Raw genomic sequence first — 63,751 nt, 5'->3', positions numbered from 1 at the left:
GATGCGTAAGACGGAAAAAAATCTCTCACACAGCCAGTCCCCTCGCTCAAAAAGCAAGAGAAAGAGCAATCGTGAAATTCTCTCGCCCGTAAGCCCCGTAGAAATGAGTTCATTTGTGTGCGTGAGCTTCAGTGTATGTATACAGCAATTTCGTGTGCGTGTCTCTCCGGTTGGAACGATAGTTCCATCGGAGCCAGCGAGAGAGTATTTCTCGTCGATGTGATGGGCTTTCGATATTCGCGACAGCAAGCCGACCATCACTCGGCTGCGAAAGAGAAGAGAAGTTTTAAGAGACGAGGAACGCACCGAAATATGCATCAATGATAGTGCGATGGTGATGGTTTACCTACCCTATCATTGATAGGCACTGTCACAGTGTGAGACTTTTAAATTGGACGCCCGATTTGATGGCGTACTCAGAATTCCTAAAAAACGTACTCTTTTCATATAGAAAAAAATAAAATAAAAAATAGTTTCGAAAATTCGTCAATTTTACTCCATCGTTAAATTAAATATAAAATAAATTTGGAATATGCCATTTAAAGGAAAATTTAATGTACTTTTCGAATCTGCAATAACGGGAGACAATAAAAAAAATCGACATCAGGGATACCCTCTGATTCGATTCCTTATGCAAAAATAAGTATCTGTGAAAATTTTAAGCCAAATCGGTTAAGGTTAAGGGGTCGCGGTTATATCGTTGAAGTTTATATGGGGAAAATCGCAAAAATGTTTGGAGAAAAACATCGCTTCAGAATTTTGACACCAGGTGGCGTGGGTATCGCCCAGAATTGTCCAAGTGTGAGATTCTTGTAGGAAATTTAATTTCCTACATTTTGTCAAAGGGTGTAAAACGATCCGAGATGATCCTGATTTTTGATGATTTTTTTTAGTAGAAAGTATTTTCTTATATACCTACTTCCTATATACCTCTTATATACATTCAAGTATTTCTTTTCATCTGATTTGCTAATAACTCATCAGGATCTACTTAGAGACCCTAAATAGGGAGACTGGTCTAAGCTGGCTAAATCGATCTGGCAACGTATGTTTTGAGCTTGGCAACACTGATAAGTTTTGCTGGGCGTAAAGGCAAATGCTCGTTTGGATACGTCAAACTCGTGTCTGTTTGGGTACGTCAAATTCACTTCGACCAGTATCCCTATTTAGGATCTCTAGATCTACTCCGATCTTCTTGCACCCTTCGACAAAGTTGTAGGAAAAACCTGCGCCACTTGCTACCAAAATTCTGAAGCGATGTTTTTCTCCATACATTTTAGCGATTTTCCCCATAGAAACTTCAACGATAAAAAGCGACCCCTTAACCTTAACCGATTTGGCTCAAAATTTGCACAGTTACTTTTTATTGCCTAAACTTTCAAGCCTAAAGAATCAAGCCCGGGGGTATCTCTTGTAAGTAAAAAAGTAAATCTTTCCCAGTTCCTGAGGGGAACACCCTTGCAGATGTATCGGGGCCGGCATTTACAAAGCGGATTCAGTGGCAGTTTCATTCTCAACTTAATGTTAACATGTTAAGGTTAATGTTAACATTCCATAGGTCGCCTCCCTAAGGTGTCGTGATAAGGGCCAGTTTGTGACGATACACTACCTTCCCTTTACTATGCAAGGGAAAAGATCACCAGTTGTGTTGGTCCGAGCCGGGATTTGAACCCCGATCTACCGAATACGAGGCGGAAGCGTTACCACTGGGCTACGTGGCTCGGTCAGAGTATCTCTTGAGATTTTCCAAAAAAATATTGTCACCCTAATGTGGATGAAGTTGGAAGATTCCTCCACTCCGAAGACGATTTTCTTCTTCCCGTTGTCGGAATGCGGAAGCGGAAGAAGAATAGTGACGACGAAAAAGTCGTCGGAAATGGTAACGAGGAATATTTCCTCAACAACAAAATATTCATTCAGCCCGCTGGTGTAGAACAACAACAACAAAAGTGTACCCAGCCGAGAAAGGAGGCGTCCCACTGGTTTGATTGGTTCCAGTGGCCAAGAAACCACCATCTTTGGTGGTAAAGAATTCGAGCTACTCCAAGCTAAAGACCCTGCTAAGCTAAAGGCCGAGCTCCTGTGGTCTAATGGTTACAGGTTTCGCTTTATGAGCGGAAGGTCGTGGTTTCAAACCCACATGGCTCGGCACATCCTTTCCCCTGTACTCTTCACATGTATAAGGACCAACTGTTCTCTGTATAATTGCCCTGCAGAGCTCCACGGCCCGATCGCAAAAAGTGCTTTGAAGGGACGAGTTTTTCAGAAACCAGAATTTAAGGGCTAGCTGGGTATAAGTAAACGTAAAATGTGCACTTCGGTTCTAGCGATACATTTGGACAGTACAGAGTGGAAAAGGCAGAGCCAAAGAGGATTGAAAAAACATTCAAACCTCTTCGGCGGCGAAGTTACGGCTGTGGATCGCTCGACACACTCGCTCAACAATAGCGTGTGTGCGTGTCCCATCTGCCTAATAACAGAAGAAGCCTTTGTGATTCTATAAATAGAATTGCAAGTCCGCAATAGATCTAATTCCTGGTCGCAGTGGATAGTGGCATCGCAAAAAAAAAAAAAAGCTAAGGAGTATCATGTTGTCGTGCACAGTCAGGCCAAGTTTCCACCAAAATAAGATATGTACAAACATTTGAAAAGGGCTTATTAAAGACTCGTTTTTAATGCTATAAATATATCCCGAAAATAACAAAAATTGCCGAAAACAATATAGGGAGGTTATAGAATAAAAACATTTTTTTAGGGTAACTCAAGCACTTTTCATAAAAAATGCTGTAGAATAAACGGATTAAGAGGTAGGATTTTGGTGTCTTCAGCAACTTTGTTCAGAATGGTTAGCACTACAATATTGCCGAAGAATGTTGGCCTCTCATCAGGGTTCGGAGCTAGTTTTTGAAAAAAAAAATATATAGAAAATTACCCTAGTGTCGACATGGCCAAAAGACGAAGAATTCTATAGGTACTGAACAAATGTCCGTTTGACACCAAAGCTCTTAAATCAGGGGTGACCAAAGTATGGCCCGCGGGCCAAAAGTGGCCCGCGAGGTGATTTTTTGTGGCCCGCGGACCCATTTTGAACGATCATGTAAAATGGCCCGTTGACCACTTGTAAAGTGATTTTATACTTTTAATCTGTGAAACTAGTAAATTTCGTCCAAACTTTCCTTAAACATGTTTGGAAATGTTTAAAATACGTTTAAATTTGACGTAGGTAGAAATCTGTAATAATTGCAAAAATATATGTTTTCCATATTAATTTGAAAGTACAAATGACCCTTTTAATGAACTGACCCTCAAACTAACCTTGTACAAAGAAACCTTCCCTCGGGATTTAGGAGCAGCTGTGGCTGAATGGTTACAGTGTTTGCTTTGTAAGCGAATGGTTCTGGGTTCGATTCCCATCTGCTCCCATCGAGAAAGTTAAGGACATAGAAATACTTGAAATGCTGAATATAAACGAAAAATCAAAGTCGCCGAAGGCGGGGTTCGAACCCCCGTCCTTTGGATTGGTAAGCAAAAAAATGCTACCCACTAGGCCATGGCGACTTGGTGAGCATAGACTGGAATTAGGAATACTGTTACAACCAACCCGCAACGCCTTTCCAGGTGTATCCTAGGGTTCTACCTCTCCTACTAACATTGAGTCCAAAACCTCCCTACAAACATCTATACCACTAAGGTGACGTAGGGGTCCTTGCGCACTTTAGATAGGTGTTTACTAACGATCCTTCATATCCCTGAGGATAGCTTGGACCCGGCCTGGACCCCCTTATGCCGTGGGCTGTATTACACACTCATCAAAAGATGAAGACATGGTATCTCCCGTGTTGGATTATTGTTCCGGATGAGGGTCTAACACAACCAGACCAAACAGAGGGATAAGCGTTGTGGAGCCTTCCGGTGGTGGGGCGTCCTCCAAATGCTATGCTATGCTATGCTAGAAACCTTCCCTCGGGATTTGAACTCTTGACAGTTGGATAACGAATCTGATAAATACCATCTGATTCAGGCAGACAAAATGATAAATTGGGGAAATAAGACTGTTGCAAATATTTTACAATGCTTTTGTCGACTATCCCTCCCTTTCCTCCACTATGAAAAATTGGCTAAAAAATAAGGGCAAAAACCATTTTTCAAAATATTTTAAAATATTACTGAAATAGCTAAATTCAATTGAAATGCATTCCTCTGCTCTTAGAATCATTTTGAACATTCAAAACTAAATTGAATTTTAGTAAATTTTTGGTGAACAGGAAGAGCAATAAGTTTTTTTTGAAACATGTTTTGTTTCGTCGAATCTTACAATTTTTGAAAATAATGATTGCAAATCAACTTGACGGATGTTTGCAACATATTCTAACATTTTGCTCAGCGAAATGTTTAAATTCTTGCTCTTAACGATTTTTATTTAGATACACCTAATTCAAAGATAAAATTACGCCGTTCTATAAATTGTTCAGATTACATGCCACCATTTAGGAAATATAAAAAAAAACTTTAAAATATCAGTGAAAACACAAGTACATTCAACCAAATTTTTATTTTCAAATGCCTAAAACAATAAAATCAACATTAGTGATAGAAAACTGTCATTTTATGTTTTCTATTATTTTAATAAACGAGAATGTTCAATAACAAAAAACTTCAACGGATTATTTTTTTAAGTCTTTTAAATTAACATAATTTAATGTTATTAAATAACCTATTTTATGAATTTGGCCCGCAAACTCATTTGAGCTTCAAAATTGGCCCGGCTTCCAAAAACTTTGAGCACCCCTGTCTTAAATGCTTCCCCGAAGCAGAAATATTTTTTTCATTGTTAAATTCACGTCTTCTTCATGTTTCTTCGCATTACAAAATTTCAAGGGTCGCGATTGCTCACAATCATAATCCGTTGAATTGATGGACTCGGTCATCAGAACATGCCAAGTAGCTTTCAAGAAAGTCAGATACGAAACCCATCCCATACCGATCAGTAATCCCAGTGAGCAGATTCACTCTTTCAAGGGATCTGACTTTGCCGAGCCAGACAGGAAACAAAAACAAAAAGGAAGAAATTTAAGTGGAGGACAAAGTTTGAACGTTTTAAAGGGGAAACTTAATCTAGATATGGACGACAGTTTTTTAAGAACTTGAAATTTACGTCTGTGTTGCGTTAGGCATTTTTCTAGAAAACATTCTGGGATTTTTTTTCCCGGAGAAAACCCATCCAAGGGCCAACTTTAATAACCTCATTTGTTGTTACATCGCGTTGTAACAAACACCTTAGTCATCGTGTTTTTGAGTATTTTCAAAGCGAGGTTTTTCCGGACAAATTGTTTTGAAATTACCAAAACAACAATAAAGCGATCAAAAGGAAATTACAACGGCAGTTGGTCACCGTCGATGTTACGATTGAGTCATTATCGTTACGGACAATTTCGGACAAAAGGGAAAAACAACAACACAACCGGCTAGGAAACTAATTCAATTTAGCTCTTATTTATTCTGCTCTTTGATCCGATCGGGTTTTACATTGCGTGTGTGTGTGTTTCATTTTTTAACCTTGTCCTTGTTGCTTACCTTCTGAGTTAACGAAATGAGACAAAATAATGAGAAAATTACCGTTTTTTTTCTAACATATCCATTCCGTTATATAATTGGTTACTTTTTTTCTTCTTCCGCTTCATCATCTTCCTATAATGCTTACTTTTCTCTTTTCTCCGGTTTTTGTTTTATATATTCTGTCACATCACTTTAATATATAATCTGTTTTTGTTATCTGTTTTTTTTTTCTTCGTTAAAATTTTATATCACTTTTCAAAGAGTTTTCTTTATTGATTTTTTTTCTGTTTACTTGATTTCATTGTCTGCTTAAATCCGTTTCAAGCATGCTAAAGCTAGGCAGGGGGGGCAATAAAGAGACAGAACTGTTTTGAGGGGATGGGGCATTGGGAGCAAGGTAGGCAAATGCCGCAAAGTGCATTTGGTTTAGTAATAAATATATGAAAATCATTTCAAAAGAGCTAAGAGATAAAAGAAATAATAATAACACGGTGCAAAGCTAAAAGACTATTTTTTTCTTCTTAGTTATTCAACAAACACAGCGTGAGTGAGACGTTTACAAGTTTGGGCAAATACCAAATTAGCCGGAGGTTAATTTGTTTGTTGTTTTTTCAGAGCAAAGTTATTTCGTACGGTTAAAAAATGAAAAGTTGGAGATGTTTGACTTGCAGTTGCTTGTTTTTCTTTTCTGATCACAATTACATTCGGTACGTGTTCCTATTGCAACGGAAGCTTCTTTCCGAAGGTCTCTCTCAAATGTGTGATTGACACTCTACTTCTAAACCTCGATCAACTACGGGAGGAAAAGTGTGTTTCGCTTTCAACAAGAGTTTGGGAACCAGCGCTAATTTGGTACAGAGCGAAATGAGAGACGAATCAGAAAGAACAGATAAATAACAACGATTTTTTTATTATTTCATAAACACTATTTGTTGTCTCTCCTTTCTCTTCGGCTAAATAATCTGACGAAGGACGTACGCTGCGAACGTAAAAGTACGCCCCGTTTAAGTGTTGAAATACTTACAGATTTTTGTTTGTTTTTTTTTTTACCTTTTTTGCTATTGTTTTATCCAGCTGGATATCGCCGCCAGTATAGATATTTGTCTATAGATTTGTTTTATTTTTTATGTGTGTGTAATTTTTTTCATCTTTTCATAACTGCTGCTGCTTTTTTATATACCTCTCATCTGCTTTCTTGAGTGCGTCAAAATATTCTACGAGTGTGTGTGTGTGTGAGAGAGTGTATTTTCCGATGGTTCACAACACTTTATCAATCGGTGTAATCCCACCAATCTTTTTCGTAGCCCTCGTGCACGTGATCGAGCAGAACCTTCCGACGCTTTTCGCAGTATCTGTAACGAGACCAGAAACCAGTCAGAAACGACCAACACCAGCACCAACAAAAAAAAGGTCCCAAACTCCAACTCACCGGTACTTGTCCTGCACCTTCTGCTTGATGTCGGCCAGATTCTCCGACGTAATGTCCCGCTCCAGATACTCGGAGAGCTTCTCCGTGGCAGTTTCCAGGTCCTTTTGATTATCCTCGAATATCATCGACTGATTATTCTTGCGCAGGTAGTACGCGAACACGTACGTGCACATCAGCGTCTGGCGGCACTGGCACAGAATGTCGACGGCCTTCTTCAGAAATTGGACCTGCGGGGTACACAAAACCGGGGGGTATGTTTTAGTCTTCTCTAAAAAATAAATATATTAGAACAGATGAACATAAATTACAGTCTTACTAAACGGTACTTCATCACCAGCTCACCGGGAGCCGCTCCACTGCACTGAAATGTTTTTGGTTTGGTTGAAAATTAAGGTGGTTCACGATTAAGGTGATTTAGAAAATCTAACTTTTAAGGAATATTTTTGGGATTTTTTTTTTGTCTTCTAGAAAATTGTTAGGCTTGTCCAAACAACTTTGTCGAAGACACCAAAGTTATATCTCACGATCTACGCTTTTTACGACTTAATTTAGAGAAAGCATTTAAGAAAACCTTCAAAAATAATTTTTTGAACGTAGCAATTTAAGTTAAAATTTTTATCATCCTGGTACGACCTCTGGATTGGAAATCCAATATGCCGTTAGTCGAAACCCACCCATATCGGTCAGTGTTCCCAGTGAGTAGATTTACTCTTTGAAGGGATCTGACTTTGCCAAGCTAGACAGGAATCGAACCCATCACCTTCCGCAACCCGTAACCTCACGGCCACGGTTGCTGGAGTTTTTCCTTCTGGTTTTTTTTAAAAGACCTATAAACAAAGTGTTTTATAAGAAAATGTTCTGAACATTTTCATCGAGATGACAACAACTCTGCGTTGGTGCAAACCTCGCCAGGAACAAGTAAGAACCCTTGGAGCAGACATGCATCGGCACTAAGAGCTCTTCTTAACGGCACTCAGCGTGTTCTAGATGGCATTTTCGTTTAAAGTAAAGTTATGCTTGTTGCCAGGTAAAAAGCTCTTGTTTTTGGCATGAATAACGTGTAGAAAACATTGGTTCATTGGAATATGGGTGCGATAGAGCCATTCTTACTAAAAAATATTCTTTCAATTCATAACATCGACTTTGTTTATTTATAACGTCAGCACAAAAGAAAGTGACATGATACAAAAAATCTTATGATGAAAGCAAGACATTATTAATGATGTGTTTTCCAAAAGAAATTGAATAATGCAATTTTCACCAAAAGAATATTTTTAATCGTACAAGTTCTTAATAAAATATGCGTTTATGAAAAACGCGAGCATAGCAAGCGTCCAATGCGCCAGTGACGACGCACACCGCGGTTTTGGATTTCTAGTTTCGGTACGAGCCCATAAACCGAACAAAGCAGGCGCAAAGCAAAACCGAGGTACAAGTGAAGCGCGTGTGCCGCACAGTGCAGGGAAGCTTGCCATTCAGCATCTACGAAAGTGAGGGAGTCAGCGATAGCTATTTTTACAACCGAACCACTACACACTCAATCGCGATACCTTAGGTAGATAGCTTTGCAAACGATATAACCTATGAAAACGCCTACTTAAAGGCGATTTTAAGAGCACACGGGAAACAAATTGTTTGTAGCCGGATGAATGTCCTATGTCACAAAAGTTTTTGCATAAACATTGGACAGTTATGCAAAAACGGACAGGACAAAAGAAACCGAAAAGCTACGATATCTTACATGTTGTAGAAAACATCGGTAGACAAGCTACTACAAACGAGTATATCTTGAGCCACAAAATATATGCGCCAGCATTCTCGCGCCGGCATTCGAAGCTCAACGTGACAACTTGGCGACTTGACGACTTGGCGACGAAGCGTCGAAAATCGATGCAGTGTGATTTTTTAGCGATTTTTACGTTTAAAATTCATGCTGAATCGTCATATTTACGAACATGAAAATGATGTCCAGCCATAAAGTAAAACCTATACCTTTCTTTAGTAAGAAAGGCTAAACAAGAAAATAAAATAATACGAATACATTTTTTTTTTGTTCGTGATTCGATTATCCGAAGTCCCATACAAACCTTCGGAAAATCGAAATTTCGGATAATCGAGGCTTCGGAAAATCGGGTCTGGACTGTATCTCACTTGGTTTTTGATATTGCATCTTAGGGTCCTCGGGAGCTTTATGATGACGCGAAATGTCAAACAAGTTCTCCTAAAAGAGGAGTTAGAGCGGATGCATGTCTGCCTTGGAGCATTCATTTTTAAAATACAGTCCGTAGTTTACTCGTTCTAATGATTTTGAATATTTCAAAGAATTTATATTTTAGGATTTGTTGTTTAATTTATTTTTTCCCCAAATGTATTCGATTCAGTGCAAAAATGTAAAACAATTTGATGTAAATAAATGAATGTCAACAGTTCTAGATTACTTTTTCAAAACCAGGAGGATGCTAAAGGCCGCCATCTTGGGTGATTGAGATTGATAACGCGCGCAAACTGCGCACAATGAAAACAAAAATATTTTTTTATTAATAATTTAATTTTTGTTATAAGAATTACAGTATTAAAAGTGAAATTACACATTAGTTAAGTTAATCGTTTCATGTGATAGAAGTACAACTTTAAATGAGATCATGTGAGCCTGATGTGTGCTTAATAATCCCAACTTTAATAGTTTATTTTGCAAATAAATTGATAAAAATTATCTCAAAAACATACACTAACTTTTAAACGTACATTGCGGTAAAATTTTACATAAAACCATAATTACTTTATTTCCACTTTATGCCTGAAGTTTTTGTACTTTTTTTTACAGTGCTTTGTTTTGGTTTCGTAACGAACAGCTGTTCTTTTGTGCTGGTTCCGTAATTGACAACTCCCTTTTGTTCTGGTGCCGAAGTTGACAGCTTGTGTTGGCTGCGGGCGAGCTGCCCTTAGTAAGATATAGATGTCACCCCCCTGTTCAAAACAACCAATGCGACATGTGTTTCCTATGTACATAGGATCTTTTGAAAAAGTAAGCGAGAGTTAATAATAGAACGAAAAGTACAATAAAGATGAAGAGCATTTAGCCTTGATTTTCAAATTTTGTAAGCTAAAAGTATTCAACACATAGATATTTTGAAACTGACGTTTGCAAAACAACAAGTGTAAAATGCATTTTAAAACACTGTTTTCATTCAATGTTAAAACCGTGGCATGTGATTTAAATTTTTCACTATTTTCTATTTTTTTACTCCCCTTAACTTTGGCCAGAGTCGAGGGACATTAACTTCAAAAAATATTTGCAACGGCTTTATAAGCTTTAGCAAATGGTTCGCTATTGGACACTGGAGATTCAAGGAACTGGTCCGTGGACAAAGCTTCACTTCAGAAAGGAAAATATACAAGCCTCATACTTTTGAAAGATCCTCAAAAGCTAGTAATCGGAAAGAGCAATTAATTGAACCGACCTGTTGAAAATCGTGCCTCCCGTGCCGGAGAACCCGCTCTTCGCATCACTTCCCCAAATAAATTTAAAAAAAAATCAAATCTTCTTACCTCAATCCAGGACATGTTGTGTTGCTGCATCTCTTCCATCTTGGCCTTGACCGAGGCGTACAGTTTGTGTTCAAACTTCAGCGATTGCATGTGATTCATGTAACGGTTGTAGTAGTGCAAGTATCTAAAGAATTACGCAAGTGTTAGGTATTGAAATTGTTTACGACTCTCCCTGTAGTGTGCCGTCATTACCTGGCTAACGATGATCTAAACTTTTCCTGGGCGTCACGAGCGGCGCGTGCTTCGTCCTCGTCGTAACGGTTGCAGTTGTACCAGGACGAACCGTGTGGCTCCCAGGATCCTAAACAAACCCAGCAGAAATCGTACTTGCAGTTTTGATTCTTGCAAACCTGGTTCCAGCAAAAGAAGAAGGTGTTAAAAATTTGACAAAGCTCGCAGCCCTCAAACTCACCATGTGGTTACAGCCGCCGTCCTTCTCGATCGTGACGTTACACTTGGGACATTCCTTCGTGTTGGCCGCGATCCAGTTGGACGTCTCCGAGTCGTCGTCGCACTTTTTGATCCACTTCCGCAGCAGGCGGCACTGCACCGGATCGTGCCAGTTTTCACCGCACTCGAAGCAGAACATGTGGTTACACTTGCAGGTCACCGGACGCGGGTCCACGTACTGCACCTTGATCGCGTAGTTGCAGTCGGCGGACGTGCACCAGCGCAGGAGTCGATTGCACTGCGTCAAGAAGGGGGGGAGGGAAGCATGGTTATCAGTTTCAAACTCCACAAGAAAACAAACTCACCTCGACGAAGCTATTCGTAATCAGGTGCTGGTACTTGAGCTTGACGCGCGAGTCCTGGACGAGCCGCATCACGGTCACGTCGTCCACGAGGATGTCACAGCCGTGGGCGGCACAGGCGATCGACTGCCCGAGGCCCTCCTCGACGATCTTCGTGGTCAGGTACTCCTGCCAGCACTGGGTGCAGAACCGGTGACCACACTCCAGCCCAGTCATCATCTGGCGATTGCAGAAAAATATTTTAAAAGGTTAAGACATATTTTGGCAAACACTTATGATCAAATCAACCAAATGACCTAAGAAAAAAGCAAGATATAACCTCATTAAGATTAGATTTTTTTTATGGATATTCTGTTTGCTTTCAATAGCTGTACTTAAGACAATTCAAACAATTCTCTGTGTTCTTTGTTTTTGATTTATGGGTCGCTCCTAACCTGGATAGTGAATTAGCTGCAAGTCAGCAATCAAAATGCGGTCAAAGGCAAACTTATAAGAAATTGAACGAGCTCTCCGGTAAAGTATGACAGATAAAAATGTCCCCAAAAGTAGTCGTATAAATTTCCCGTATGCATGTTTACATTTTTGAGTAAATTTTGTTGTTTGGTTCAAGATCATGTGCACTTTCAGAAAAACTAAAAATATGCAGCACTTTGTTCTTTAAAACTGGGGGAAATCCAGTGTTTTTGCGAAAACTTAACACGTAGTATACCTTATAACCTTGAGCAACAACGTATCATCTTTGCGGTTAACTTTACACAGTTGGCCTGGCCGGTTACAAAAGAAAGATTTTAGGATGTTATCGCCCAACCATCTCCAGGATCCGGAAGGATGGCTGCGATAGGTTTACATTAGATTCGATTAGAAAACTTAACACGTAGCCTTAACCCTTCATTTGTTTGCTCATCTTGCAGTTTTTGCGTCCTAAAAAAACTTTAAGAGCAAGATTTTTGTCCACTCAAAGCCGAGATATTTAAATAAAAAGTGACGAATTTTCAAAATTCTTAGTATATTACCGTTTTAGGATAAAATTTTGGCTACTATGTTTACAAATGGGAAAGTATATATTTTGGATATTTTTATTTGGCTCGCTCAAAAAATATATTTTTTATAACATTTCATGAAAAAATCGTTACTTAAATCACATTGAGGTGGTAAATGTTAAAACATGAAACATTCGTGAAATTTTCCGATCTTTTCGAAAAAAATATTTTGAAAAAAAAAAAATAAATCAAGACTAACATTTAAAAAGTGATGCTGTTTTGGGTCCCAAGGCACTGCAGCATTGAAAGCAACGAAATGGCTGATGAACTTGCCAGACAAGGCTCATCAAACATCTTCGTGGGTCCCGAGCCGTTCCTTGGAATCTCAAATCACCTGCACAAAATCGGCAGGTGGCCTAACAACCTCTGTCGTTTTTGTTTAACTGAGCTGGAAAGCTCGGCACATTTACTCTGCTTCTGCGGAGCACTTGTGTCTCGAAGGCTGCGGTTCCTTGGATCGCACCTTCTTACGCCGAACGATGTATGGCACCACACCCATCCCAAGAAGGTCATACAGTTCATCGACTGTATTGCGCCGAATTGGGATAAACCATGTCTGCAAAATAACCCCTCGTCTTCCGATCCAATGGATACGAGTAATTTGTAGTATGGACAGTAACCAGGGTACATCACAAAAGATAGCCTTCTCAGGTGGTCGCAGTGAACTTAACCCAATGCCCATTGGGCAACAAAAAAAAACATTTTAAAAGGGCCAAACATTGAATATTACGCCCATTTAAAATACTAGTCTTGAATTATTTTTTTTCCGAAAGATCGGAAGATTTCACGAATGTTTCATGTTTTAACATTGAAAATTGGACCATTAGTTGCGGAGATATCGACATTAGAAAATTGTGGGTTTTTTAGTGAGACTTAGAAAACTTCAATTTTCATGTTTCTTTTTTTATTAAGCCGCTGTATCTCAGCAACCAGAGGTCTAATCTTCAATGTCTCTTAGACAATTTCATAGAAAATTTTCTGAAGTTTAAAAAAAAAAAATGTTTTCAGAAATGGTCACTCATGGTCACTATTTTTAAAAATCAAAATACTGCAAATATTTCGCTAAAATCAAACTTTCGGTAGCTATATCTTGAAAACAGAGCCCTTTATAAAAAAAAATCTTTAAAGTATTTTTCGATTGGAAATTCAATTTTACATTACAAAATTACGTCAAATTTGTGTTTGCATTAAACTTAGACTTTTTCCAAAAATCACTATATTTAAAAAAAAAAATAACTCGGCGGCAGATTTTTGCCTTCCTCACCTCACTGAGGCAAGGCTATAAAATCACTCGAAAATTGAACTTCTTAAATATACCTTCTAGATATACCTTCACGTATACGTATCGACTCAGAATCAAATTCTGAACAAATGTCTGTGGGGATGTGCATAACCTCAAAAGGCCGGGTCTTTTTGTTTACGTGCGAGAGTCGCGCCAGATGCGAAACGCCCGGTTGCCACATTGCTTCAAATGAGAGTCTGCATGTTTTCTGGAAAAGTCTGTATCAGGTATATATTTTTTTCATAAACTTATTTTCATTATTACTTTGTAAATATGAGGAAGGCACCAACCACCTAATGGTGGATTAAGAAACGTTTTTGACCATGTTTCTCTATGGCTCAAAAGTTGCGGGTTTTTGTCCCATAAAACAAAAATCTCGAAAATAAAAAATACGTATTTTTGGAAATTAAGTTTTTGTGAAATAAAAGTTGATAAGAAAATCTGCATTTTTTTCCGTGTACCTATTTTTTTCTCAAAAGTCCTCAACAATAGCTACAACTTTGCCGAAGACACCAAATTGATCAGAAAATTCACTCAAGAGTTACAAGTATTTGAATATATACGTACAATTTTTGTATGGACAGCTGCCAAAATTGTATGGAGACTTGTATGGTCGTTTAACGCAAACTGTATAGGCAAATTTAAATTTAAAAAATCCTAGAAACGGTAAATTTCCGAGCTTTTCTCCATTTAAAGGTAAGTGTAAATTCCGCGCCAACTGGTAGCTCTTCACAAAACATTTATTCTAGACTTTTTTTTATTAGCTCCTATAAACAAATGTAAACATTGTGTGCATCCCTCTAACTCCGATGGACATTGGCATAAGGTGTGAAAGGGATAAACTCTATGTTTACATTTGTTTATAGGACCTTATCAATAAAATGTCAAGAATTGTTAAACAATAGCTGACCTTCCCAGCTACCTTTCAACACTGCGGGGTTTGTAAAATAGTGATCTGTTGGCTGAGAATTTGCAAACAGTTTTAGCAGTCAAAATGCTAATGCACCCTTTTCACATGTTGCTCCAGATGTCTTGTTTTTCATTAGCTCTGAACATCCTGAACTTAAATCTCATTGAATTATTTATTTTAACGCACTTGAAATAAACTTGGCTAGAAGTTAGTTTATATGTCTCTTAAATAAGTGCAAAAAGAAACAGTTCTGGAGTTTTTTTTGAAAAGGTCCAATAAACCAAATTTTATTTTTTTGATTTTTGAGTGTTTTTTAATACCCCTGACTCAAGGCGGTTTCAAAAACACCCAAAAAGCAAAAATTGAAAATTTGGTTTATTGGACCAGAAAAAACCTCATCTGCGAGAAACTCTAAGTTTCGGAAAACCCAAAAATGCGAAACACTTTAGTGGTAATGGCCTATCTACAATCACTTAGCTTAGAATAGTTAAGTAAAGTAAAACTTAGAAAATGTACACAACTTACGGCCGTCATCCACAATCAACTTAGAAAATTTGCTGGGCTGATATACGTTGCTATGCAGTTGTTTGTTTACCTTTGATATGGAAACGTCAACTTACCGTAGATTTTGAAATTTTCCAAACCATACGTCAAGTTTCTAATTTTATTCCTTTTCATTGTAGAAGATCACATTCATTTCCATTGATTCAAACTCCTAAGCTAAGTGAAATTTTCTAAGTTAAGTGATTGTAGATAGGCCATAATTTGTCAATAGTATGCAAAATGCAACTTTTCTGTCGAGCTTTATTTAGACATTCTCTTGCTATTTCACTAGTAAAAGTAGAGCTTTTTAAACAATAAAATGCATTTAAAGATTGCTTTATCAAGTGCAGCAAAACACTGCTTCCAAATTGCTTTTTTTGTGCCTCCCACAATTGTGGACCACCTGAATTTAACTGACATTTTAACAAAAAAAGTTTTCAGACCATTTATAAAACTTTACTAAGCATGAGTTATATTGGTTTCCGAGTGTGAAGTCATTATTTTGAAAAAAATGTACTCATGGAAAGAAAAAAAAAGCTTGTTTACATCGTATGAAATAGTGTTCCGAATTAGTGGGTTAATGTAATCCTTTAAATAACGTCATGATTCGAAATCCGGACACTTAGTAGCATATCATTTTTGTTATAGCTGGCAAAAAATCATGTAATAAGTTGGAAATGAAGAAATATCATCAGGATGTAGTATTAACAGTCAGTTTTAAGAGAATGCATGCAAAATATGTCTTTTCTAACAATTTTTCATCAGAATTTGAAAATTAAAATGACTTGTTGTGCTTCGAATCTCGGACACTGACAAAAGCTGATTCGAAATCCGGACACTTTTGCTTCGAATTCCGGACACTCGATTTTACTTATGAATCGCACAAATTTGGACTGAAATGTTAGTGAATGGCATTCTTTAGGTCTCAAATAAGCTGTTAAGATTAAAACAATCGATAGTTTATATAAAAATTTGCTAGAATTTAAGAAAATCGAAACCATAAATTTCTGCTTTGCCTTCCCGGTGCTTCGAACGCCACTGAATTATTTCAAGTGAAATGTTTCGCATTTTTGGTAAACTTCTAATTTTATTGTATTTAATTGTTTTGGCATTAACTACAGCGTTCAAACAAACTTTAAGTGAAAGTTGATGTTGGAATTCATCAAATTACACAGTTTTGACATTCATAATGCGAACTTATATCCAAATAATTGATAAAACAAAATGAAGTGTCCGGGTTTGGAAGCGTCCGGGAATTCGAATCATGACGTTACTTGATATAAAACGTAAAAATGTACAGCCGGTCTATGCATCAATCGAAAGATCACAAGAAAAGCTTTCACATGAAGGCAAAAGTAAATCATTATGTTTAATTGGGTACAGTCATCCCACATATTCGGAACACCCACAAATTCGGAACACTTTTGTGGTAATTTGTCAATAGAATGCAAAATGCAACTTTTCTGCCGACCCTGATATTTTTAAGGCCTTTATTTGGACATTCTCTTGCTATTTCACCAGTAAAAGTAATACTTTTCAAACAAAAACTGCATTTCAAGACTATTTTATCCAGAGCAGCAAAATACTGCCTCCAAATTGCCCGTTCCATGATTGTGGGATGTTATTGTGTCACCCACAATTGTGGAACACATGAATTTAACTGATATTTTCACAAAAAAGTTATCAGACCATTCATAAAACATCACTAACCATGAGTTCTATTGGTTTCAGAGTACAAAGTCATTATTTTGCAAAAAATATGTACACCTGGAGAGAAAAAAAAGTTTGTTTACATCGTAAGAAAAAAGTGTTCCGAATTTGTGGATTTCAATGGTCAATGTTTTTCTTCGAAAACTTGATATAAAACGTAAAAATGTACAGCCGGTCTATACATCAATCGAAAGATCGCAAGAAAAGCTTTCACATGAAGGTAAAAGCAAATCATTATGTTCAATTATCGATTTTATATTAATTAGTGAACATTGGCCGATCTGTAAACTGTTCCGAATATGAGGGATGAGTGTACTAAAGCCCTATGTCAATTTTTATGTACAACGGTAAAAAACGCGATTAAAAACCATTTCTGATCACTTTTTTTTCATTTTAATGACAAAAAAATTGACAAGACAACATTTTTTCGATGGATCAACTATGGTCCCCCTGAAACGAGCTGTCAGGTAGGAGCTTTTCTGTCAAGAAGGAACGCGAGGTTAATTTTTCAAAATTTGATTTAAAAATCCATTTTAAACTCTTTGTGGTTCTACAAAGGGTCATTGTACTTAGAAAAATAAGCTTTATCGCTGTAAACAATAATATCAACAATCTAAGCTTCATTTTAGGACCCAATTATCGATTTTCTATGGTTTTTTGAACATTGGCCGATCTGAAAACTGTTCCGAATATGCGGGATGACTGTACTGGACGTTAAAGAGTTAAGGATTTGGTTTTAATAAGTTTACTTTTAAAATGCGGACTTATACAAACATTTGACATTTCCAGTATTTCCTAACTTATAGTTAATGACCTTTATAATAATAATTAATTTCTAAGCCAACTTGATCTTGAAATCGAACATCGGAATTGCAACGGGCAATCATCCAACCAATAGAATGTTTCCCACGCGCCACTCGGAATCATCACCACTACCAACACCACAAGGTGAGAGAGCAGCTAACCAAGTAAACAACAGACCGAGCTAAATAATCGACCCGAACTGCTGTCTGCCTGCTGCACTGAGCAGAACATACAGCAGCGCCGTCTGACCTTGAACCCCCTCCCAACAGAGCGTGGCAGCGTGAATTGGCAGCTTGTTTGGCTAGCTAGCTTTATCAATTGGGTCGATTCACATTTAATCGCATCCCGAAATCCCACTTTATTTTCAATTAACGTTAAAACGGGTTCACGCGCAAAAGGTCAGCGTGCGACATGACTGTCGTCGGCGGCGGCCCCAGCTGATTACACGGACTCTCAATTTCGTCTCTTATTTCGAGCTTGTGTGTTTGTTTCGAATGAAAGTGAAGCTATTTGATTGCGAGGACGCTCTATTTTAACCTCGATCGTGTGCCGTTTTTCTTTTCTTGCCTCCTCGACCTCGCGCCACCTCCAATAGGGAAGGAAAAGTGCCAAACCAAAACCAAAACATTGCAGCAGCGCTATTTTTTCAGGGACGCGACGCCCAAAATAAACCTTGAAGAGGGGAACACAAAATTGGAGCACGAGACGAGAGGAATGAACGAACGAACGTTGCATGTACCTTTATATGAAACAGGACGACATTGATTTCGTCGAGTGGCGACGAAGGAAATGAAAATGAAACTTTTACACAAGGATACTACTTACACTGGGCGGAAATGACGAGTAGCAGATCTCACAATCTTCCGTTCCAGATTTTTTGATCTGTAGGGCGCCGAAAAGAGAAAGAAGAAGAACAAACAGTTGTGTTAAATTGGGTCAATTGCATTTGCTCCTCGTCCGTTCGTCGTCGTCGTCGTCGTCGTCGGCGTGTGGTTGGCCCAAATTTCGTTTTTCAAGACTCGCACCTTTGGCTTGCTGACTGTGCTGGGCTTCCGGAACGGGTTGATCACGTGTGCATCCTTGAACAGCTTCTCCTGGTCGCCGTCGTAGAACCGCTCCATCAGCTTTTCCTTGTCCCACTTGAAGTGGTTCAGCAGGATGCGGGTCGTGGTGGCGGGAATCTGGAGGATAAAAAAAGGAAACGAAATAAAATTAATTTACTTTCTGACTAATTGGCTCCCTTTTTTCTTAACACGACCATTTTTTTTTTGTTTGACAATTAGCAAGTCTTATTTTAATCAATCAATTCACACAAACGTTAAAATTGGAGCCCGTCAAATTGATGCTAAAGGCAATTAAAAATATATTAACAAAGCAGCTAATAAACTGAATAAACTGCCGAACTTCCTCGTGACAAAAAATGACCGCAACGTAATGATGGATATACAAATCGTAAACGGTGATGCGTCAACGTCAACGTTAGACAGTATGATGACTGGCTAAATGATACGTGAATTGCTGTTAATAATTTCATGAAATTCTTCGAGACTTGCTAAACATACGTTGAAAAATTAGCATAAACAATGTAATATTTAAATTGGTCAAGTTTTTAAAGTTTTTAAAATTTAAATTTCAGCACTTTCTGTATTGTACGAGAACGAGTCATTTCATCATTACATAAAACATTTTTTGCAATTCCGATTGTATTGGATTTGTTGACGTTTGATTCCTCGTCTTAGCCAAAACAGTGTCGAAAAGTATTACTTTACGACACAAGTGTTTGAAAGTTGGGAAATTAGGAATATTCCAGGAATATTTTTGGGATTTTTTTCTCTTCTAGAAAATTATTTTAAATTAGACGTAGAAGTCGTGTCTTGGACAAAGTTGCCAACAAGTGTCAACAAATAAATTAATTAAAGTGTTCGAATCCGATTGATGCAAATCTAGAGTACTTTTTCAAAAGGTCCTATGCGCCAAAAGTAAACAAACTGAGTTATTCAATGCATGACGTTCTGCATATCCGAAACTACACTATCTTCAAACCCGATTTCTTCTAAGTATTTAATTTTTAAAATTATTAGCGAAATGCAAAATAACCTATGAGCATTCTCTTAAATTTTCATACAAAATAATTTACGTCGTTTTACCTCTCAGTGTCCTATGTGCATTCAGTAAAATGATGCACATACCACAATAACAAATCGACCTATGTACAATTTTAAATATATTTTAATCATTATGCACATACGCTAATATAATAACGACGTATGTACGCATTTTATTGAATAATTAGAAAGTTATGATAGATTTTTTATATCCATATATCTTTTAAAAAATAATGTTTGTCTAGGATCCGAGGGCTTTTGTTAATTTGATTTGGTTAACCGCGGTGGATTTTCTTGAAATAATTCGAACTGTCAAAAATCCACCAAAGCATCTACCGGTGGATACTTTTCTACCACAGATTTTTGTGCGATCAATGTGGTGGATGCTTTGGTGGATTTTTGACAGTTCGAATTATTTCAAGAAAATCCACCGCGGTTAACCAAATCAAATTAACAAAAGCCCTCCGGTTAACGTGTAGACGTCAGCTGTAAGAGAGTATGAAATGTTTCAATGCCTGACACAGCAAAAGAGAAGAGCGAAATTTAACTAATGAGCTCTCTCTCCCGAATCTGGCGGATACGACTCCCAGCATGACATACCAAAACAACTTATAAAACAGCATAAAATATGTTTTTTGTTTTGGTTGATAGGATCCCGGACAGATCGTTGTTGTGAGATTTTCTGGACTGTCTGAGTTTAAAAAGAAAAGTGTCGGAGGGCTAAGGATTGCGGCAACAAAAAAAATACGGTAAGTAGGGTGGAAAATTACCGTAATTCCCAAAGATGATTCCTGGTTTACTGACCATGGGATCGGCTCCGAAAGGCGTCCCTGTGCAAGAGGGCGAATATTTGTTTGGCCTTCCGGGTTGGTTTTGCCGGTACCCTGGTCATTATTTGGCTTTCCGGATGGGTTTTCTTGGTTCCGTGGCTATCTGGAAGGTGTTCCTGTGCAATAGGGAGGATGCTTTTTGGCCGCCCGGATAGATTTTGTCCGTTCCGTGGCCAATCCGGATGGCCAAAAAGCATCATCCTCTTGCGCAGGGAAGCCTTTCGGATGGCCACGGAACCGACAAAAAAACATCCGGAAGGCCAGAAAACACCCCACCTTTTGGCCAGGGACGACTTCGGATGGCCATGGTACCGGTTAACACATTTCAGGAGGGAAATGTTATCCTGTTAAATTTAATAAACCTTAACCTTAAACTACTTTTTCATCACCCGCAGCACTGTTTTACGGTACCTGGTCTTCCGACAACGACCAACCAAGCGGCGGCGGACGTGGTACGGAGGACGCTTCTAGAAACCATGGTCATGGTCTGTCAGAGAACCTCAAGACGAACGTCGAGTACATTAAGATTGCCGGAACCCGGGCGGATCGGCTATCAACAACTTCGCCAACGGCAAACTCATAATTACGCACGCAGATGCAGGTCGCCTGGGCCGCATGGGACAACGTGTCCGAGAATCCAAAAATGCACGAGCTGCTGAGACTAGTGTTTCTGAGGCCACCGGAGCGGGCGGAAACATAGAGGTTGCTGCGGTTAAGTTCCCGGTGCTTTTACGTCGAGGTGCGTTTGGTCATTGTTTCTTGAGGGGCGAAAAACTACAAATTGCACTTAAGGAACTCTCGATTCAGGTGATTTCCGTACGACACAAAAATATCTGATCGCGCTGCAAGAGACGAATAGTTTCATGAAGAATTGATCACCAAGCGGATCCAGTAGGACAAACCGTACATTATTATGGGTTACAAAGGCTCTGCAGAAGCGCTTCGATAACGACGTGTTGTTCCTGACTACGCAGGGCATCGTCCAGCTGGAGCAGCGCCACCGTAACGGAATGCGCGGTCGCATGGCGGCCGTGCACGATCGGTCAGTACTACACCGTGGTTTTTCAGTTCCAGCATGGACACTACGACAAGAAATACCGGCTCCGTGGCTTAATGGTTACGGCTTCTGCCTCACAAGCAGAAGGTTCGGGGATCAAATCCCGGCCGGTACCTTTGAAATTTTGAATCAGGATTTTGAACTTTGAATATGAACAAAAACGAAAATGAATCAGGTGGGATTCGAACTCACACCTCTGTATTGGTGGTCTGGGACGCTAAGCAGTCTGCCATCAGAAGGTTAACACTTTAGTAGTGAATTGATCCGTAGTGTTGAAACATGTTATCTCTTTCTCATATTAAATACGCGCTGATCCCTGATTTGCCTGAGGGGATTGGAAGTCTAAATATAGATCGAGTTTCCTTCAGATGCTTGCTTCTATGTTTAGGCGGGGCCGAACAATGCCCAGCGACCTCGGAATTGGACCGCAAGGAGCTCTGTCATTCTGAAACGGGTCGTTGGAAGCAGCGCGAGGGCTATCACCACCTAATAACCGGGACTGAGATATTTTGTATCAGCATTCGGCATATACAAAGTCTGATACAAACTATCCTTTCCCATAATATCGCTACCGGTTAGCGGGTATTGGATTGGACCACACCACACACACAGCATGGACACTACGACAAGTGCGTCGCGGCTTCGTCGTCGTGGCGATCTTTTCTCACAGCCAGCCATAAACTACCTGGTTTTACGAAGAATTGGCTGCTGAGCGAACTTACCTCGCTGAAGAATCGCTTGTGACTCTTCGCGCTCGACAGGTCCTAATAGCTGCTCATCAGCCAGCTTAAGAACTACGTCACAACCAGATAAAGTCCATCTGTCTGTCTAAGAGCCCGAAAACCTGCAGTGGTTGATCTTTTCGGATGTTCCCATCTTGGATATTCCGCACGACTACCTTTCTACCTCTGTTATCGTGCAGTTTGCAATGCAATGCTGGATTACGTCCATTGGGCGTACTCGCCGTATGATTTGACCTGCCTGCAGCATCTGGAGCTGTCCGGCAAAGTCCCGCTGACGAACTTCCAATTCTTGCTGCCAACAGCAATCCACAGCACAGCACGTTACAAGTGTTTTTCTTCTGTGCCTCTGTTTTTTGTGACCAGATGTTTTCCGTTTTTCCAGACTCCTCCCAAACGGCATCAAGTCGGCAACCTAACCGACTCGTTCATGGCCCTGGCAGTTTAGCGGCGTTCGATTCATACGAGCACTTTACTCAGTACTCGGATGAGATCCTGGACTTGCTCGGGGACATGACTTCGAGGCGTTCGTTAACTCGAAGATGCTGGAGGTGGTAAATGCGCGCGATTCGGACCGCCGCATAAGCACCTCGATCAAAGCAATTGATTCCAGTTTTGTGCGACTTGCGCTCTTCAAATCCCAAGCTGACCTCACTCGTCGGCCAAGCAACAGCCGTAGAACCCGTTCGGAGATCCAACCCCTGAGATCGGAATAATTCTTTGGCGAAGAGCAAGGTTCTCAGGGCAGCTCCTGAATCAACATCTTGCATCCTTCGTTACCGCAGGTTCAACCGATCGCTCACCCCCGATCCGTCGTTGTTCTCCCCGGAGTACATCGTCATCGACGGACGTGATCAACACGTACCTCTATCGCATGACCATCCCGTGTCAATTAGATCGCTATTAGATTTCGTTCCAGTGCAAAAACGGCGACAAAACATGTCCAATATGTTGCGTCAACATGAAATAAAGTCAATGAATTTAGTTATACATTTTACAAATCATAACCTTACGAAAAATACAGTCAAAAATCGTGAATCTAAGGTCAAACTTATTGCTCAGACTAAGCCTTTTCTTTAGGGACAGCATCATCTTATGGCTTTTGAACATCCTCCGGTTCCGGTTCCTTCTGCGAACCTTTTCCGTCCTTTGCTGCACTTTTCTCTTCTCCAACCTTTGACTCAATCTCTTTAGCAGCAACCTTCTCGCCAGACTACATCTCGTTCTGCTTCTCGATTCCAGAAACATGACGTCCCCGTCATCCTAGGTGAAAATCTCCATCAAGTTGTACATTTGCAGCTGCGAAAACTGCGGCACGATTGGACACGATACTAATCAGCGACAGCCCTTTGATCAGTTCGACGATCACTGCCAGCTCCGGATGCTTCAGGTTCGCCTTGTTGTCCCGGTTCATTTCGGCGATCCCGGTGATGACGCTCTCGCGTTCCAGTCCGTTGTTTAATCGCCGGTGGAAGATGATCACGAACGTTTGTGGTTCCCTCACAAAGTATCGATCAAACAGAGAGCCGGCGTCGTCAATAGTGTCCTTCAGGTTGGCCTTGGTGATTACGTCGATCGGCATTAACCGCAGAATGTTGCAGCTCTTTTTCTTATTGGTTTCGATCTCGTCCCGCCGAATCTTGAGCGCAGTTTAGGTTAGGTAGAAAGCAGATATTTTTCATCCCGGTGTCCACCGACTCGAACCGGTCCTTTTTCTTCTCCGTTTGGTCGCTTTGGCTTGCTTTTCCACCAGCACCGAAATGTCTTCCTCGACCTCTTCTCACTCTGCCGCGCCTTCTTCGGTAGGTTGTTCCTTTGTTATAGGCGGCGATCCGCCTCCCATCGTCGGCATATTCGTTCAGCAGCCGGTACGCGTCCACGGTGCAGTCCCGCTCGCGGATGTTGTACATCAACAGGATCCGCGCTAGCCCGCCTCCAGGTAATCTGCCACTTTGGCATAAAAGTTGTGCGCATGCAGTGCTGCTGGGGGGCTATCGAAACACCTGTTTATAAGTGTTAAATAATATGTTTACACTACTTGGGGCAAAAACTTTCAAAAACGAAAGATTAAAACATGTAGTATGTGCGCTCACAGCACGATAGGCGGATAAGATAATTTACCATGTCAAATTATCCTATGCGCCAATGTAAACAATAATGATTGTTTACATTGGCGCATTGGTTAATTTGGCATCGTAAATTATCCTACCCGCCACCCATCTGACAGAAGCTCATTGGTAAATAACGGTTTCTCTCTCCTCTCACGCGCTGGAAGCATTGAAATATTTCATGCTCTTCGTCAGCTGTTGCCTACACGTTGCGAGAGGGTTGGAAATACATTATTATCACAAAAATGTAGTTTTTTTTTAAATCGAGATTTACATTTTATTTGATAAAGTTTTATGAGCAATGCCACATAAATATAGTCCAATGCCAATGTCTTATGTGCAAAAATTGTTCTATGAAACGTGTCCTATGTGCACTCACAGGTTGTATGAACCAAATTGCGTCAGAACTAAGTGTAATCTTGTCTTTTATATAATCCCGAGATGTACACTTGAAAAGCATTACTCTAGACCCATTTGGGCGTTTTCAGAATCGAAAAATACCCAAACGTGTTTGAATGGGATTTAAAAATGTGCACCAAAACTTTATCATCAAATTTCTCAGGTTGAGGTTTTGAGTGCGGTGCTTGTGGGACGCGCAGTCCTGTTTTTTCGTGTTATTTTTCGTCTCTCTTGTGTCGCTGTTCGAGTGCAGAGTGCATAATTGGCAAAGGGAGCGCGTGGTCGTAAAAAATATTCGGAGTGAAAAGTGATTTTTTTGTGTGCCTTTTGTTTCACATTTTTGTCGTGTATTGTGTGCTGCGAGGAGAAGATTACCCTCTGAAAATGCAGCTTCATCAGTGCATAATTGGCAAAGGGAGCGCGTGGTCGTAAAAAATATTCGGAGTGAAAAGTGATTTCTTTTGTGATTTTCAAAGCCCTTCCTATATCATCGTTGATCGGAAGGCACGACGTCGGCTGGATTGTGTGTAAATTTTTTGAATAAGGTTAATTTTTTTTGCGGTGAAAAAGCCAATTCTATATAATGAACGAAAGACGCACTGACAATTTGGATCGTTGAGTTAATAGTGGAGCAAAATAACTGTGTGTGAGTGATTTTGTGTGTTAACCAGAAAGACCTTCCCATAGCATCGTTGCTCGGAAGGCTCGCCGACGGGTCTGTTATGAAAGTCCTCCCCATAGCGTCGTAGCTCGGGAGGCATCGAAAAGCCAATACCTTATCCCACTAACCCAAAAAAAAATTAATCACGTGATGCTTGAAGGAGATGCTGTGGATTCAACGGTCTCAAGCGGTATCAACAAGTATATAGCGAAAAACTGTGTGCTTGATGAGTCTGCAACTTCAACTATCGGACTAACATTCCTCCCTTTCGTTGAACTGCAGGCTTCTTGGGAGGGCGCCGGTATTGAATAATAAAGTCGGGGTCTTCAGGGGTTAAACAGTGGACGGATGGTTGGCTCCCACTGATCATTTTTGATTCATTGTTTAACTTCAGCTGATCTGTCAATAACGGAGTAGCAGCTCATTGGCAGTCAACTATGCTCATGCTCATGCTCATGCTCAAATTTCTCAGGTTGAGGTTTTTGCACATAGGACCTTTTGAAAAAGTACTCTAGAAATGTTCTTCAGGGCGGGGCTTGTCGATTCAAACTGAGGCACCTCGCGCTTGGCTAGCCAGCGTAGAAATGGGTCACCGAAGCTCGGCAGAGCTAACACCTTCCAAATGCCTATGCGAGTTATTTGCATGTATAGAATGTAGATCTAAAAATACATGGAAACAACTCAATTTGTAAGAAGCGACCGCGTGGTCCCGTTTGGTTGGTTGCACACACACACACAGAACCACGATATGTTCACCCGAATATTTTCATTTGTTAATTCGACGTCGTTCGTTGTCGTGCTATCTTGTCGCACGCCGCTTTTTGACGTTCCGAGACAAGCGCGTTTTAATGTTTAACCTCGAATAAACAAAACATAACGTTTTGTTCGGTTGACCATTCTGTGCATTGTCCCGAAGTTTGGTTGAATTTGGTTGCAGGAGTCCAGGAGTATTATTACAAATGTTTGCGGTAGTCGGGCTTGTACGTGTGTCAAACGCGTTCTGACCTGAAATGGCTTTGGCCAGTTGTCGCACTGACAGCAATTTCCAGAGTGTGTCAAGGTAGCATGACACAATTAAAACTTTTTTCATATGAAGAGTGACAATGATGCACGGAGTTTTTATTTGCGGTTTTCATTGAATATCTCAGGGTTGAAATCTAATTTTGGGGATCTGTGAATGTCAAAATGTGAGCTGCACAAAATGGCGTGTTTAGCTGAGGCAAGGCTATAAAATCACTCGAAATCGAGAATCGACTCAGAATCAAATTCCGAACAAATGTCTGTGGGGATGTCTGTAGACATGTTTTTTTTCCACACGATTATCTCAGAACTGGCTGAACCGATTTTGGCCGGATCCGCCTTATTTTGTTCGTTTTGGGGTCCCCTAAGACCCTATTAAATTTTATTCTGTTTAATGAAGTACTTTTAAAGTTATGCCATGAAAAAGTTTTTTTGTAGCTACAAAAAAGGGTGATTTTTGCCTAACCTCAAAGGCCGGATCTTTTTGCCTACGCGCGAGAGTCGCGCAGCATGCGTATCGCCCGGTTGCCACATTGCTTAAGCAGTGTCTGCGTCTCTTCTGGAAAAAGTCTGTATTAATTATGTTGCTGAATACATCATTTTGTCTCGACAAAGATTTACACGAACTTTTTACTGAATATATTTCAGTTCATGAGACATTGTTTAATAAGACTAGGGCATGCAATTCCATCGTGCACCTAATGTTGGCATATCAGCACTTTTAAATTCAATTACCCCCCTCTATTCTCCTTTATTTTGGAGATTTGGTAAAAAAGAATTTAATATTGCTGTTCTGGTAGAATCAATAATTATAAAAAATAAATGAAATAAAAAAATTAAAATTTAAAAAAAAAACTTTTAAATTAATTTGTAAATACAACAATAATGTGAGGAAGGCACCAACCACCTTAAGGTGGATTAAATAACTCTTACTTATTTTTTGGGCAATTAAAATAACTATGTCATGGAATGAAATAGCTAACTACATAATTGATAAAAAAGAACATATCTGGGAGAAACATGGAACCCTTTCCCACCAAGAGCTTAAGAGCGAGTTTTTCACCGATGTGAAACAGGTCATATCGAGGTGCTCCGATTTGGATGAAACTTTCAGCGTTTGTGTGGGTCTCGTGGCGCAGGGGTAGCGGCTTCGGCTGCCGATCCCGATGATGCTATGAGACGCGGGTTCGATTCCCGCCTTATCCACTGAGCTTCTATCGGATGGTGAAGTAAAACGTCGGTCCCGGTTTCTCCTGTCTCGTCAGAGGCGCTGGAGCAGAAATCCCACGTTAGAGGAAGGCCATGCCCCGGGGGGCGTAGTGCCAATAGTTTCGTTTTTTTTCAGCGTTTGTTTGTCTATGCATGAGATGAACTCATGCCAAATATGAGCCCTCTACGACAAAGGGAAGTGGGGTAAAACGGGCATTGAAGTTTCAGGTCCAAAACACATGAAAATTCTTAAAATTGCTCGCATTTCCGTAAAACTTCATCAATTCCTACTCTCTTAGTTGCATTCGAAAGGTCTTTTGAAGCTCTTCAAAACGTGCTATAGACATCCAGGATTGGTTTGACTTTTTCTCATAGCTTTTGCAAATTAGTGTTAAAAATGGATTTTTTTAAAACCTTAATAACTTTTGGCAACAGCCTCCAACACCCATACTCCCATAGGTCAAAAGTTAGGGAATTTCATGGACTATAAGCCTACGGTATTAACTTTTTGGCCAATCGCAATTTTTCTCATAGTTTTTCGATTTTTCTAGAACAAACATTTTACAACGTTAGTGTCGGCCAAGGGCTGCAAGATTCCAAGTAACCACAGTGCAATAAATAAAGTTCCCAGTCCTGCTAGTTTGAACTATGTTTTAATGCCTTTGGATACTAGGGATGCCCAGGTGCAGGACATCCTGGAAGGAGCGGAACTGACTGTATCGGCAGTCCTGTTTGCGACTGTCGTAATCAGGGAAGCGATCCGCCAAATGTTGGTTGTTAGTATTCCTGGTTATGAGAGTCTGAACAGTATAGCTCTGGTCCTGCATCAGTTCCCTATCCTCATGCCTCCCCGTATGCTAGATGATGACTTGAACATCTGTCTAGCTGGCGGTCGATGATGTCCATGTTTCGAATCGTGGTGATTGTTCTGTCTTGTCACATGTATTTACGTAACTGACGTATAGGCGAGTGACAAGGTAGCACTATCATGACGAAGTATGATTGCGTGGACGGCCATCACTAGGGAGTTCCGTAGTGATTTTTCAATGGAGCGTAGCCTTGGGTGTGATCAGGCAGCCTATTCCAGTCACATTCAAAGTGAACTGTTTGTTTGCAACAGGGGTTGTGCCCTTTTGGGAAGTTACTTCGGAATTTAACGATCCTTAGGGAGGATTCTCCAGGACAATCATATTGAAATAGCCGAATGAGGAGGGCACGGAACAACGCAGTTGGTTTGGGTGCATACCTAGATTAGCTGTGTTGTTTTGGGTGGGATTGGGTTATTCGTGAGCAAGAAGTTCATGTATTAATGCATCTTTTTGTCTTCATTTTCATGTCATGCCTGGGTCTACGACTGGAGGACGGTCGCACCAGGACAACCGAATCAAGACGTCTCCGGTGTGATATCTATCACATTGGAAACAACAGCAACAACATCAACCTGATGGCACTCAGGTTCCGGAAAGTATTTGTATCGTTATTTTATAGTTTTTATATTTTATTAACATCCCTTTCTTTGCAGAGCATGGACAACAATAACAAAGTGGCAATGTGGGAAAGGGAAGTCATTTGTGATTGTAGAAGGTATTGTTTTGATTCACAGCATGTTGAACGAACTGTTGTGGATGTACCTAGAACATCGCAGCACGGGGTATTTCTTCTGCACATTTCCAACAACAGTACTTGTTCGGTAACTTGGCTGAGAATGTAGCACAGTTACCGAATGCTGCTCGTAAACTGGGCTGAACGAAAAATGACGAGGGGACCGATGCATAACATTTTCGCTACAAATGTAAAATGATGGTTGCTTAAATTTCTTTCAGAGCTCACCTTTAATTTTTCCTTAAATTTTGACTTAACATTTCATTAAAACTTAAATATGATTTCTAATTTGCTGAACTTGCTTGTGCATCCAGCTTGTGGCCCCTCATCATTCCGGTTTGTTTGGTTATTTTACGTTTGTCTGCTTTTTAAGTGGGCTACAGCCCAAGTAGTTCAGTCAAACAAGCTCAGTTACCGAACCAGTACTGTACTTTAATTTTGCTTCACTCATCTTTCTACTCTTCTTCTCTAATTTCCCAATAAATACTGAAACGTGTTTTCCCTAACAAAAACAGTTTACCTTAATATGTAAACGAAACGATGTTAACTTCTGTTTGTCATTGATCTTTCCTTTACCCATTTACTTATTTATTTATTAAAATGTAATTTTCATCGGCTTCTACTCTTCTTTCCTTCAAACTACAATTATTCTTTCAGTATCGAACTTTATGTAGTTTGCTTTCCTTTATTGTCTATTGTTTAAATCTACGCCCTTTTCTTGAAACAAGTATGGTTCGAGTCCTTACTTAATATATTGAATGATCACACACATAAAATTATTGTATTTTTGGTAAAATTTTGAATAACATGCTTAGGTCCAAAACATTGTAACAAAACACCGCGACAGAAGAAATAGCAACAGATTAACACGATTCAACATTAGGGAAGATTTCAGGAGAAAACAGTACACAGTAGAATAACAACTAGTTTTTGAATTCAAACAAAAAATAAAACAGTACTTGCTTTAATGAAAATTGATAGGCACACTATAAATGGTTAGGCGCTTATACTTACATCAAACCCTACTTAATGTACCACCCCCGGCCGAGTTAAAATGCGTAACCGGAAAAGAAGGTGTGCATGCCTGGCACGAACACTCAAAGCGTGTTCTAGCGTGCTGCTCGTACTGACTCAGAGCAAGGGTGAGATGTAGGTGTAAGGGCAGTGCGTGTTCGTCGGGAACCTAGTGCATAAGATCGGTCAAGGCCCGTTCTTACACTGAAAAATTGCGAATTGCGAAATTGCGAACAAACATTTTACAACGTTAGTTTTTGCTCTGTAGGCCTCCATAGCGGCACTTTTTGGTCTCAATTTTGTCATATTCGGAATCCTCGGACAATTTCACGTAAGTTAGAAGTATTGGAGTTTAAAATTTGATTGGAAAAAAATGCCATTTAGAATGAATTAAAATATTTTTTAACAATTTGTTGGATTAGGGGTAAAACAGGTTTTCGCCTACTTGATACAGCATTTGACGTATTGATCATAGGGTAAATAAGATCTATTTCTTTTTTCAAAAATGTTTTATTTAATTATTTTTTAAATCAAAATTACAACTCCAATACTTTTAACTTACGTGAAATTGTCCGAGGATTCCGAATATGACAAAATTGAGACCAAAATGTGCCATCTTCTTGGCCTACAGGGCAAAAACTAACGTTGTAAAATGTTTGTTCTAGAAAAATCGAAAAACTATGAGAAAAACTGCGATTGGCCAAAAAGTTAACACCGTAGGCTTATAGTCCATGTAATTACCTATCTTTTGACCTATGGGAGTATGGGTGTTGGTGGCTGTTGGAAAAAGATATTAAGGTTTTAAAAAAACTTATTTTTGACAGTAATTTGCAAAAGCTAAGAGAAAAATTCGAACCGATCCTGGATGTCTATAGCACATTTTGAAGTGCTTCAAAAGACCTTTCGAATGCATCTAAGAAAGTTGAAATTGATAAAGTTTTACGGAAATACGAGCAATTTAAAGATTTTTTGTGTTTTTTCGACCTCAAATTTCGAAGCTCGTTTTACCCCACTTCCCTTTGTCGTAGAGGGCTCATATTTGGCATGAGTTCATCTCATGTATAGATAAACAAACGCTGAAAGTTTCATCCAAATCGGAGCACCTCGATACGACCTGTTACACATTGGTGAAAAACTCGCTCTTAAATTTATTAAAACAAAATATGGATTAAAATTTTCTTCACGAAAAAACATTTTTTGAGTTGTTGTGCACCTTTATTCAAATATTGGAAAAAAAACATTTCTAAATGATTTTAAAGACAAGATATTAAAAGAATGGTAGAAAAATATATATATCTGTTAGTTTATAAAAAAATTGCCAGCTAATTTCTTGACACATTTTAAAACATTTTTTAATATTTAAAAAAAATTAAGCGATCTTTATTTTCGATATAATTAATTTGCCATCATTGAAAAGTTGTTCTAAAAAAATACATTATTTTTGTTTACTCATTCAAGAATACTAAATTTTAATCAAAATCCTTAAAAATGTAACAATTCAATAAGAAGTAAAAACAGCCAAATTTAAATTTAGTGTCTTCCAGTAATCCTTTTGCACATTTATCAAGTTTAATAAATGTAGAAATGATAAGAATATTGAAATGTAAAAAAATTCATTTGAAAATATACAAAGGCAAAACCCAAAAAAACGTTGAATTAGCAGCATTCTATGTTAAAGCAAAAAAATATAAAAATCAAATTATTCGCTCTACAGCATTGCTTTGGCGTTAAAACAAAAATAAAATAAATAAATGTTTTGTTATAATATCTGAAAATTTGAGATTCTCAAGTTTATATCTTAAATTTTTACACTCAATTTATTTATTGAGTATTTCATAAACAGCCTTTAGGGCCGGTCATAGAACTATTTTGAAAAGCCGTGGTGGGCCGGATGAAATGGTTTCACGGGCCGGATCCGGCCCGCGGGCCGGACGTTGGGCAGGCCTGCTTTAATAGAAGGTTAAACAGCTGTTTTGATTATCCCATGTGAAACATTTTGTCTTAAGTGTTTTCTGCTTGCCTCATGTTTGATGATTTCTTCTAAAGATTTTTTTTCGCATAATGGCGTGTCACCAAAAAAATAAGTTTGCACAACATTTCCACATTTTTAGTGACACAGAGTAGGTATGATTCCTACTCTCATCAATTGTTTATGCAATAACAAAAACAGTTTCAATCGATTGAAGCTGATTTTCCCCATAGATTTGTGCGTTTCGGTGCAACCTTATGAAATGAGACATGACGGGATAGGGAATAACCCGTCTTTGGCCGTTGTGTTTGCTCATATGAAAAATCGTCGCTGTTTGTGCCAAAAACAACAACAGCAACCGTGCAAACAGAAAAGCACTATTCCTCCACAGTTGAAGCTAAAGGGGGGGAATTTCAACACACAAATTGGATTTCTCGAGAGCTGTGGCCACTGCGAAATCGACCGAGTCGTTGGAAAATACGCAATCACATACAAAAACACACACACACAGGCACTCATCACAGACAAAAAATAAATAATAATAACAACAAAAACAGAGTTGATTCGGGCAGAATCGATGCGTCACCTCGACCACGGTGTTGACGTCCTTGATGCAATCCACCATATGCTGGACGATCTCCTCCGTGGTCAGCACCTCGAACGGGTAGTCCTCTTCCTGCTGGCTCCGGGCGGGTTGGTTTATGTCCACATCCATCGCAAAATCGTCGTCCCCGCTGGACACATTACCCGAGTCGTGCTCGTCGAAACTCTCGTCGTCGGAATCCATCTTTTTTTTTTTTTTTGCTCGATCTACCTAACTTCTTCCTGTTGTGGTCACTCCGGAACGCGGGTTCTGAGGCAATAAAAGACTCAAAAAGGTTCCTCTTGCTTTACTCGAGAACTCGCTTGCTTTGTTCCCAGTCGCGATGACTTTTGTTTAGCAGCAAAATAAGTATTTCACACTCGGATTTTCACTCTCACAGCACACTCGGATTCGTCACCAAGGGGCAGAAGCAGAGGCAGCAGGCAGAAAAACAACAACGTCGTCGTCACCCTCTCTCCCAGGCACGAAACAAGACAAGTAGGCTGCCACCACACTGTAAAAATTTGGCCTTCTTTTTCTTTCCTGCACTGCTGCTGCTCCACCACCTCCTTCTCCTCTTCGCTCCTCCCTCACCCACTCTCACGGTCGAATAATAATTTTCCACACCCGAAGGTGCCAGCACTTTTCCGCAATTTTCACCCACTTCCGGGGCCACTGCAGCACACACGCACAATTTGACGGCGGGACCAGATCCGCGGGAGTTCGAAACTAGCGCGACTCGAAACGGGGAGAAAACCTTTTCCAAAATAAAAGCTGAAATTTCGGGCAAACGAACGAAACTTTTCGCAGCCTTCTTTCTTTTTTCCCTGATGACGGACTGACTGAACTAAAACTGACGTTTTCGTGGGGTTGTGTGTGTGTGCGTACAGCTGAACGTCAGATGAAAAACATCGCAAGTTTATGACACAAACACCAGTGCGCGCCGTCTGTCACGACGGGAGCCATCTTAAAACGTAAATAAACTACCCATCAGCTGTCAGTTGGGTTGGTTGGGGTGCATTCAAGAACAGCTTTTGGAAACGGACCAAGATTTAAAAATTAATGTTTTATTTTAACACATTAAAAATAAATATGTTTCAGATAAATTTAAACAAAATAGCATAGAAAATTATGATGACGTATTAAAAATTCTTCAAGACGTGCTTCACCAGCCACCCTTTTCCAATCACACCATTTTTCTAAACCATCCCCCATTCATTCACAAAATGTCATTCCAGTGATTATAAAGAAAAGTTCCTGATTGTTTTGATTGCATGTGTGTCAGCGAGTGACGGGCGTGAAAAAGGTAAGCGATGAATTCGATGATTTTTTTACGACGAGCGCGAGGGGCACATTGAAATTATAAAAAGTTAAAGTAGTTATGTCACAAACATAACCTGAATTGCGTAGGACTACGTTTAATGTGGGTTTGGGATGTTAGGGCACTGACGAACTGACGTGCCACGAGCAAACCACTTTTGACCGCAGTTGTCTTCTTCTTGTTTGGCGTTTTTGCTTCTAGCGAACAATCTGTCAACCGATTTTTCTCTCTTCCCTCTTGCTTCGCGCCAATGTTTACATGCAATGTATTGTTGAAGTCAGCTTAAATTGGCACACCCTTACCAAAAATCATGATATTTTGAGTTCCAAATCCCACTTTTCATACGAATTTTTCAGTTCAACCCATATAACCATTTTTATGGTTGTAGTACCTGAACTCAAAAAATCGTATGAAAAGTGGGATTTGGAAATCAAAAAATCATGATTTTTGGTAAGGGTGCATTCCAAAAACGTTCTGAGAAAAAAAAAAGTAAAACAATCCACTTTAACGACCCCCGGGTCTTTTGTGGTCTCTTTTGCAAGTTTCTGCTCATTTCAAGGCGTCCGAAGGTTATGTGCGAGGTTATGTGTGGTGAGTCACTCAAAACCTCTTTTTACGCTAATGGACCGACGTTTTACTTCCCCATCCGATAGAAGACGTGATCAGGCAAATCTCGACTCGAAAAAAGCCACCGGGTCCGTCTAGGATTGTACCCAGGCCATTCTGGGGTGAGAGGCTACCACGCTAACCACTGTGCCACCCAGGGGGATGCTAACGGCAGCCATCTTGGGTGATTGAGATTGATAACGCTCGCAAACTGCGCACAGTGAAAACAATAAAAATTCTTTTTTTAATAATTCAATTTTTGTTATAAGAATTACTTTAGTAAAAGTCAAATTACATAGTACACTCAAACCCCGATGGTTTGACACCAACTGTTGTCAAACGAACGGGGTCACTTTTTAGTTTGACACCCCTTTTACACGGAGTTCACACACACTACCAAACGTTTGTTTTGATAGTGTTCGTGAGCGCCGTGTAAAAAGTGACAGTTCGTCACTTTTTAGTTTGACTTTGACCAACCAACGGGGTACAAACTAAAAAAGTGTCAAACGAAAAAGTGACCAACCACCGAGGGTTGAGTGTAGTTAAGTTAAACGTTTCATGTGATAAAAGTACAACTTAAAATGAGGTCATCAGCCCGATGTGTGCTTAATAATCCCAACTTTAGTAGTTTATTTTGCAAAAAAAAAAAGATAAAAATCACCTCACAAACATACACTAACTTTTAAACGTACATTGCGGTAAAATTTTACATAGAACCAATAATTACTTTATTTCCATTTTATGCCTGCAGTTTTTGTACTTTTTTTTACAGTGCGCAGTTGCTTTGTTTTGGTTCCGTAACGAACAGCTGTTCTTTTGTGCTGGAGCCGAAGTTGACATTTCCCTTTTGTTCTGGTGCCGAAGTTGACAGCTTGTGTTGGCTACGGGCGAGCTGCCTGTAGTGAGATATAGATGTCGCCCCCTGGTGCCACCGGACCCAATTGGGTCCTAAAATGAAGCATAGATTGCTGATATTATTGTTTACAGCGATAAAGCTTATTTTTCTGAGTACAATGACCCTTTGTACGACCACAAAGAGTTTTAAATGGATTTTTAAATCAATTTTGAAAAATTAACCTCGCGGTCCTTCTTGACAGAAAAGCTCCTACTTGACAGCTCGTTCCAAGGGGACCATAGTTGATCCATCGAAAAGATGTTGTCTTGTCAAAAAAAAAATTTGCGTTAAAATGAAAAATAGTGATCAGAAATGGTTTTTAATCGTGTTTTTTACCGTTGTACATAAAAATTGACATAGGGCTTTAGTACCCAATTGCGTAGGACTACGTTTAATGTGGGGCAGCGATGGAATAATCATCATCAAAAGAAAATCATTGGACGTTCATCAAGAGAAAAAATCCGAAGGGAGCATGGCTCTCATCTCTCGCGCACGAAAGATCGGTAAAATGAATCTAAAAAAATCATCATCTTGATTATTCGGCGGAACATCTTTTTCACTACTGCATTTGCAAGTGTAACGTCACACGTCTTAAAATGACCTGTCACTTTTTCTAGATGAGCAATGTGTGTAAACAAAGTGAAATAAACATTTTTAAGTGGTGCTGACAAGGAAATTCACAAAAAAATCACCCGCAGATTGATTTGCTTGGAGAATTTCGGGAGCGATTTTCTTTTGCGTGATTTGCCTCCTCTCGCTTTCGCGGGTGAAGAAAGTTCGCTAGCGAAATTGATTTTTTGCGATTATTCCATCCCTGATGTGGGGTTTTTATCTTATGGTACGTTTAATTAGGGTTTTTATCTCATGGTACGTTCGATTGAGGGCTATAGTTCCGCACTGAATGCCGCACACAGAGCTGTTTTTTGCAGAAACTCGCGAGAGTGCCGCACGAGTTTTGCCGCCATCTTGAAACTGAAACTCTAGAACCGCACTCGATTTTTTTCAGTTTCATGCGAGTTCAAACGAACGTACCATTAGATTTGGGAATCGAGAAATTTAAAGTGCAACATGAAGTTAAACTTTCTGTCAAGCCTCTGTGAAGTTTACCACGAAAGTTGGGAAAGTTTAACCACTGACAAATTTCTCGTTCATTTCTGACCGCATTCTTCTTCTCTTTCTTCCTACTTTCCTCTTCTTGAGTGAATATCAAAATTCGAGTTTGGCATTTAGTGCTGCGAAAAATGCAGGAACAACAAGTGAAAAGAGCTGATTTGAATAAGATTGATTATGCTACTGCTAACTATCATTTAACATTGGATAATTTGTGAAATAAATACGTTTTTCCAAGATTTTGCAAAAATAAAATAGATCAAGAATAATTTCCGCCCTTTTCACATGTTGCTTCAGAGAGCTTCTCAGCAGCAGCAGCAGCGCATCTGTCAAACCGTGTGTTTGACAATCGCTGATCGCTGAGGGTGAGTGAGAAGGAAGATGGGAATGTGCGGTCAAATTTGAGCTCTTGGTGGCCCGTCAGTTCGTCAGTGGTTTAACTCCATGTTACCGGCTCACATCTCTCTTTTTAATTTCTCGATAAGCTAGATTTACTGATTTATTTCAATCTGAATGAAATTAAGGGCGTTATTTGGAAGGGTTTATCTTTCAAACTTTACTGTCTTTCATGGTAGAAAAATTAAGAATAAACCAAGAATAACCGACGACGAGTGACTGTTTCGTGAGAAAATTTCTGGCAAGGCAATTGTATGTGAGTAAGAAATTTCTTAAATGCATTGCTTCAAGGGTTTTCATCTATTTTAATCAAATTTAATGCCTTATTCCTTTTTTTTCTACCAAGATGGCGATCAATCACATTCAATCAGACCACTCGTTCAGAGCCACATTTATGTCCGGACATAATTTCTGGCAAGGCAATTGTATGTGAGTAAGAAATTTCTTAAATGCATTGCTTCAAGGGTTTTCATCTATTTTAATCAAATTTAATGCCTTATTCCTTTTTTTTCTACCAAGATGGCGATCAATCACATTCAATCAGACCACTCGTTCAGAGCCACATTTATGTCCCACGGAAAACCGGCATTAGTCTTTAAAGACTTATTTTTAGCCTTTTTTGAAGTTCGGTCAGTATTGTCAGAAAAAGGCCTAAAAATTAGTCTTTTTTTGGGCCTAAATTTTAGGCTTTTTTTAGAACTTAGTGCAAAACTTAGAAAAAGACTAAATTTAAGGCTTTTCTGTACTATAAACTTTGGTTCACGATTTGACATGTCAAATCAGAAAAAGTTGAAGTTGCCGGTGGTGGTTGCTGTTCGTCGGACAGGGGCAGGATTTTGGCCAGTTTGCAGGTAAGTTTGTGTTTTTCCTGCCGGAAGGTTCGGCCGGAGTGAGACGGCGGACGAACGAAATGTCTGCTGTTTACCGGGTTCCCAAATTCTGGTTCTCGGTACGGTGGAGGAAGACGGGAAGGCGTGTTTTTTTGCGGATGCAGGAGGGAAGCAACTTTTTTTTGTGGACGGCGTGGACGTGTGGACAGAAAATCGCGGAATGAATCCGCCGGGGATTGAAATCCAAAGTGGAAGCGAAAAAGGGCAACGAAGCGGGAGTGGACAACCGACGGTGGCGGTGAAAATTATGGTGGTGGTGGTTGTGTTTATGTTAGTGAATAAGTGGTGTGTGTGTGTGTGTGTTTATGAGCGAAATTTTGAAAATTTGCGTGTTTGCTACTCCGTATGTATGTGTGTGTGTGTTTGTGTGTGTGTGTGTGTGTGTGTGTGTGTGTGTGTGTGTGTGTTCAAAAATTTAAAAATTTAAAAATTCAAAAATTTAAAAATTTAGGAAATTCAAAAATTCAAAAATTCAAAAATTCAAAAATACTAAAATTCTAAAATTCTCAAATTCTCAAATTCTCAAATTCTAAAATTCTAAAATTCTAAAATTCTAAAATTCTAAAATTCTAAAATTCTAAAATTCTAAAATTCTAAAATTCTAAAATTCTAAAATTCTAAAATTCTAAAATTCAAAAATTCAAAAATTTAAAAATTTAAAAATTCAAAAATTCAAAAATTCAAAAATTCAAAAATTCAAAAATTCAAAAATTCAAAAATTCAAAAACTCAAAAATTCAAAAATTCAAAAATTCAAAAATTTAAAAATTCAAAAATTCAAAAATTCAAAAATTCAAAAATTCAAAAATTCAAAAATTCAAAAATTCAAAAATTCAAAAATTCAAAAATTTAAAAATTTAAAAATTCAAAAATTCAAAAATTCAAAAATTCAAAAATTCAAAAATTCAAAAATTCAAAAATTCAAAAATTCAAAAATTCAAAAATTCAAAATTCAAAAATTCAAAAATTCAAAAATTCAAAAATTCAAAAATTTAAAAATTCAAAAATTCAAAAATTCAAAAATTCAAAAATTCAAAAATTTAAAAATTTAAAAATTCAAAAATTCAAAAATTCAAAAATTTAAAAATTCAAAAATTCAAAAATTCAAAAATTCAAAAATTTAAAAATTTAAAAATTTAAAAATTCTAAAATTCAAAAATTCAAAAATTTAAAAATTCAAAAATTTAAAAATTCAAAAATTCAAAAATTTAAAAATTCAAAAATTCAAAAATTCAAAAATTCAAAAATTCAAAAATTCAAAAATTTAAAAATTTAAAAATTCTAAAATTCTAAAATTCAAAAATTCAAAAATTCAAAAATTCAAAAATTCAAAAACTCAAAAACTCAAAAATTCAAAAATTTAAAAATTCAAAGATTCAAAAATTTAAAAATTCAAAAATTCAAAGATTCAAAAATTCAAAAATTCAAAGATTCAAAGATTCAAAAATACTAAAATTCTAAAATTCTAAAATTCTAAAATTCTAAAATTCTAAAATTCTAAAATTCTAAAATTCTAAAATTCTAAAATTCTAAAATTCTAAGATTCTAAAATTCTAAAATTCTAAAATTTTGAAATTCTTAAATTCTAAAATTCTAAAATTCTCAAATTCTCAAATTCTAAAATTCTAAAATTCTCAAATTCTCCAATTCTCAAATTCTCAAATTCTAAAATTCTAAAATTCTAAGATTCTAAAATTCTAAAATTCTAAAATTCTAAAATTCTAAAATTCTAAAATTCTAAAATTCTAAAATTCTAAAATTCTAAAATTCTAAAATTCTAAAATTCTAAAATTCTAAAATTCTAAAATTCTAAAATTCTAAAATTCAAAAATTCAAAAATTCAAAAATTCAAAAATTCAAAAATTTAAAAATTCTAAAATTCTAAAATTCTAAAATTCTAAAATTCTAAAATTCTAAAATGCTAAAATTCTAAAATTCTAAAATTCTACAATTCTAAAATTCTAAAATTCTAAAATTCTAAAATTCTAAAATTCTAAAATTCTAAAATTCTAAAATTCTAAAATTCTAAAATTCTAAAATTCAAAAATTCTAAAATTCTAAAATTCTAAAATTCAAAAATTCAAAAATTCCAAAATTCCAAAATTCTAAAATTCTAAAATTCAAAAATTTAAAAATTCTAAAATTCTAAAATTCTAAAATTCTAAAATTCTAAAATTCTAAAATTCTAAAATGCTAAAATTCTAAAATTCTAAAATTCTAAAATTCTAAAATTCTAAAATTCTAAAATTCTAAAATTCTAAAATTCTAAAATTCCAAAATTCCAAAATTCCAAAATTCAAAAATTCAAAAATTCAAAAATCAAAAAATTCAAAAATTTAAAAATTCAAAAAACTCAAAAACTCAAAAATTCAAAAAATCTAAAATTCTTAAATTCAAAAATTCTAAAATTCTAAAATTTTAAAATTCTAAAATTCTAAAATTCTAAAATTCTAAAATCCTAAAATTCTAAAATTCTAAAATTCTAAAATTCTAAAATTCTAAAATTCTAAAATTCTAAAATTCTAAAATTCTAAAATTCTAAAATTCTAAAATTCTGAAATTCTAAAATTCTGAAATTCTAAAATCCTAAAATTCTAAAATTCTTAAATTTTAAAATTCCAAAATTCTAAAATTCTCAAATTCTAAAATTCTAAAATTCTAAAATTCTAAAATTCTAAAATTCTAAAATTCTAAAATTCTAAAATTCTAAAATTCTAAAATTCTTAAATTCTTAAATTCTTAAATTCTTAAATTCTAAAATTCTAAAATTCTAAAATTCTAAAATTCTAAAATTCTAAAAGTCAAAAGTTCAAAAATTCAAAAATTTAAAAATTTAAAAATTTAAAAATTTAAAAATTCTAAAATTCTAAAATTCCAAAATTCCAAAATTCTTAAACTCCTTAATTCTTAAATTCCTAAATTCTTAAATTCTTAAATTCTCAAATTCTAAAAATTTCTTAAAAATCAAACTTGCCTAACTACGCAAATCCAGTTCTGAGACAAACTCTTAAATGAAATCACCTAATTTTTAAATAACTATCAAACTCTCGCAACTCATATTCAAAATATTGATTTTTTTATTTTCAGGTTAAAGCTGAACACATCCGTGAATCTTTTGTATTCCGAAACTACCGAATTACCGAATAAAAACATGTTCATATATATTTAAATAATATATAACAATATTTTATTTTCTACTGTTTATTCCTGCTATTTTTATCCCCTAGGCTTTTCAGGCATAAAATAAGTATTCCGTCATTTTGGATTTTGTCCGCTTTGATCGCTCCCATTTCCTGCAAAAGCCTAAAAATTAGTCTTTAAACCTATAAATAAGTCTTTTTAAGCCTAAAAATAAGTCTTAATCAAGTTCCGCCATCTTGGATTTTGTCCGCTTTGACCGCTCCCATTTCCTGCAAAAGCCTAAAAATAAATCTTTTAAACCTTTAAATAAGTCTTTTTAATCCTAAAAATAAGTCTTAATCAAGTTCCGCCATCTTAGATTTTGTTCGCTTTGACCGCTCCCATTTCCTGCAAAAGCCTAAATATTAGTCTTTTAAACCTATAAATAAGTCTTTTTAAGCCTAAAAATAAGTCATAATCAAGTTCCGCCATCTTGGATTTTGTCCGCTTTGACCGCTCCCATTTCCTGCAAAAGCCTAAAAATTAGTCTTTTAAACCTATAAATAAGACTTTTTAAGCCTAAAAATAAGTCTTAATCAAGTTCCAACATCTTGGATTTTGTCCGCTTTGACCGCTCCCATTTCCTGCAAAAGCCTAAATATAAGTCTTTTAAACCTTTAAATAAGTCTTTTTAAGCCTAAAAATAAGTCTTAATCAAGTTCCGCCATCTTAGATTTTGTCCGCTTTGACCGCTCCCATTTCCTGCAAAAGCCTAAATATTAGTCTTTTAAACCTATAAATAAGTCTTTTTAGGCCTAAAAATAAGTCTTAATCAAGTTCCGCCATCTTGGATTTTGTCCGGTTTGACTCCTCCCATTTCTTGCAAAAGCCTAAAAATTAGTCTTTTAAACCTTTAAATAAGTCTTTTTAGGCCTAAAAATAAGTCATAATCAAGTTCCGCCATCTTGAATTTTGTCCGCTTTGACCCCTCCCATTTCCTGCAAAAGCCTAAAAATTAGTCTTTTAAACCTTTAAATAAGTCTTTTTAGGCCTAAAAATAAGTCTTAATCAAGTTCCGCCATCTTGGATTATGTCCGCTCTGATCCCCTCGCATTCTCGAAAAAGACTAAAATTTAGGCTTTTTGACGATAACATAAAGCCTAAAATTTAGGCTTTTTCGTACTAAAACGAAACTAGTCTTTTAAAGACTAACCCATCATTAGGCTTAAAAAGACTTAACACGGTTAGGTTCGATAAAGCCTAATTTTAAGTCTTAAAAGACTAATGTCGGCTTTGCGTGCCAGTCGTCTCCCTGAGTCCTGTCCCGGTGGAGTCGCTGGTAGGCAGTTTGACTTCCAATCCAAAGGCCGAATTTCTCGATATTAAAAAAACTACCTGCATCAGGATATACAGTATGTAAAAAAAGTATTTACACCCCTTGGGCACTATGCACATTTTGTGATGAAACATGTAAACAATTTAATGTTGACATAAACCTAGTACTACGTTTTGTTCAGAAACTCATGCCGAACATTTTGCTGCAAAAAGCTCATGAAAAGATGTTTTCTATAAAAAGTTATATAACAAATACTATTACGAAAATAAAAAAGGTGCAAAAAAAGTTTGTACACCTTTCGAAAAATTAACATAAATAAAGTTATTTGTTGACAAATCACCATAAATCCAGTCTCCCAACTCCAAATAGGCATCCTTGACTGATTAAAAAAATAATTTGGATTGAATATAAAGTTTACTAATTACTTAGTATAAAAGTTTATATAACTCTGGAAATTCTAAATAAAACTTATCTAAACTTAATTTTGCAAACTTTCAATTTAACTAAATGTCAATATATTACCATAGAATTGATAAATAAACATTCTGGAGTGGGTATAACACCGTTTTGGGGGTCTTTGTATCGCTAGAGTAGATTTTTCGTTGGAATTTCGTACCAACCCGGAATTACGTCGTCGGAAAATCCGCTGGCATTCGAACCGGTCCACAATTAACAAGTCAACCTATGTGGCATCAGAAAGGGCATAAAATTTCCGATCTTTTGATATCCATACATCCAGGTTTTCTATAAAACCCACGTTTTTAAATACCTAAGCAAAAACGTTGTTATGGTTTCGTTTGAGCAACCTTTCAAAAATGTATGGAATTTCGTAATTTTTGTTCTCGTGGATCAAACTTACTTTTTGCCCAGGTATTTAAAAACGTGGGTTTTATAGAAAACCTGGATGTATGGGTATCAAAAGATCGGAAATTTTATGCCCTTTCCGATTCCACATAGGTTGACTTGTGAATCGTGGACCGGTTCGGATGCCGGCGGATTTTCCTACGACGTAATTCCGGGTTGGTACGAAATTCCAACGAAAAATCTATTCTATCGATACAAATACCCCCAAAACGGTGTTATACCCTCTCCAAAATGTTTATTTAGCAATTCTATGGTAATATATTGACATTTAGTTGAATTGAAAGTTTGCAAAATCAAGTTTAGATAAGTTTTATATAGAATTTCCAGAGTTATATAAACTTTTATACTAAGTAGTAAGTAAACTTTATATTCAATCCAAATTATTTTTTTAATCAGTCAAGGATGCCTATTTGGAGTTGGGAGACTGGATTTATGGTGATTTGTCAACAAATAACATTATTTATGTTAATTTTTCGAAAGGTGTACAAACTTTTTTTGCACCTTTTTTATTTTCGTAATAGTATTTGTTATATAACTTTTTATAGAAATCATCTTTTCATGAGCTTTTTGTAGCAAAATGTTTGGCATGAGTTTCTGAACAAAACGTAGTACTAGGTTCCTGTCAAACTTTAAATTTTTTACATTTTTCATCACAAAATGTGCATAGTGCCCAAGGGGTGTAAATACTTTTTTGACATACTGTATACAACATGGCCTGTGTTCAGGCGTTCCACATCACCGAGGCCGAGAGCAAGCTGTTCAACGAGATCAACACAATGCACTGCGACTCCCTATTTAAAATGTTCACACTCAAGGATGCGGTCGTGCGGCTTTCGGAAGTCTACAAGTCCTACCAGTTCTTGGACTTTTGTTACAAGAAGCTCAAGTACTGCTGTACTGTTGTAGCCGCGAGGTTGTGGCCAATAAGGAAACACGTTGTTGGAGAGAGCGCGATGCGACGCGTGTTTATTCTAGCGAGGGTCTTACACAACTAAAAGGTATTACCCAAAGTAGAGGGAAAGGGAGCTTGGCAAGGTACACTCTTAAGCGGAACTATAACAACTCTTCCCCCATTGGGTTTGTACTTCTCTCTACAGGTCCAGTCTCCGAGGCGGCTTGATGACTCTTGTCGATCGTCGCGGTGATTGCTGGTTGTTTGCCTCGGATCTTCCAGCAGCGTTCGTCGGTTTCAGCTTCGGCACCGCAAGTGGTCCTTGCGATTTCGGCTTCGGTACCGCAGATGGTTCCGGCGGTTTGGGAGTAGCCGCAGCACTCCGCGCTGATTGCGGTTCAGCAATCGGGTTGGCCGCCGGTGTAGGTACAGCGGCAGCAGCTTGTGGCGTGTGTTGTACTAGATTGGTTCGTGGAACAACTGGCACGATGTCTGGCTCGAAACACTCAGCTGGTATCTCAGGACGTCCAGACGGCAGGTTCGCTCCGACTTCTCGCAGCTGGTCGATTCCAGAGTCGACCATCGTCCAGCTTGATGTTGTAGTGGAGTTTGCCCAACTTTTCAGCAACGTGACCGTACTTCCACTTGTCCTTGCTCAGGAAGTCACGAGCAGCAACTCTCGCCCCCTCGGGAAGCGATCGAACGGCTACTTCGGCTTTTTCTTCCACCACTGCAGCGTTCGGGACCACCAGGTCAAGTCGAGAGCGGATCTGCCTGTTGAACAGCATCATCGAAGGCGATTTCCCGGTGGCAGGGTGTATGGTCTTGCGGTAACTGAGTAGGATGTTGCACAGTTCCGCGTGCATTTTCGACTTGTCGCAGGTTGAGAGCCTTCATCTTGCCCTTGAACGTTTGGATGAATCTCTCTGCCTCACAGTTGGTTGCCGGATGGTACGGTGTGCCCATCTTGTGGAAGATTCCATTTTGTTTCAGGAAGTGCTGAAACTCGGCCGACGTGAATTGCACTCCGTGGTCGCTCACGAGCACGGCAGGTATCCCGTAGGCAGCAAAGAATTCACGACAGGCGTGGATGGTCGTACTCGTAGTGATGTCTCGCAAGATCTTCACTTCTGGCCACTTGGAGTACGCGTCAACAAATACGATGAAGTACGTACCCATAAATGGTCCAGCGAAATCCACGTGCACTCTGTCGAATGGTCCCTTAGGCGTTTCCCAGCAGTGTAGAGGCACTTTCGCAGGATCGGCCCGTGTCACCTGACAGGCCGCGCAGTTCCGGATCAGCTCCTCGATGTCCTTGTCGATCCGCTCCCACCACACGTATCCTCTGGCGAGCGACTTCAAGCGTGTGCCCCCAAAGTGTGTAGAGTGCAGCTCCGCGAGCACGTTCCGCCGCAGCTCTGGTGGGACGTACACCCGGATTCCGCGCATGATGCACCCTTGTTGTAACGCAAACTCGTTCTGGTCGATACCAAAACGCTCACGTGCTTCGACTGTTTTCCCGTCCTTGTTTTTTGGCAAATTTTTATGAAATTATTTATATGAAAATTTTGCGTTACGTTACATAATTTTCCATCACACCCTCCCCCCCCCCTCCCCCAATTTTCGTAACAGACACCGACACCCTTCCCCCACCTAACTGCGTTACGTAATAAAAGAACGCTCCTTTATACCGGCTCACATCCCAACAATTCTGCTTGAGTGGGTTGTATCCACTCTAACTGCAAAACAGAAATGCCGATAGGGCATAAGGCTTTCTAGTCAGAAATTTACCAACACATTCAAAGTATGTTTACATGACAGCTGGACGTTTGTTTGCATCAGGTTTCCTATCTCTTTCTAGCAAATTTTTTTTGTCAGGCGGCTTCTAGCTGGTTTTTTTGACTGACTGCCCGATATGTCAGCCAACATACTTCGCAGGGCTGTGACAGCTACAGCTCGATCATCGAGAAATTAAAAGTGAGAGTGTGTGCGTGCAACATGGAGTTAAACTTTTTGAAAAGCCTTGGTAAGCTTCACAGCAACTGCACAGAAAGTTTAACTCCATGTTGCGATTTGACAGCTCGATTGTTTGCATCAGGACACTGTGACGAGGAGTTCGTCATTTTTGAGTTAAATTATATTTTTTTCACTGGGCCTAGAAAGCCTTATTGCAAACATCGTGCACTTTCGCAGCGTCGGGCGCCATTGCAAAACTAGTAGCTGACGAGGGAAGGTGAGTCAGAGTGTTTGCTGGCGGGAGTGAAATCGCTCGTGAAAAAATAATAGTGAAAAGTGAAAAAATAACAAACGAAATAAGAAGTGAGTATGTCCGAAAGATTGTGAAAACGAGTTTTTTTTTTATACTTATCGACTCAAAATCAAATTCTGAGCAAATGTGCATGTGTATGTCTGTAAGTCCGTGCACCGAAAAAATGCACCGATTTGGACCGTTTTTGCCACATTCGATCCGAAACAGCTGTACGAACAGCAGAACAAAGGAGAGGGAGCGATTTCTTGGGGCTTTTCTTTACTCTCTCTGGCTTGCTTTCGGTCACGGGTATGAATCTTCAAGCAAATTCAATATGGCGACTTGTATCAGAAGAAAGTGAGGCATTTTCGCTAGTTCTCACTGTTCTGTGTTCTGCGTGCACGTCCGCAAACATCGACCACACACATACTAACACAAAGCGCCACCAAGAGGCAAAAGGTGATTACGAATATTTTTGGCACTTTCATTAAAAATATGCGGTTTTGCAAAAACAAATAACAAAACCCACTTTTAACAGTAGTTGGACTGCCAAACTTGTAATTCGTTGCTGATTTGGTCGAAAATTTGTTAGAAATAATAAGTTTTTTTTGCAGCACCCCTTTTGGACGGAAATTTCTGTTATCACCTTCTGGTTCCTTGGATTGACCATGGATAATTTCACTGTGTAATAAACAGGGCAGCTACCACCACGTGGCGCCACTGTTTCGAATGAGAAAATGATACAGGTTTTTCAGACGAGTTTCAATCCCGTGTTTCGGTGCTGCAGCTGCCGATTTAAAATTCTCCTTGACCGGTTCATTCCAAAGTGTTTTAACGGGAAGTCCGGAAGATTATAGAAAAGGTGTTTTTTTTTGTAAGAAACCCCGTCGTGCTAAACCTTTTCAGAAAGGTAAGGTAAGGCTCTGAATGGCATCATTCCAGATCGGCCATTTGGCGGCTATGTTTGTTTTATTTGCGAATTATCGAACTGAAACTGGTCAACAGGTTTCTGAACTACCTGCATCAGGATATTTGCTACATGGCCTGTGTTCAGGCGTTCCACATGACCGAGGCCGAGAGCAAACTGTTCAACAAGATCAACACGATCTGCTGCGACTCCCAGTTTAAAATGTTCACAGTCAAGGATGCGGTCGTGCGGCTTTCGGAAGTCCACAAGTCGTACCAGTTCTTGGACTTTTGTTACAAGAAGATCAATGGCTGCTGTACCCGTAGGCTTGGTGATGAAATCTAGTCTTAAAGTCTTTCCGCTTAGGGACGATAAGATTAGTTTTCCCGGATCCTGAAGGTCGACTGGATCTTAGCAGCCTTACGGCGCGTGCCACCGGTTGGTCGATGGAATATAAAGGGAATAGTTTTTTGTCGTGACAGGCTGCAAGGGATCCGGATCCTCAGCAGTCTTCAAAACATTAACCTATCCTATGGGCAAAACTTAAAAAGATGTTCTTGCATGTAGAAGAACAAAACGACCTCTTTGAAGAAAAGTACCCACGTGAACCAGATCACCACATGATGGAAAGTGCTTTTACTCTGTAGTACTAGCGCGTGTACTTACACGATAAGCTACGATGCGCGACAAAATTTCATTGTTATTTATGCCCGGAAGATTCTGCTCTCCTGTTTTTTTTCTGTTCTTTTCGAACCAGTTTCAGATCTTACATGGATTCAAAAATCAACGTGAACATGAACATCAAAAGAAAATTCCTTTTTCCAAAACCGCATGTTTTTTAACGAAAGTGCCAAAAATATTTGTAATTATTTTTTGCCTCTTGGTGGCGCTTTGTATTAGTATGTGTAATGTCGATGTTTGCGGACGTGCAAGCAGAACACAGAACAGTGAGAACTAGCAAAAATGCCCAACTTTCTTCTGATACAAGTCGCCATATTGAAATTGCTTGAAGATCCATACCCGTGCTTATAGGACCATTTAAAAAAAAACTTTAGAATTGGGTCCTAAAATGAAGCTTGGATTGCTGATATTATTGTTTACAGCGATAAAGCTTATTTTTCTGAGTACAATGACTTTTTGTACGACCACAAAGAGTTTAAAATTGATTTTTAAATCAATTTTGAAAAATTAACCTCGCGGTCCTTCTTGACAGCTTGTTCCAAGGGGACCATAGTTGATCCATCGAAAAAATGTTGTCTTGTCAAATTTTATGTTTGCATGCATTAAAATGAAAAAAAAGTGATCGGAAATGGTTTTTAATCGTGTTTTTTTACCGTTGTACATAAAAAATTTCATAGGGCTTTAGTACCACAGGTTGTTAGTAAACAAATCTTTGTACACTCATTACTACAAGGATGAGACCGACGACACGACAAGACACTCGGTGGAAAATCCTAATTAAATTGTTGTCCCTCCGTGAATTCCGTGAAATCACCGTGACTCAGCAAAGTCACGGTAACTTTGAGGAACCCCTCGGTTTTCGTCGAAATAAATGTTCCTCGCAGCACTGCTTGGTGATAAATATTTACAATTTAGAAAACAGCTGTTTTCTGTTTTGATTGATTTTTTTTTTCGTTTGCGTTCCGCATTTCGTCCGTAATTCCGATTTTAGCAACAAAAAAGTGTAATTCCGGCACGTAGAAACCTGGTGACACCAAGTGAGAGTCCTCCCAGAAGGTTATCTACCGTAATCTTCGGTAGTTTTTTCCCGTTGAAAGCTCTTCCATTGCAAATGCTCCGAAGTAACCGCCTGAAAAGTCGGCGTGTTAACCGGATGAAAAGAAGAAGAAGCGGCCAACGGCTGCTGTTGCTGCTTACGGCTCGTATGAAAAGAAGTCCCCTTGGAGAAGAGGAAGCTGTTAGCCGCAGAAAAACAGCCAGCGGAGCTGGGTCTGTCTGCAGCTGATTCAAAGTGTGCTGCTCCGAGTGCCAAGAACGCCAAGTGCCTTTTCTAATCCCTATATGTCCACTCTCAGCCAGCGCCACAACCTGCCATTTTGTAACGGTCGTTGTCCCATCCAGCACCTACCATAGCCCGGCAACCACGAAACAACACAAATCGCCACGATGGCCGGTTCTTCCGCGACCGGCTGTTCAACGAAGTGCCTTTCCAGTGTGATCTCCGGCTCGCTCTGAAGATCATCCCTCCCCTGGTTGCCGACTTCGGCAATGGCCACCGGGTCATCGTTGTGTCGAATTTTACAGCCAGTGCTGGTAGAACCAAAAATCTTGCCAATGATTTCGCCGAAGACGCCGGCAGATGCGGAAGCTCACTCACAAGGAGCGATTCATCTCGAAGCGGACTCAAACTTTTGCGAGGCCATTGAGTTGCAGTTAAGTAAAGGAATGGAAACGGTACGCACTTTGTCTTATGTTATGTTTAATTTTCGATTTTTATTTTAAGAACTATAAAAAGCTGACCAGATTCACCGGTGGCGCTGAAAACCACCGGAAAAGGACAAAAAACCATCAACCAACAGTGCTTCATCTGTATTGATCAAGATAGCAGAGTGATCAGCAGTTTTTACGCCAACATTCTGGCCGGCGACTACGAACCGACCACTCTCCAAGCTCTCGCGTATCCCCTAGGACAAAAGGTCATCGTTGTACAAACAGCGTCGGCGACACTTGCGTTGTACTACGACTAGCGCATTAGGATGTTCAAGAATCGTTGAGCATCCTGTACCAGCTGTTGTGCGGCGAGGACGTCGGGCTGTTGAGAGTGAATCCTTGTGAATGTTTTGTTTTGAGATTTCTTAGTTTTTTTTAGAAGTTTCTTTCTTGATTTTTTGACAAAGAACTTTGTCCTAAGGTTTCTATACGTGGTGTCAATCCGAAATTTTCGCGAAGCGAAAACGTTACGTGACGAATTCCCCTCTCGGCAAATTTCCCCTCTTTTTGGTGCACGCTGGTTGGATGAACGAACGTTTCCCAATCAGTCGATCGAGAGACGTGAGATTGATGTATCTAAAATCTCCCCCACTCCACCTCATAATTTTCGGATCGTCGACGAGCCAACAAAACTCGGCTCGGTCGGTCCCGAAAATTCATTCTATTGCTGGACGTCGACGAGGACACATCAGAAGCAGATGGCCTGGTGGCCCGGTAGCAGACGGCCTGGAGGTCCGGGAGCAGATGGCTTGGAGGCAAGGACCAGCTAAGACATGTCAGTCGCGGGAGTCGATCATTGGAACTGGCCACCACCTGGAGTGGCCGGAGGCCCCGCGGATGTTCCGATGGGGGGACATTTTCCGGACCGTAAGAGTTGTGGCAATATGGGTATCAAACTTTATGGTTTTTGATACCGGACATGAAATTTGACACTTTGGCAGTAGTGGCCACAATCCGGAGTGGCCGGAGGCCCCGCGGATGTTCCGATGGGGGGACATTTGCCGGACCGTAAGAGTTGGGGCAATATGGGTATCAAACTTTATGGTTTTTGATACTGGATATGAAATTTGACATTTCGGCAGAACTGGCCACCACCTGGAGTGGCCGGAGGCCCCGCGGATGTTCCGATGGGGGGACATTTGCCGGACCGTAAGAGTTGGGGCAATATGGGTACCAAACTTTATGGTTTTTGATACCGGACATGAAATTCGACATTTTGGCAGTAGTGGCCACAATCCGGAGTGGCCGGAGGCCCCGCGGATGTTCCAATGGGGGGACATTTGCCGGATCGTAAGAGTTGGGGCAATATGGGTATCAAACTTTATGGTTTTTGATACTGGGCATGAAATTTGACATTTCGGCAGTAGTGGCCACAATCCGGAGTGGCCGGAGGCCCCGCGGATGTTCCAATGGGGGGACATTTGCCGAACCGTAAGAGTTGGGGCAATATGGGTATCAAACTTTATGGTTTTTGATACTGGACATGAAATTTGACATTTCGGCAGTAGTGGCCACAATCCGGAGTGGCCGGAGGCTCCGCGGATGTTCCGATGGGTGGACATTTGCCGAACCGTAAGAGTTGGGGCAATATGGGTATCAAACTTTATGGTTTTTGATACTGGACATGAAATTTGACATTTTGGCAGTAGTGGCCACCACCTGGAGTGGCCGGAGGCCCCGGGGATGTTCCGATAAGGGGACATTTGCTGGACCGTAAGAGTTGGGGCAATATGGGTATCAAACTTTATGGTTTTTGCTACTGGACATGAAATTTGACATTTTGGCAGTAGTGGCCACAATCCGGAGTGGCCAGCGGCCCCGCGGATGTTCCGATGGGGGGACATTTGCCGGACCGTAAGAGTTGGGGCAATATGGGTATCAAACTTAACGGTTTTGATACCGGACATGAAATTTGACATTTCGGCAGTAGTGACCACTAGCGTGCCCAGGTCCTCAAGGAAGGTGGGGCAAAAATATTAGAGTTTTGAAAATTTCGTCGTTTATGGACACCCCCTGCCCAATTTTAGAACAAATTTCCGAGGATGGTGGGGCAACTGCCCCATGTTGCCCCACCCTGGGCACGCTAGTGGTAGTGACCACAATCCGGAGTGGCCGGAGGCCCCGCGGATGTTCCAATGGGGGGACATTTGCCGAACCGTAAGAGTTGGGGCAATATGGGTATCAAACTTTATGGTTTTTGATACTGGACATGAAATTTGACATTTCGGCAGTAGTGGCCACAATCCGGAGTGGCCGGATGTTCCGATGGGTGGACATTTGCTGAACCGTAAGAGTTGGGGCAATATGGGTATCAAACTTTATGGTTTTTGATACTGGACATGAAATTTGACACTTTGGCAGTAGTGGCCACCACCTGGAGTGGCCGGAGGCCCCGGGGATGTTCCGATAAGGGGACATTTGCTGGACCGTAAGAGTTGGGGCAATATGGGTATCAAACTTTATGGTTTTTGCTACTGGACATGAAATTTGACATTTTGGCAGTAGTGGCCACAATCCGGAGTGGCCAGCGGCCCCGCGGATGTTCCGATGGGGGGACATTTGCCGGACCGTAAGAGTTGGGGCAATATGGGTATCAAACTTAACGGTTTTGATACCGGACATGAAATTTGACATTTCGGCAGTAGTGACCACAATCCGGAGTGGCCGGAGGCCCCGGGGATGTTCCGATAAGGGGACATTTGCGGAACCATAAGAGTTGGGGCAATATGGGTATCAAACTTTATGGTTTTTGATACCGGACATGAAATTTGACATTTTGGCAGCAGTGGCCACAATCCGGAGTGGCCGGAGGCCCCGCGGATGTTCCGATGATGGGACATTTGCCGGACCGTAAGAGTTGGGGCAATATGGGTATAAAACTTAATGATTTTTGATACTGGACATAAAAAGTTGCATTTGGCCATTATCTGAAATTAAGCAGTTAAAATATGCTAATGCTAATGGCCTATCTACAATCACTTAGCTTAGAAAATTTCACTTAGCTTAGGAATTTGAATCAATGGAAATGAATCTGAGTTTCTACAATGGAAAAGTAATCAAATTAGAAACTGACGTTTGGTTTGGAAAATTTCAAAATCTACGGTAAGTTGACGTTTCCATATCAAAGGTAAACAAACAACTGCATAGCAACGTATATCAGCCCAGCAAGTTTTCTAAGTTGATTGTGGATGACGAACGTAAGTTGCAGACTTTCCTAAGTAACTACTTTACTTAGATGTTCTAAGCTAAGTGATTGTAGATAGGCCATAAGCAGTTGAAATATATTGCTTATTAGGCAGGAAGTAATAAATAGACTACTGCAATGCACATTTTTTTGTGCCACTGTGAAAATCTGTTTCTGGAAATTTAGAATAACTATCTCGTAATCATTAAGAGCCCTGTAAAGGGTAGTTTTTAATGTCTGCTGTTCAAATTTCCTTTACTGCCGCCGATTGCTTGCAACAGCCTTGCAAAAACATTCCCGCATCTTGGTAACTTTTGAGTGGTGAAGGAAAGTAGATTGATTTCACTTCGATTTCTATTTCAGCTCCACTTGCAATTTCCGTCCCCTTAGTTCGATAGGACGGTTATTATAAGGGGGGAATTTGGACCGGACATTCTAATCGAAAATTTCAACAATCATCTTGCAAAGTTCTTTGTCATACTGGTCATGTGTAACATAACCACCTGCACCTTTTTTTGTAACGGTACCCAATAAAAACGTTACTTAATCCACCTTTAGGTGGTTGGTGCCTTCTTCACATTCATAAAGTCAATACATTCAGTAAAAATAGCAACATTCCCTTAACATGCATGTTTTACAAATCAACTTTATTACTAATTTCTTTTGATAGGGTTCGCAGACCTTCAATTTTTCTGGCTCATCGGCAAAAAAAAACCATTCCAACGATAGTTCGCATGGAAGATTCAGACAATATTGTTATCACAATATCTGAAATCCGACCTCTAAAATGTGTATAAATAACACTTAAGTGCTAATAACTTTTGAAAGGGGTGGCAGATCCTCGATGTATTAGGCTCATTTGAAAGGTCTTTCGATTGTCTAACTAACGACAGGTTGCATGATGGACCCGGACATCATTTTTACTAAAATATCTGAGATCCAGCCTCCAAAAAGTGTATAAATAACACTTAAGTACTAATAACTTTTGATAGGGTTGTCAGATCTTCAATGTTTTGGGCTCATTGGAAAGGTATTTTTAATACCTTTCTGAAAATGTATAACATGATAGGGTTTCTTGCAAAAACCACCCTTTTTACAATCTTCCGGACATACGCCGAAATCGTTTTTTAGCATAACTTTTGAAGTACTTAACTAAACTTGCTGATTGCTGATCCAGTCCGGAGATAATCGAGTGACAATTTTTTTTGTCCACCCACCCATCCACACAGACATTTGCTCAGAACATGATTCTGAGTCGATAGGTATACGTGAAGGTGGGTCTACAAGGTCGAATTAAGAAGTTCATTTTCCGAGTGATTTTATAGCCTTTCCTCAGTAAGGTGAGGAAGGCAAAAAGCTGGTTGTTTTCTTGTTCGGATAATCCACCGAAGCAATTTGAGATCGATTTTTTGGCAGATCTTGAAGCTGGTGTCGGTGCGGGTTTCGAGGATGTTGAAAATGTCGGCATCTTAGGGTGAAGGCCACTTCCAGCTTACTTTGGAGGGGTCAACGGGTTTTGAGAGGGCGACGGAGTGTCGTTTTTACAGAAGCTGAAGGCCTTGGGTTCACTCGTGGGAGTTAGCATGGCAACTACTCCAATGAATCCGTCCTCGTCTGACTATTCTTCAGCATCAATCATCCGTTGGGCTCTTGGACCACGTACGGTAATCAGTTCCTCATACTTTCTGGTCCTTGGTCGGCTGGACAGATAGTAGCGGGCCTCAGCCTTGAGTTCGCTGCTTGTTGAAGCCACTATACTACGTACAGCAACTTGCCAAAATCCATGATTCGGAATCTGGGTTCCTCGGATGGAATCGCAACGCAAGAAAAAAAAACACATTCGCTGGGTGTCAATATAACTTTATTTTAGATCTCAATCTAATTAACAAAAAAAAAGGAGCGCTAATCAATAAGTGTACAAATTGTCGATTCACTGTGTCTCACCCTTCGTACCACACCCTCCAGCGTTCAAACCATCTGCAGCTTCATCAACGGACCGCCCGAATCTCCTTGACAAAGTTTCCACCGGCGCATGTCCGCCTTTTTTTGTGGCAAACTTAGCCCGGCTCCGCTCCTGGTCGTACACCTTGATGCCCTGCTTTTGCTTGATTGGACTGCGGCTGCCTTTCAGCGTGCGTCCGAATCCAGTCACAAAGTTGACGTCACCGGCCATCGAACGCCTTAAGTCCGTGTACGAACGTTCTGAGCTATCCATGGCATCGCAATGTCGTTTAGTTTGCTCAATTCGGCGTTCTTCGGATGGAAGTCTTCTCCTCCAACGGAGGATCAGCACAAATTAATCTTCTCGCCGTCTTGCTCGATGCAATCGATCTCTATCGTGGTGTCGTACAACCGGAAGCTGATTCTACAATTGGAAAGAAATTGTTTATCAAAAAGTCAAACCATATTTTATCGATTTAAAGTTAAAGTACAGCGTTTTCTCCTTCTTTTCGACCTCCCTGACCACGCAATGTGTCGCCGTGACCACGTACCGGTTATTGACCAGCGCCACCACAGCATGACCTAGGACCTTGGAAACTCCGTCGTAGATCCTCATCCCACACTCGTTCCGCTTCGGCTCGAAAAAAAATTCCTCCAGCCAACTCACTACGCGGCGTAGCATCAACGGCGGTGGCGTCCGTCGTCGAAATGACCGGTTGGGGTACACTGTCGTAGGTTGACTATCGGTTCCGGACGAGTGGGCGGCCGGATGTGGTCCCGGTGTTGACCAAAAGCCACAGGAATTTATGCTTCTCCCATGTCAGCAACCTGTCCCCGAAGTAGGCAGATCACGAAAAAATAAATGTTTTGTCAAAATGACATTTCTCGCTGTCACCAAGCAAGTGCTGCCAAATTCAAGATTTTTTTGAATTTTTTTTTGACGTTTCCACTTTGACATTTCCAGTTCCCGCGGAACCGAAGGGGTAAGCCGATTTGGTACCCACTTTTTGGAACCGAGTGGCTTGTCGTGTCGTCGATGAGACCGTGTGCACGTGGGTAAACTCCGAATGCTGAGTGTTTGTATCGGCCACCAGATTGAGCTGGTTGTTGTTTAACTTCCATTTTTTTGTGATTGATGGAATTTCATAAAATTTGTTTAATGATTTACGTCTGTTTGTCTTTGCGCTGCTATCCCCTGGGCACCGTTTTCGAGGATTACATTCCAGGTAAGACCATCTACTCTCAGCTAGCGGTCAAGCCCCTCAACCAGAAGCGCCCACAGGTCAATCCATCGTTAAAATTCAGCAAACCGTGTGGAGTTCCGCCGACGAGGCGCAAACCCGTTCTGCATAACCATCTTGTCGAATATCAAGGTGCAAACACCGCTCCGGGTCGAACAAATTCAGAGCATGGTGAAAACCGGAGCATCTATTTCCCCGGTCATCAACCACATCCCTGCATCTCCACTACCGGTTCCGCCTTTAGGTCCACTTCCATTTATCAACCAAAGTCTTGGACAAGCTTGCAGAATTCGGCAGCCAAGAGAAGTAACTTTTTTGCAGCGCATTCTCGTACTTTCCTGCAACTCTGCAAGAGAAGGTAAAGCCAAAGCGTATTGAAGTTCACGTCCGCATTTGAGAAGCGCAAGTCTGGCTTAGAATTACATGAATTATGATGATACAATATTGTTTTGAAAGTTGATGCTACTAATGGTCTGTACATGTGTCTGTATCTATGAACTGCAATTCTTCAATCATTCATACTTTCAACGATGGTAGAATAATATTATTGTGGCCATGAATAGTATTTCTGCTTTACAAAGATTTATATAGTTTATCACAGCGAATAATTTCACAATATTTGATTTATTACCAGCCACAACCGTTCAATCATCGTTCGCAGCCATAAACCGTTTTCAATTTAGCCAGAAACCTCACAATCTGATGCCAAACGTGATCTGTATTTATGTATGTGTGTGTGTATGTGTGAAACGACGGCAATAAACGTGCCAACAAAAACCTGTTTCTGTGTACTGTTTTCACGTTTTCAATATAATATGCATGATACACAAACAACAACATCTGAAAAATATATTTATTATCAGTATTAAGAAACACTGTGATGCCAGCGCGCGATAGTGGATGAACTTAAAATAATGGCCCAGTGTGTGTGTGTGTGTTTGCCACCAACCAAAGGGTCAAAGTAAAGCCATCATACCCCACAAGCACCTACAATTAAAAGCACCCTGTTGAAGCGTCGCCGCCGCCGCTGGTGTGTATAATAGAAACTCTCAAAAACAGGAATAGTCTCGCACCCAAAGTCGGGGCTCCTCTGCTCGGCTCCGGTTCGGCTCTCGGGTTCGGGGACGACGAATTTCAAAACACACAGCTCAAACATCAAGCAAAGCACAAGCCAAGCGACGGTCGCCGCCGCCGCGACTCGTGGGAGTGAAAGGAGTCACGGCACAGTAGGCGACGCGAAATAGAAGGGGGAGGAGGAGGGGGAGGCCATGAGGCAGCAGAATCTCTTTCAAAACGCGTTGTTGCTCGAGCTGTCGCGTGACTCGTTCACTGCTGCTGGAAAATTCCAAATCGCGTCCAAACGCGGTTTTTCACCGCGGAAAAGTAACCGAGCGCAGCGAACACAAGCAGTTTCGGTACATAGGGGAGAGTGGGGAGACTTGATCCCCGGGGAGACTTGATCCCAAGCCTGTATCTCGTCAGCATGTGGGTAAAACAATTAGCTTTGTTCTAGAAAGTTGTACGAAATTGACTAAAACTCATTGTAGAAAACAAAGAAAGAAATTAAAAAATGTTTAGATTGAGTTACACACATTTTTCTAAGAAGTGCTGCAAAAAACTCCCAAGAGATCTTTTTTCTTTGTTTTGATAAGTATAGAAAACACTGAAAAATTATTCCAAAAAATATTTTTTATACATGAATTGTTTGATAAATATATCAACTCCAAAACCCTTACGCATTTGAAGTTAAATTTATCGTCATACTATTTTTACAATCAATTGTTTAAAAAAGTGCGTTTAGGGAGACTTGATCCCTGCATTTTTACAGTCACTGGAATCAGCCTCAAGATTAAATAATTGGGCTGGGTTTTCGTACATAGTTTCCTTTAGTATAGTTGTACATAACTTACTGCAGTTTGAACCTTTTTTCAAAAGTTTTGTAAACAAAAATTTCCAGCTTTTGTAAACATGCTCAATTTTGGTCTAAAAAAGGAAATTTTATGTTTTTAAATATTTTGCATGCTAAACTTGTTATATTTTGAACACAAACGTACAGGTTTAATGTGAAATTGCTGTAACTTATAGAAAATTAAAAGTTTGGATGAATAAGAAACATTTTGCTTAAGATTTCTTCAAAATGTTGAAAGGGGGATCAAGTTACCCCTAACATTTTTAAAATGCCGGTTTAAAATATTTTTCTAAAACGCTTGGCATGATTCGAAGAGTTCATCTGATGAAATACCCGTATAAGTCAAACATAGATGAATGTTTAAGCTTTCAATTCATGCAAAAAGATCATAGTTTTGTGAGAAATTGACAGAGTTATGTGCGATACAAAAAAAGGGGATCAAGTCTCCCCACTCTCCCCTACAGGTTAGGGAGAGGGAAGGAGCGCGGTAGCATGTACCATTCCGTTTGACTGTTGCAACAGCAGCAGCATCCAGCAATGATGATGCTGCTATGTGCTGCTGCTGCTGCGTGCCTTCTGTGTTGTATCAAGAGCCGCACTAGAGCGCGTACAGAATCCAAGAGCCCACTATTGTGAACGTAGGACCTATCTACAAGGCAGCAGGGCAAAAAAGATCGCATCTATGCAGATGGTGATTGGAGCCTGGGATATTTCCAATAATCAATACTTTTGCCTCTTGCGAGGACGGCATTTGCATGAATTTGAGGTTAACTTTTGCATGAGGGAAAAGTGGGTCACTCAAATGTGAACATAACTTTAGTTTGTTATTTAACATTAACATTCATATTTGATATTAACTTGTAAACTTTACATCGTTTTTAAGTCAGATAGCTAGATAGATGGTAAGATTTATGTTCCATTTGATTCCTATTAATTCAGGTTTTTTTTCTAACAAGCTTTCGAAGTGGCATTATAGTTCAACTACCGTCAGTGGGGGTGACATTGGGGTTGGGGGTGAGATTGGGTCAAAGGCGTCATCCATAAAGTATGTTACGCTCTAGGGGAGAGGGGGGTCTGAGAAAGTGTGACAGTGCGTGTTATAAGTATAGGGAAAGCGTGACAAAGGGGGGGGGGGGGGGGTAAATTTTGGCTGATTTTAGCGTGACGTACTTTATGGATGAAGCCAAAGTGATTTTTTACGGATTTTACCATTTCTCAGGTTCTTCTCAATGAAACTGAATTCTGTTAAAAGGGTTGTGTAGGGGACATCTTAAGATGACTTCGCTGAAAATTCTCGTTCCTAGAACAAATCCTGTTGACGATCTCGAGCACGTAGTTTCGTGCTTTTGATAGCTGTCAGTCGTTCCAATCCGCGAATTCGGATTTGTTTACTCGAAGGCAGTTCCATTGTGGGAACATGCATTTGGTAATTTTTAGGGCAATCAACGATTCAAATTTGACTTAAGTGGGGTCGCAAAATTTGAAGTTAATGTTGAAGATAAGAAAATAAAACAAATACGAAATTCTATTTTTTTTTGTTCATGATTCAATTATCCTAATGTCCCACGCAAACCTTCGGATAATCGAGTCTGGACTGTACTGCCTACACGCACGCGCGTCCAAAAATCAACTAACCAGTTCTTAGTAAGTTTTGCGAAAAACCTTTGAGGAATTTCCTATGCTCGATACTTTTCAAACTCTTTCTGGAAATTTGGGAATAAAAGTAAATTTTACGTTTCGAACGTCTTAACATGAATTGGGTCCTAAAATGAAGCTTAGATTGCTGATATTATTGTTCACAGCGATAAAGCTTATTTTTCTGAGTACAATGACCCTTTGTACGACCATAAAGAGCTTAAAATGAATTTTTAAATCAATTTTGAAAAATTAACCACGCGGTCCTTCTTGACAGAAAAGCTCCTACTTGACAGGTCGTTCCAAGGGGACCTTAGTTGATCCATCGAAAAAATGTTGTCTTGTCAAAAAAAAATTGCATTAAAATGAAAAAAAGTGATCAGAAATGGTTTTTAATCGTGTTTTTTACCGTTGCGTTGGGTCTCGTGGCGCAGGGGTAGCGGCTTCGGCTGCCGATCCCGATGATGCTATGAGACGCGGGTTCGATTCCCGCCTTATCCACTGAGCTTCTATCGGATGGTGAAGTAAAACGTCGGTCCCGGTTTCTCCTGTCTCGTCAGAGGCGCTGGAGCAGAAATCCCACGTTAGAGGAAGGCCATGCCCCGGGGGGCGTAGTGCCAATAGTTTCGTTAGTCATGTTCATGTTTGATTTAGCGAGCATTCGAATAAGCGGATATTTGAAGTAGTGAAATTCGAATTTACGAAACCGCTCTGTATGGGGCAAATGTTCTTATTAAAAATGCATTGTACTGTTATTGACAAAAAACTCAGCTATTTACTCATATATTAAGCGGGACCTTTTCCGAAAACATCTGAACCTCAACATTTAGTCGGCTCAACCCCGGGCATAACCGAATTGATCCAAACCAGAACGAAGGCTGGATTACACTGAATGTCGCATTGTCTTGAAGCAATGGAGGTTCAACTCCGTGTTTGGGAAGTGCGATTTCGATTCTATCTTTTATTTAGATAAGTTTGAAGCTGTTTAAAACATTTTCCTTACATTAATAGAATTATTGCTCTAGTTGTTTCTTTCCACAATTTCACGGAATAACGGAAGAGAACATCTTTGCCTCGATAGTCTCGCTGCTTCCGAGCAAGGCCCTCGTCAATAATCGAAAAATGGCTGAATGTTTCATGAGATCGGCACACCGTACTTAGCCCCTTGTCAGAGCCGGTTGGTTGCCTTCGGGTTGGGTTTGGGTGGTAGCAGTTGGGTTGTTGGCGGGGTTTGTTTGGCGGTCATTGCATGTTATGTCCCGGGTTTCGTGTTTCCCGTCTTGTTGGACTGTTGCTGCTGCTGTTTCACTCACGCCTAACTATACTCCAACACAACTCCACAACTTCTCCTGCTTCTCAGTCTGGCCGGTGGCAAAACTCTGGTCCCGGGGCAGCACTGCAGCTTCCCTTTCTTCTCGCTCAGTTTTAGTTCCGTTTTTACGATGCATCGTATAAAATACATGATGATAGTAGTATTTCTGCAAGTACCTTTCGAGATAGTGAAATCAACGTACATAATAATGCTTTTGGTTTTATATATATAAAGGAGGACCTGTATCAAAACCGTTGCATGCAGCTAAATGGGATGGAATGGAACGGGAAGGAAGGATGGCTAGTGGAGGGGGTGGGAAATAGCCATGGTGTGTGGGTGTTATTATTAAGACTGTAGTTTTTGTGGTTTGAAAACGGTAGCTAAACTTTTTTTTGGGTTGTCAATGATTCGATTTTTTTTAAATCTCTCGATAAGAATGGAACTGTAGTCGAATTAGCGAATCCGTTCTCGATAATTGGGTCCTAAAATGAAGCTTAAATTTCTAATATTATTGTTCAAAACGATAAAATTATTTTTGTGAGTACTATGACACTGAAATCGATTCTAAAATCAATTTTAAAAAATTAGCTTTTAGAGCATTGAAGATTAGGTACCTAAATATCTAGATTATCTACGAAACCCACGTTTTTTAAAGTATAGGTAAATTTTTTGTTATGGTTTCTTTTTAGCAACCTGTCAAAAAGGCCAAATGAAGACTTTTGATATTTATTGTTCTGGTGGATCAAACTTACTGCCACAGTTTAACACATATAGTGCATCGATTTCCAAATTTCAAGCTTTTAAGTGCTCCAAAACCTGCAACTTATTCACAGCAAATAACAACAAACAGCAAATAACAAAAAGTTGGTTTGATAAATTTACCACTCGAACAAACAACTTGAACAATTTCAGCTAAAACGTTATATTTTTAGTGTAACAAAGGCATGATAAAATTTAAATAACCCTCATGGCTCGTCGTTATATGGAAAATTTAAAAAATGATCAAATGAAACCAGAACAAAGTTATGTTGATGCCATTGGGCCTCAAAACAATCCCCTATAGTTTGGGAGCGATTGGTGGGAATTAGTATGAAAAACCCCTTTTTGCATTTTGGTTTTTGTCATTTATTTTGTCCACTAAATTTTTCAACTTTCTCGAAGAAAGCAATGTGCTATCTTACATACAACGTCCTCAAAACTGGTCTAAAACGTGTTTTTTGCTCGGAAATCACGTTTTAGACCAGTTTTTAGGACGCTGTATCTTTTGACAGGAGCAAGATAGCACAATACATTTTTCGGGAATGTTTTAGAGAATTTTCTAAATTTAAATAAATTCAAATAAATGATAAAAATCAAAATGTAAAAAAGAGGGGTTTTCCATTTTTAGACAATCGAGCAATTTGTGGAAAGCTCTTCACAAATGTGCACACCTCAAACTACAGCAGAAAAAAACTGTCTAAGACACACACCCAAAAGCTTTGCCTCAAATCGAAGATAGCTTTTATCCTAGACACTCACCACAGTAGGCAAGCAGGGGGGAGAGGGGGTGTGCAGTCTGATTTGTGCATATTTAAGGTGTGAATATTTTCTGGCTGTGCGTCGAATTAGGTGCAAAATTAACAATAATTCCCATACAAAATTGAAATGCAATGCGCAAAGTGTAGACGCAACCAATCGCTCCCGATTTTTTGGGAATTGTTTAGGGGCCTAAAAGCAACCAAAAAAACATGTTCTGGAAAATCGACCATCTCGAGCCATCCTAGTGTACATACAATGCGAAATGCGTTTCGATAGTACCTGATTTTGAAAGGGAAAATCAGTTTAAACTTTTCCATGGCGATTCGCGGTCGCGCCGTTCCACCGGAACCCATATCAAAACGAATAGATACAAAACCAAATGCTATCCACCTCGTAATTCTCCTCTAGCTCTGACGAACTGCTCTATCTACATCTACACATATACATCATAGCACAACACAAACATACATATGAATTCCATGTGTTTATCATACAAAAACAACACACCGTCGTCGTCAGATTCGGCGCCGGAGGCAAGAGAGCTCGAAAAAGTACAAAAACTTAAAATCCATTTCATGATGCAAACACACGTACAGACACACAGTCACGTGTGTATAAATATAAATGGCCTGCTGTGTTGAGCCGGGGCCTGGCTTTCGATGCGAGACTATACTCCGTCTGTCCGTGTCGTTTGTTGGCCGCGACTGGGGACCGGTTTGGAAAAGTACCAAACCGGGGACTCTGCTCAGAAAGTGGCCACTAGTTTTCTAAAATTCCCGGGTCAAATCCCGGGCCAACTCTCGCAGCTACAAGGCTTATGCTTTGAATCCTTGGAAACATGCAACAATGGGGATGTCTACGGATTACTCTGAAACTCCAAAATCGGAGTGTGGGATGGGAAGCTGCATGGCGGGGTTGGAGGTTGGAGCAGAGATGGGAGTCCACCCTCCACCCCACCGATTCCTTTCTCTTGCTCTGTTTTTGAGCTCCCTCTCCGTGACTCACTCTCTGGCAGTGGAACGCAACCTTGGCGGCCCAGAAGCAGCCTCTAGCCAGCGCGGTTCGTTCCACCGCGTGTTGCGATCTTTCGTTGTGAGCTTCGTG

The 63,751-nt window shown here is 39.6% G+C and overlaps 2 protein-coding genes across 2 annotated transcripts; both read right to left on the bottom strand.

The window, feature by feature from the left end:
• Window positions 1–5,466: 5,466 nt before the first annotated feature.
• LOC120414993 (E3 ubiquitin-protein ligase ariadne-1) lies at window positions 5,467–33,729 on the bottom strand. The gene is made up of 9 exons (XM_039576351.2): window positions 32,876–33,729; window positions 18,601–18,756; window positions 18,401–18,457; window positions 11,290–11,505; window positions 10,947–11,222; window positions 10,727–10,884; window positions 10,535–10,658; window positions 6,986–7,212; window positions 5,467–6,908 (listed from the first exon to the last, which is right to left on the bottom strand). Exons 1-9 carry the CDS (start codon window positions 33,074–33,076, stop codon window positions 6,827–6,829), a joined length of 1,497 nt encoding a protein of 498 aa, XP_039432285.1. The 5' UTR covers window positions 33,077–33,729; the 3' UTR covers window positions 5,467–6,826.
• An 11,090-nt stretch (window positions 33,730–44,819) lies between these two features.
• Window positions 44,820–45,750, bottom strand: LOC120415000 (uncharacterized protein K02A2.6-like). The gene is made up of 2 exons (XM_039576357.1): window positions 45,131–45,750; window positions 44,820–45,075 (listed from the first exon to the last, which is right to left on the bottom strand). The coding sequence occupies exons 1-2, from the start codon at window positions 45,748–45,750 to the stop codon at window positions 44,820–44,822; spliced, it is 876 nt and encodes a 291-aa protein (XP_039432291.1).
• Window positions 45,751–63,751: the final 18,001 nt, after the last annotated feature.

The sequence above is a fragment of the Culex pipiens genome, chromosome 2 (genome assembly GCF_016801865.2).
Source record: "Culex pipiens pallens isolate TS chromosome 2, TS_CPP_V2, whole genome shotgun sequence".
Lineage (NCBI taxonomy): Eukaryota > Metazoa > Arthropoda > Insecta > Diptera > Culicidae > Culex > Culex pipiens.
Note: the sequence above shows the minus strand (reverse complement) of the source record. Positions and strands in the feature narration are given on the sequence as shown.

Excerpts from the sequence above, each read along its gene's own strand:
- LOC120414993 (XM_039576351.2), bottom strand. The coding sequence starts at position 33,076 with ATGGATTCCGACGACGAGAGTTTCGACGAGCACGACTCGGGTAATGTG. Across the intron at positions 10,659-10,726 it reads TTTAGATCATCGTTAGCCAG|ATACTTGCACTACTACAACC; the intron begins GTAATGACGGCA and ends GTAATTCTTTAG. Across the intron at positions 7,213-10,534 it reads ACAACATGTCCTGGATTGAG|GTCCAATTTCTGAAGAAGGC; the intron begins GTAAGAAGATTT and ends TGTACCCCGCAG.
- LOC120415000 (XM_039576357.1), bottom strand. The coding sequence starts at position 45,750 with ATGCGCGGAATCCGGGTGTACGTCCCACCAGAGCTGCGGCGGAACGTG. Across the intron at positions 45,076-45,130 it reads CAACATCCTACTCAGTTACC|GCAGATCCGCTCTCGACTTG; the intron begins GCAAGACCATAC and ends GCTGTTCAACAG.